The 68,053-nt window shown below is 47.6% G+C and overlaps 1 protein-coding gene and 1 long non-coding RNA gene across 22 annotated transcripts; one reads left to right on the top strand and one right to left on the bottom strand.

Moving 5' to 3' along the window:
- Window positions 1-20,642: 20,642 nt before the first annotated feature.
- Window positions 20,643-21,931, bottom strand: LOC136521102 (protein PHOSPHATE-INDUCED 1 homolog). The gene has a single exon (XM_066514817.1). The coding sequence runs from the start codon at window positions 21,869-21,871 to the stop codon at window positions 20,849-20,851; it is 1,023 nt and encodes a 340-aa protein (XP_066370914.1). The 5' UTR covers window positions 21,872-21,931; the 3' UTR covers window positions 20,643-20,848.
- A 538-nt stretch (window positions 21,932-22,469) lies between these two features.
- On the top strand, window positions 22,470-30,989 carry LOC136520006 (uncharacterized). Of its 21 annotated transcripts, XR_010775107.1 has the most exons (8): window positions 22,473-23,309; window positions 23,413-26,412; window positions 27,165-27,245; window positions 27,512-27,625; window positions 27,992-28,117; window positions 30,203-30,282; window positions 30,375-30,628; window positions 30,712-30,989. It is a non-coding gene; the product is annotated as an uncharacterized lncRNA (long non-coding RNA). The 21 variants fall into 21 exon arrangements; XR_010775103.1 differs by having other exon boundaries at window positions 22,471-23,309; window positions 27,512-28,117; XR_010775104.1 differs by lacking the exon at window positions 27,165-27,245 and having other exon boundaries at window positions 22,472-23,048; window positions 23,134-23,309; window positions 27,512-28,117.
- Window positions 30,990-68,053: the final 37,064 nt, after the last annotated feature.

Genomic DNA, 68,053 nt, shown 5'->3' with positions numbered 1-68,053 from the left:
CGGGCGGAACGGATGATGGTCGTTTCGTGGGCCTCTTTGAGTAGGTCGATTGCGTCTTGCTGAGCCTCCACGGCTCGGTCACAGTCGAAATCCTTCACTCTTGGGGCACCATGGTTGAGCTCGGAGGGCAGCACTTCCTCAGCTCCGTAGGCTAGGAAGAAGGGTGTGAACCCTGTGGATTGGTTTGGGGTCATTCTCAGGCTCTAGAGTATTGCTGGGACCTCTGCAACCCATCGCTCGGCGTATTTGTTGAGTCGGTCGTAGATGTGTGACTTAAGTCCTTGGAGGGCCATGCCATTGGCACGGTCTACCTGACCGTTAGTTCACGGATGTCCAACCGAGGACCAGTTCACGGATGTGCTTGAAACTAATTTTGCACAACATAAAGGAGAACGGGGTTGCGAAGACAAAGGGAACTGAAATAATGGTGAGAAGGAACATGACCATGTTTCCAAGTTTCTAGCATGTCATCTCGCATAAAAATTTCAGCAAGCATGTAGACTCCATGATCCGAATGCACATGATGTATGTCAACACTTTCCTGCAAAAGATTAGAACTAACCAAAGACAATGCAGGAATAGATGATCTAGCAGAAATAGGTAGCAACCAACAATGCTCCCCTTCTTGGAAGTGAACTTGTTTCTTTGAGGAACATAAGAAAATATTTGTATTATTATGGCTGCCCTCTATATGATCATAATCTTATACAACAAAAGGAGAATTCATATTACTATGAATTCATACTCGATGTATCATATATTGTCCCTTGTTGTTATATTTGCCAATAACACGATATGTGTGTTTAGAAAACCAAGGCAAATCAGCATATTTAAAAAGGCTCTCATCCAAACAATCTAGGTTACACAAAACATCAAATTCAATGTAACCCAAAGTATGTAAAGAAGACAACAGTTTGAACTCATCAGTTTTAGTAGCAATATTAATAATATGTTTATTTTCAGCACAAGTGACTGGTTCCAAAACATGTAAAATAGAAGCATCATCAACCAATTCATCTTTATCACAAGGAACTTCAAGCAAATTATCATGGGACAGAGATAAACCAAGAGAGGGTTCCACTAACAATTGCTCTATGATAGCATGGTTTGTGGAAAAATTTAGTACATTAAAACAATTCCCACCTTCCGTGAGTGTAGCACCATGGGCATTACCTATGTTCTCAGCAGTAGTAATAGGTGCATTGTGAAGGGATGACTCTGAATTTGCATATGAGGTTGTGAGCTCCTCATTTTCTTCGATGTCATCCTCTCGCTTATGTACATTATCCTACAGAAGGTTAGTCATAGCAAGAGGAATAACAACAGACTCTTCCTCTAAATGGTGCACCTCATCATATGAGGTCAAAACAGGAGGTGGATTAACAAAGGTTTCTCGCATAAGAAGTTTCATATCATTCCAAGTTTGAGGTTTATCAGAAGGATCTAAAAACTCCCACCAAGATAAAGCAGAATGTCGCAAAACAATAGCTGCATTTTTTACCTTCCTCCTTGGACACATAAAGCGAGTAGCAAATATGTTATCTATGGCAATTTCCCACTCCATGTACTCATCAGCACCTATACCATCATAAGTCGGTGGATACAAAAAACCTATCATTGTTAGAAGACAGCAAAAGACAACACAAAAGTATTATCCCTACCAACTACTTAGGTTGTGGACAAGAAAAAACAAGGCAGTCAACTCTCAAGCGTCTTACCATGGTCTTACAAGTGTTCTTACCAAAGCAACAGGCGGTGCAATCGGTCAGTGATTGTGATACCGTTGTAGCTTGAGTGTAACAGTTGGGCGAACATGTACTTGACTAGAAGAAAGTGGAGCTTGGACAGGCACAATATAGTAGCAACGAATAGCATAATTTGCAACTAAATAGCAAAGCTAAATAAGTATCCCAAGTACTTGTCTTAGTTGATGGCCTACTCATGTTTCAAGTACCAGATGTATCAAGTGATGTGAACAACAGGAATATGATTAGGAACAAGGCAGAAATCAGCACACACAAACACAGCTCAAATGGCGCTCTCTATGTGCTCCTCTAGATATTGTTCCACTTTTGCCCCTCTTTTTTCTCTAGTTTTGGGCTGTCGTTGTTTTTTTGGGATTCTTTGACTTTTTCTTTTTCTTTTTTTTTTGATATTTTTCTTCACTTAGGAGCACAAAAGAAGTAACCATAGAAAATATGAGCTTAAACAAGTGAAAGGCGTGGCCTGTGGAAATTTCAGAAGATGTGCTCAAAATCGACAAAAAGCTTATGACCACGAAAAGATGATCTTGTGACCAGTTTTTGGCCAAAATAAAAAATTTTGAACCCAACAAAGCGAGGGATAGATGGATCCAAAAAAAAATTCTGATCGATTTTGATATATGGAACGTCGAAATCCGAGTTCGTATGCAAAAACGATACCAGTTTTATGAACTGACTCTGAATTAAAGGACAAAATGGGAACAATACGCGCAAAATTGGTTACGGCAGCAAGGATTTGATGGAAACAATGAAGACAAGTGTAACAAATTAGATAACGTGGACTAGGGTTTGATGGATATAAAGGAAACATAGCAAGACTTGAAGATGTTCATGGATTATGATGAAAAACAAAGGGAAAACACAAACTGGACTAAAAAATGATCTAAAACCAACAACCAGAACTTGCCCTAGGACACAAACTCAACAACGCGAAATAGAGACGAAATTGCAAGGCACAACCCGGCTATAGGATAGGGAATAGGTGGCGGTGTATATTTTTTGGCTTTTTGTGGACTATAGGTAATGCAAAAACAGAAACAATCTAAAGGGGAAAATAAAGTTATACCTAACAGGCAACAAGGGCTCTAATACCACTTGATGTAGACTAGGCCCGATCTTCCGATATGTATGATAGCGTCGATTGGTGGAGACTCGACATTCACGATATAGGCTTCGAACCAAGACTGATTTGGAACCCCACAACCGTTATACCACTGCTCTGTTGGTTATCAACCACGCGAACGCGATTGGCCTCGCCGAGAAGGTTTTCCTACAAGCGAATCGAGAACACAAGCAAGAATAGGATAAATGCAATTTGAAATTGCAAAAAAATATGAGACTTATGATAATGAGAAGGAGTTCAAGTCTTCATTCAAAAGGACTAATCAACACAGATGAATAAGATCAAGAACTGGGGCCCTGGTTCACAGCAAGCAACCTTGGCGGCATAGTTGTAGCAAAACGATGTCTGTTTTATGAGAAAATCAAGAACTAAATAAAATCCAAACCCTAAGGAGAGCAATGACTGCTATTTATAGAGTCTTGGGTGTCACCCCCTGGACACGCCCCCTAATGGGCCCAAACATGATACACGGTCCAACAGACCAAAAGACGATGTTGCAGCACCCTGGCATATTCTAGACACTAACTTGTTTTGACGATTCCCATTGATTCCGAATGTCTTTTGACATGAGACCACATGGATTGGCTTCCTTATCAAATGAGCTTTCCAACCATATGTGGATCATTGAAAACAGAGTCCGGATGTGTCCTGGGTGACCAGTTTAAGGCAGACTGGTCCTGGAGGTCAAGGCCGACTCGAACTTGAGTTGCTTTGGGCCTCCACCTCGGGGATTCGAACTGAATTAGCCCTAGGCCTCCACCTCAAGGATGCCAAACATGGTCATATGCATGGGAGTCATGTCCTCATCACTTTCCCTCTAGGGGTTGTGCCCTCTCGGTCGGTCACGGGCTTGGCTACAGCGGCAGCGGTGGTGTTGGCGGCAATCCCGGTGGCGACGGCAGAGGCTGCATCAGAGGTGACCCTCATGATCCCTCCTGTATCGGTTGCAGTGGAAGAGAGAAAGGAGACCGGGCTCCCTACCTCACCCAGCGGAGGGACGCATGGCTCGCTCTCCTGGTTGGAGCTAGAGGTGTCGAGGGGCGACGCGGCTAGGCTAGAGGTAGAACTTCCGCCGGTGGACCATGGGGTCGAGGCAATGGAGATCCCCTCCCCTGGTGTGGTAGGTTCCAGGGTGGAGCCGTCGGCGATCACACCATCATAGGAGCTAGCAGTGGTGCGGTCGTCCGCTAGGCCTTCCAGCGGGTTGGGGGTGAGCCATGACCTGGTGTGGCCCTGCCCTAGCAACCCGAGGAAGGTTTGGTTCATCCTTTCGGATGAGGAGGAGGTGTAGCTCTAGGACGTACTTGGGGAGAGAGGACTTGTGATGGAGTCCGATCTCACCCAAACCAAGGTGAGGCTTGAGGAGGCCTTGAAGCGAGTCAAGCTCGTCCATCAAGCGGTTATGGTTGACCTGCCCCATGTCATAAAGGTAAGTTTTTCTACGTTTGTCCTTGACTTCTTGGTCTTTAGCTGGTTGTCTTAGCATGCTTGCTTCTTGCTTTGCAGGGTTTGGAGATGTCGAGCCACAAGTCCCATTTCCTCTAGGAGGAGCACGCTCGGATGGAGCGGGAGGCCACCATGTCGCGGTGGGTGACCAAGCTTGAGCACCAGCTAGAGTCCGCCCACTATGAGTCTCAAGACTAGGCGGCCAAGGCAATGGAGGAGCGGGTGATGGAACTGCTCACGGTGGAGCAGGCGACTACCGCTGAGCGAGGACTTGACATGGCGAAGGTCCACCAAGCGGAGATCGAGGCGGCGCTCTAGAAGTCCCTAGCAGAGACTAAGGTGACACTCTAGGAGTCCCTAGAGGCTCTGGAGTCGAAGCAGAAGGCCCGGTCGGAGGTCGACTAGAAAGTGCTCGTGCTCCAGGGCTAGGTGCTTGGGATGGAAGAGTCGAACACTCAGCTATGTGAGCGAGTGACTTGGTAGGAGGAAGGACTCTCCATCCTTGAGAACACCCACCTCGGTATGTACCTATTTTTGCTTTTGGTCGATGCCTTAGTTTTTCCCTTCCCTTGCATCTAAACTTGTCGTGCTTTTTCTAGAACTAGGCGGAAGAATCGGTTCTCTAGAGCAGGACCTGGAGACGGTCAAGGCAATGATTGGTCGGAGCATGAAGGCGCTAGCCATGTCCCTTGAAGAGTGACGTGCTCTCAAGGGGGAGCTTGACCAGATTTGTAATGTCGCCCAGGACAGCACTGAGCACTAGCACACCCGCCATCCGACTAGTGGAGGTCTTGAGTGAAGTTCGGGCGCTTATCTCTGGTGGGATGTTCTATGGGACGTCGGGGGTGCTGACTTGGTGGCGACGCACCACCCAGACCTAGACTTTGCCGGCATCTACAGCGGGTACACCGACGGCTGGAGCACGGACGCCCTCCATGCGCTCAGGGAAACCTTGCTGCCACATGCACAGTTGGTGGCCAAGCAAGTCTTCGCGTAGTGGGTGATGGAAGCTCACCGTGCAAGCGTAGCCGAGGGTGCGCATCTAGAGGATGTCGTCCATCCTGCGGATGGAGTGGAGCCCGGGTCAAAAGCGAACATCATCCCGTTGGAGACTGAGCAGCTCTTATCCTCGTCAACCGAGCCGGCAGCCGATGCTGCCAGGTAGCCACAATAGAATGCAAAGTAGAAACAGGCAATATGTGTAAGGGATAAGTTCATGGGGGAGTCCCCGTGAAAACATTTTGTGTATTTATGAATACATCAATTTCATTTAGTGATGGAATCACTTCGTAAGGGGAAGCTTGTCCCATCTATTCCTTATTTTTACCCTAGCATAGCTTTGTTTTTTGCACCTGCCCATTTGAACCATAGGCTGCAACCTTAAGAACCCAAGCATGGCCCATGAGGCTCAGCTGCTCGTAACCGTAGGTCGTGGCAGGGTGTGATCGGTCGGAATGTTTAAAGCATAAGTTACGTAGGGTAATTAAAGGAACGAACTACCCTTTCATTCGGGCAAAAAGTATTTACTATATGATAGTAAAAAAAAGAGGTGGTATCGCACCCTCATGGAGCCCTCGAGCGACCTGGGCTGAAAGTGTTTGGGCCGGGGTGCTTTGTAGGAGCAAACATTGAATGAAAGAAAGCGGTAAGACTGAATTTTAGTGGAAGAAATGACATAACTGTTCAATGTTCTAAGTGTTGGTGAGAACATTGCCGTTGTCATCCTTCAGTTGGTAGGTGCCCGGTCGGATCAACTTGGTCACCATATAGGGTCCTTCCCATGGTGGAGAGAGGTTGTGTTTCTCTTTGGTTGATTGGGTTCTCCAGAGCACGAGGTCTCCGACTTCGAGGATCCTCCCTCTAATTTTTCTTTCGTGGTACCTTCAGAGAGTTTGCTGGTAGCGAGCGGAGCGGATGATGGCATCTCGTGAGCCACCTTGAGCAGGTTGACCGCATCTTGCTGAGCCTCCATGGCTCGATCATGGTCGAAGGCTTTCACCTAGGGGCGTTGTGGTCGGGGTCGGAGGGTAGCACTGCTTTAGCTCTGTAGGCCAGGAAGAAGGGTGTGAACCCTGTGGATTGGTTAAGGGTCATTCTCAGGCTCCAGAGTATTGCTGGAACCTCTACAACCCATTGCCTGGCGTACTTGTTGAGTCGGTGGAAGATGCGTGGCTTGAGTCCTTGGAGGATCATGCCATTGGCTCGCTCAACCTGACAGTTAGTATGCGGATGTCCGATCGATGCCCACTTGATCCTGATGTCGTATCCATCACAGAAGTCCAGGAACTTCCCAATGAAGTTAGTTCAATGATCAGTGATGATACAGTTAGAAATGCAGAACTGGTAGATGATGTCAAGGAAGAACTTGACCGCCTCTTCCGAGCGAATGTTGGTAATGGGTGTGGCCTCTATCCACTTGGTGAATTTGTCAACCGCTATGAGTAGGTGAGTGAAGCCACCTAGGCCCTTTTTAAGGGGTCCTACCATGTCGAGGCCCAGACCATGAATGCCCAGATGATGGGGATGGTTTGAAGCTCCTGTGTCGGCAAATGAGTTTGTCGAGCATAGAACTGGCATCCCACACACCTGCGGACGACCTCCTCTACATCTTGTAGCGTGGTGGGCTAGTAAAAACCTTGGCAAAGCCTTTTCTGACCAGCGACCATGGGGTCACGTGATGTCCACAGATTCTAGCATGGACCTCGAGGAGGAGCTGCTTGTCTTGGTTGGTAGGGATGCACTTCATGAGTACTCCTGATGGACTTCGTATGTAAAGTTCATTACCGAACATGACAAATGTCTTGATGCATCGAGCAATCCATTGTGTTTAGTCCTTTTAGGTGGGAGAACCTCTTTGAGGAGGTAGGCGAGTAGTGGCGCTCGCTAGTCCGCTTGATCGAGTGCTACCATGGCGACGTCGGCGGGCGGCGGCATCACGGGGGCACCGAGGTCGGAGCCCCCGAGCACTGGGTTTGCATCGGGGCATGTCTGGATCGGACCTTCTAGGATGCGGGTAGATAGTTCATGAAGGTTGTTGATGAAGACCCTGTCCGGAGACGGAACCTAGCTGGCAGCCAATTTTGTGAGAAAATCGATGGCATCGTTGTCCTTTCAAGGGACATGGTGTAGCTCGATCCCATAGACTTTGTCCTTGAGCTTGTGCACCTCCTAGCAGTATGTTGTCATGAGGGGGCTTTTGCAAAAGGACTCCTTCATGACCTGGTCGATGACCAGCTCCGAGTCTCCATGAACATAGAGCCGCGTAGCACCGAGCTCGATGGCGATGCAGAGTCCATTGATGAGGGCCTTGTATTCTGTGTCATTGTTTGAGGCCAAAAAGTGGAGGCAGATTGCATAGTGGAGCCTACTCCTATCTAGGGAGAATAGAACCACTCCGGCCCCTGAGCCGGGCACCATTATGGATACGTCAAAGTACATCATCCAGTACTCGTGGGTGACGTCTGTGGTCAGGAGCTAGACCACCGTCCATTCGGCAACAAAGTCCATGAGAGTCTGAGACTAAATAGCAGTCCGGGGGATATACCTGATGTCGTGGCCCATTAGCTCGAGTTCCCACTTGGAGATTCATCCCACGGCGTTGCGGTTGCGGATGATGTCTCCGAGCGGGTATGAAGTGATGATCGAGACTTCATGGTCGGTGAAGTAGTATAGGAGCTTCCGGGTCACCATCAACACGGCGTATAGGAGTTTTTGCACCTAGCGGTACTGAGTCTTGGGGTCCTTGACTACCTCCCTGACTAAGTATACGGGTCATTGGACCTTAAGGTGGTGTCCTAGCTCCTCCCTTTCGATGACTAGGGCGACGCTCATCACGTGGTTGCTTGCCGCGACATAGAGGAGGAAGGGTTCTCCCTGTTTGGGAGCGACGAGGATTGGGGCCAATGTCAGCGATGCTTTGAGGCTTTCTAGAGCCTATTGTGCCTCCTCAGTCCAGACAAACGTGTCTATCTTTTTTAGAAGCTTATAGAGAGGCATCCCCACTCGCCTAGCCAGGAGATGAACCGCCTTAGGGCGGCCAAGCTACCGGTGAGCCTTTGTACGCCCTTGACATTGCGTATAGGGCCCATGTTGGAGATGGTCGTGATTTTTTAGGGTTGGCCTCGATACCACATTCGGACACAATGTATCCAAGCAGCTTCCCCTTCGAAACGCCGAAAACACATTTTTTGGGATTCAATTTGATGTTGAGCCTTCGGAGGTTCGTGAATGTCACGGCCAAGTTTGCGATTAGGTTGCAAGCTTGAGCCATTTTGACCACTATGTCATCAACATAGACGACGATTGTTGGTTTTGGTCGCTCGACTTGGTTAGGCTAATTGAGTGGGTCGATTTGATCGGTGAAGCATTGCTGCATGCACCGTTGATAGGTGGCGCCAGCGTTCTTTAGACCAAAAGGCATGGTTACATAACAGTACGAACCATACAAAGTGATGAATGAAGTCGCGAGTTGCTCGGACTCTTTTATCGTGATCTGGTGATAGCCTGGGTAGGCATCTAGAAAGGAGAGGATTTCGCATCCTGATATGGAGTCGACTATCTGGTCTATGTGTGGCAAAGGAAAATGGTCCTATGGGCATGCCTTATTGAGGCTGGTATAATCAACGCACATTCTCCATTTTCTGGTCTTCTTTTTAATAAGAACAGGATTGGCAAGCCAGTTGGAGTGGTATACCTCCTTGATGAATCTGGCTGCCAGGAGTTTGGCGACCTCCTCACCTATGGCCCTACGCCTTTTGTCATCAAAGCAACATAGGCGTTGCTTGGCGGGCTTTGAGCCCAGGATGAGACATAATGCGTGCTCGGTGACCTCCCGTGGTATGCCTAGCATGTTAGAAGGTTTCCAAGCGAAGACGTCATGGTTGGCGCATAGAAAGTCAGTGAGCTCGCATTCCTATTTGGCCGAGAGCTAGGTCCCGATCCGCACCGTCTTGGTTGGGTCAGTGGGGTCAATCCCCACCACCTTAGTTTGCTCGAGTGGGCAAAAGGTAGTTGAGGAGGTTGGTTTGTTGCAGTCTAAGACTGCTAGGGTTGACGACTCTCTGAGCCGAGGGAGCTTAGCTGAGTTGATGACGGTAGTGGTGAGCTCATAATGCACGCGGTCGCCCATGTAGGCATGAGAAAAGGTGCTTCCCACAGTGATGACGTTGTTTGGTCCTAGCATCTTTAGCTTGAGGTAGGTGTAGTTGGGGATCGCCATGAACTTTGCGTAGCATGGCCGCCCCAAGATGGCGTGGTAGGACCCTAGGAAGTCCACCACTTCAAAGGAGAGGACCTCCAAGCAGAAGTTGGCTCGGTCATCGAACATGACGGGCAAGTTGATCTGCCCGAGCGGGTATGCCTACATTCCTGAGATCACACCATGGAAAGGAGAGCTCATTGGGTGGAGCTCCGACCGGGGGATGCGCATGGCGTTGAGGGTGTCGACGTAGAGAATGTTGAGGCCGTTGCCTCCATCCATCTGCACCTTGGTGAGGCACTTCTTGTGGACAATGGGGTTGATGATGAGCAGGTAGCAACTTGGTCTAGCGACATGGGAAGGATGGTCCCTCTGATCAAAAGTGATCGGAGATTCTGACCAGTGAAGGAAGGAGGAGACGGTCGTTTTAGCGACGCATGCTTCTCTATAGCGCACTTTGTGCTGACGCTTGGAGTAGATGGCATCAGATCCCCCGAAGATCATGATGCATTCCTTGGGGTCAGGAAAGCCATCCCCATCCTTGCCCGTCGCACCTCCTTGCTTGGCCGCTGCCTCCTTGACCTTTCCTTCTTTTGGCCCACTGGCCTGTCGCAGGAAACGCTTGAGGAGCTCGCAGTCCTTGTAGAGGTGTTTGACAGGGTAGGCATGGTTGGTGCATAGGCTATACATGATCTTGTCACAGTGATCGGGCTGGCCCTACTGGGGCTGCATGCCCTCGTGATCGGCCACGGCGACCAGCATAGAGTTGGCCAATCGGCGCTGATCCTTCTTGTTCTTATTGCCCCTTTGTGTGGAGGGGCCCTCGCCCTGGTCCTTGTGCTTGGCCTTGCCATTGTGTTGGCCTTCATTAAAGACCGCTCTTACCACCTCCTCACTGGAGGCGTGGTTCATGGTGACGTCGAGCAGGTCACGAGTGGTCTAGGGCTTCAGACACCCGAGCTTGTGGATCAAAGACTCACAGGTTGTCCCGAAGAGGAACACGCTGATGATGTCCGCGTCGACGACATCAGGAAGGGAGTTGCATTGCTTTGAGAACCTATGGATGTAATCCCGTAGGGACTCATTGGACTCCTGCTGGCAGCTCTTGAGGTCCTAGGAATTCCTAGGACAGACATACGTCCCCTGGCAATTGCCGATGAAGATCCTCTTGAGATCTGCCTAGTCACAGATGCTATCATGCGGGAGGAATTAGAGCCACGCTCGAACATGTTCCCCCATGCAGATGGGGAGGTACTGAATGATGAAGTGATCATCATCCACTCCCCTGGCTTGGTAGGCGAGCCATAAGTCTTTTAGCCATATACCGGGATTCGTCTCCCCGGTATATTTGGTGATGTTGGTATGCGGTCGAAAACGCTATGGGAATAGCGCTCTCTAGATATGTCGCCCAAAGGCCCGTGGTCCCGTGCCATTCGAGCTAGGACTCTGGTCGTTGGGTTGGTGACCATGTCTGGGGTGCGTTTCACCAGTCTCCTCAATGGTCCGGCCAGAGCCTGTGTCGCCTGCTCTCACCGCCGCCTGATGGACATCATTCACATGTTGGGCCTAACGCCGGTAGTTGATGCTGTTGCGAGTGTCTCGGTTCGGCCTAAGGCATTTGCGCATAGGTGGTAGGTGTGGAGCGGGTGCTGGGTTAGGACGTGGTATAGCTATGGCCTCCTGTTCTACGCTTGGCGACTGCAGAGGTGAGCGGATGGACTAGTGCGACTATTGCGGCCCCATTCCCTCGGTAGGGAGAGAGGTTGCGAGTCGGTGTCACGACGTAGAGCTCTCCACCTGTTGAATGGTGGTGGTTTCCACCAGCGCCCAGAGGTTCTGATGGACCACCTACTCCTTGGGGTCGATAAGCTCTAGAAGGCCGCGCAGAAGCATCGCCGTAGCGGTGATGTTCTAGCCAGTCTGAAGAAACTATGGGGGATCGTTCCCCCCATCCATGATGTTGCGCTGGACCTAGCGGGCGTGACCCCAGGCGTCACTCGCTGGGTTACGCACGCAGGGTGCAGCATGCTATGCCAAGCACACCGGTGCAGGTGATGGTTGGTTCTACCGCCTTTGTCGTAGCTCCACGCCATGCTCCTGTGCACATGTGAGGGCCTCCGTGTGAGGGTCTGGAGGGGTGTGGGTCTGTAGAGACTCCTCTACCACCGGTGGCTGTCCCAGAGCATCCACCATAGTGCACTCCTGGGACAGAGGGTGGCTAGGTGCCATGATGTCACCGATGCTAGAGCCGTCGCTCTCAACCTCGTCATCCATGAGGTCATGCAAAGAGGCGGGAGCGTAGCCCGCCATCCCCATGAATTTGGATGTGAGAGGGGGCGGCGTTAGCATCTTTTAGAGCTGCCGTGCATACGCGTTCGCGGGGGACGCAAGACCATAAGGGAACCGGTCACATGACGGTCGTGGCGGGGATAATGGGGTCCCTCTAGAGAATCGGCGGAAGATAGTAAATAGCGAGAAAATAACAGTATGTACATTACTCACAGCGGGGTTTGAGCCCAGTGTAGGCTCGGAGCGAAGCGTAGGTGCCTCATCATTGAAGTCGTTGGGTGTCCCAGAGCCGATGGAGGGCGCTCCTCCTCCGATGGGCGCCGGGACAAGTGCCTCCTCACGGAGGTGAAGCACGCCGAGCCGATCGGCGATGAAGTCTAGGCTTCCAAAGAGGAAGGCCTAAGACGGCTCAAAGATGGGAGGAACCCACATCCCAACAGGTGGGAGTGAAGGAAACTTTAGCGAGCTGAAGCGAGTCATATCGCTTGAGCCTGCCACGCTAAAGATGGTAGAAAGGTGGGTCATCCGATGACCAAAAGCATGAACATACGGCGTTCTCCCCACGGACCATGCCAACTATCGGTGCGAAAAGTGACCAACACATAAATATTTGTAGTTTTGCCATACATTGTGATCGGATGTGGTCTAGCACTCAATGACACAGGGTTTATACTAGTTTAGGCAACATGCCCTACATCCAGTTTGAGTCGGTTGGTGACTTTATTCCAAAGCCCAGGTGCTCGAAGTTTGTTGTGGGGTTACAAATGAGAGGGAGTAAGATGGGGGTATCAGAGGTCTGGTTGAACTCCGGACCAAAGGGCCAAGAGTGATAGGAGCTCCGACATGCGCTAAGTGTTCGAGCGTATGCTCTGTCTAGCCTTAGAGTTCTAGAGCCAAGCAGGGAGAATCAGAATCAACTGTCTGAATCATCTGTTCCAATCCCTCCCCTCTTGGAGAGAGCGCATACACTTTTATAGATGAAGGAGATGGCTTTACATGAGAGAGAGAGAGTGTGAGAGAAAGAGAGTGTGTGTGCTACCTAGTCTTGTTGCCCACACCGTCGGGTACAAGGTGGTTTGTCGGCGCCGACAATACTATTGACGCCCAGATGCATGTGGTAGGCTCCATCGTGTTCTTCTAGTATGGCCAATGTTGGCTCCTACCATACTGTAGGGCAAATGTCGGCGCCCATAACACTGTTTGTGTTCTGACATGTTTGGAAGGTTGCAGAGCACCCTTCTGACATGACCTGACAGTACTATCCTATAGGTGTGTAGGGTACGGTCCTCGGTATTGCGGTTTAACTTCAGCACCCTGCCTTACTTGCTCTGCCTGATTCTTTAGGTCCTTACCGAGTGGGCGTCCCCGTTTGGTTGTTTCCCAGTTGACTTCGATCACGATGGTCAGAGAAGAGTTATAAGCAGAGGTTCGGTGTACTCTTGGTCGGAGAAGCGAGTCGAAGTTAGAAGCGAGCGTAATCCCTCCTTGGCTAGGCCTTTCGGTCAGAGAGGTGGGCCAGAGTCAGAGGCGAGCATTGTCCCTCCTTGGCTAGGCCTTCCGGTCGAAGAGGCAGGTCAGAGTCAGAGGAGAGCATCGTCCTCTCCTTGGCTAGACCTTCTGGTCGGAGAGACAGGTCAGAGTTGGAGGCGAGCATCATCCTCTCCTTAGCCAGGCCTTCTGGTCAGAGAGGTGGGTTGGAGTCAAAAGCGAGTGTCGTTCCTCCTTAGCCAGACCTTCCGGTTGGAGACTGGATCACCCTTCCGACCTATTGTTAGGTATCTGGGCCGGCCTAGGAGTTGTGCGTTGTTCGCAACATCGTCTGTTGGACTGAGCTTTTGCTAGAAAGCAGGTCCATTAGGGACCCGAGTTTATGAACCCGACACATATTGAAATCAAACTACTATTTTGTAATTTTATTCTTCAATCCGTTTGTAGGTGAAGCTATTAATTTTTCATTATTTTTATTTAAAATTTGCCTTTACTAATTGTGTTAAATGGACTCTTTATTTTGGGATTTCTCTTTCCTACTCATATGGGTATCAAATTGTTATTTTCTTTTCTTAACTTATCATTTTGAATTATTAGTTTATTGATTAATTGTATTAGGCAAGGACTCCAAAGCCGTTAGCTTTAGGCCCTATCAGTAAACGTGAAGGTTTCTTTTGACACTCTTGTAATATAAGATAACAAATAAGAGTGCGTGGTTTGTCATTTGTGCATAATAGAAAAGCAACGAGCAACACTGCAAGATGAAACACGTTATTTTTTTAGAAAAAAATAACACTTTGTATATCACTTGTTACAAATGTTGTCGGTGTTTTGTAAACTGGACTAGTAACTTTATATGATTGACACGCTGCTCTAGGAAGATGATGGTAGCATCTATTAGACACGAGGATTTATACTGGTTCAGGCCAGAGCCCTATGTCTAGTCTCAGAGAAGATCGAGTGCGTGTTCTTCGCTTGAATGCTCTGAAGTTCTTACAATAGGGGGTGCAAGAATGGTGAAAGAGGTGATAGAACCTATGCTAAATGAGGGGTCGCCCGAAGAGAAGTTCTAGGAGCCCTACTGCTATGGATGAATGGATGGAATGGTAGAGGATGAAGAATGTGAAGATGTCCCGAGATGGATGCCCTGGCTGCCCTTATATAGAGTTTGGGGCTAGGGCTTGATACAAAGAGGAGGTTCCCCCGACTAAAGGGTCGTGAGCCTGAGGGAGGTCCTAGCTAACTTGGCTTGCAAGCTACACTGTCTTGTGGGGCTTGTTCAGGCGTGGCTGTCATCATGGTCTTGTGACCACATCGCCACAGGGTCTGCTGAGGGGCTACTATGCTGGCCGTGGTAGCACTGTAGCCATGGTGATTGTTTGTCAGCTATCATGTGAAATGCGACATCCTTTATGGTCTTCGTCGTTGTCTCTAGGTTCCCCAGGGCATCGTACCCATAGTAGGTAGCCACCCTTGGTCATCGTTCCCCTAGTCACATCATGAGGCTAAGGGCCACAACCCCGATCATCGGGGTCGGGGCTCTCCGCAAGTTGGGAAGTTCTCTAAGTCGAGACCCTTGTCATGGATCACATCCTATAGTGGGTGGGATCGTATGTGCATCCTGCCAGTCCGTATCTAGACGGTGGGTTTCGTACTCGTTGCCACCGTTGTGTGGTATTGTCTCGTTGGTGCGACGTGGCACAAGGATGGCGCCTAATTAGACCGTGGTGACTGTTGTCCCCTCGGTCCTTGTTACGTCAGTTTGGTGTACCTACTCTTATCAGAGGAAGCATACTAAGCCACACTCGATCTCTCCCCATCCTATCTAGGGGTCATGATGGGGGAGAGGTCGAGCGTCTTACATATGGTTAAGGCAAGAGAAAGGGTCGTGGCCGACCATGGCCTAGGCGTTAGCTTGGCGTGGTCGTCCTAGCTAGGCCTCGGTCGTTCAGGCCATTGTTAACCCGATGAGTTGTGGGCCACGTGGCCTACCAACTAATCGACGCCTTGAGATACCCTAGGGTCATAACCCCAATAGTAGCCCCTGAGCATTTTTTGCGATCACGAAGTGATCGTGAAAGCGCTGATGTGTGTGCTTGTATGGAACACGGGCTCGTGGTCATGGCCCACTTGAGCTTCGTTGCTCGACCCATTGTGGGCTGACACATCCAATGCGGTGGGTGTCCATTGTGTTCCGCTTTGCTAGGATGTCCTAGCATTGTGGTTCATGACCGTTGAACCTTGCCTTGACAGTGCGCCGTGCATCGGGGTTTACGACCCAAGCAAAACCGAGCAGTCTTATCGACATTTGTACTAGTCTACCTTTGTGAGGGCCTCGATCCTCCCATCCTCACGCGAGCATCTAGCGTTGGCTATGTCCCCCCATGGTTTGCCATGTGGTGGGGGAGTCCAGGGTCGTTCGGTCCTCCTTCTGGCCTATAAATATGTGTTCTTTGTTTGAACTATTCATGGTCGTGACTTTGAGTCATTCAGGATTCCCCTCGTTGGGAGTTATTCATGGCGGCAGGGAGCCTGCGTGGTGTCCTTCGATAGCTGATGCTAGAAGGGATTTTGTGAACAGGGAGGTGAGAGGCGGTGAATATGTTAGTTCTTCATGAAATCATTCGGAACCTGACATCTACTCTTGCCATCCCTGTTTTTCTTGGTCCGCGGACTATGGTAGTGCGATGAGATCTGCAAGACATTCTGTCTGCCTCTCTCGTGCCTCTGTAGACGGCGGACTGAGAGGCGCTCATCGTCACCTTCGTCGGTGTTCGGTGTTTTATGCCCCTTGTGTGGCATGACCGCACCTGTAATTGTCGGGCAGTGGATCATTCATGCCTTGCCTCGTAAGCGGTTCATCCACTTTTGTTTTTTGAGGATATTCGAATTCTACCAAATTCTTTCTCCTCGATTTGTGATTTTTTACCACGGCGAGCCCCCGAGCCAACGGGCCGGGGTTGCGCTGCTGGTGCGAAGTCACCGAATAGGAAGGGTATATTATTATTATTATTTGAAATCTTTGAGGAGTCATTTTCCCTGACCTTAGGTTTGCACGGTCATGAGGATTTTTTGCGCCCATGCCCTGGCTCATAGGTTTTCAGACCTTTCTTATTTTTTCTGCATGACTGAGCCACGATGACGCTTCGGGCTTCACATTGCGCATCACCCCGGCGTCTTTGCTTCGTCAATCTCTCTCGGAGAGGTCGTAGACCCCTAACGGTTTGTGAGTCTCCGGAGCCAGCCTTAGGTCTGAGACCTAGGACGTAGGGCAGCCCTGACCTCTTTCGGGGTCACAGGGACCCGACTCCATTTTCCCTAGCGTCCTTGCCTGCCTTGAGAGGTCATGATGACTTGTAGCAGGCGGGTCTAGTTTCGCCCCACGCGGGGAGAGGCATGTCCACGGTAACCACGTGGTCAGAGCGGTGCACCTCGTCAGGGTCTATGGGTAATCCGAGCGGGATCCGACATCCTCCACAATCGATGTGGAATTTGGCTGTGCCCCATGTGAGATGTCCCATAAATCGTTAGCCGTCAATCTCGTTGGTCCCCAACCGCTTCTACAGCGGCCAGAGGGCAAGATGCCTCCCCCCAGAGGGGGTCAACCCGAGAGACTTCGAAGCAGACGACTCAGACATAGGGAGAGATGATCGTGTGGCTTCACACCACCGATTAGAGCTGCAGGGGCCCATCTTCTCCCTGCCCCTATCCCTTTTGTGGCCTCAAGCCCTTCTAAGGAATGGCCAAAGAGTGGGTTTCCTAAGTATGACGTGGGTTCATGGATGTGAAGGGCTGCTCGGCATGTGAGTCTAGGGGCTATCGACCTCCCCTAGCCATGTCGCGTCATGGCGGTGCCCTCTTGTAGATGGTTGTGCACCATGAGGCGCGTGCGAGGAAAATGAAAGATGATGAAACCTACAAGGCTTACTCGGGATACTTTACCACGTTGTCATCCGCTGCTCAGCCTTTTGTCTGGCCGCCTCCGTTGTGCTGCGAGAAAGCGGTTAGTAAATGTTAGAGAAGACGCATGCATTTGATGTACCTCCAATGACCGTTGCTGGTCTCATGCTGCCTGGGGGACTGAACCACCACATCTTCTGTCCCTTGATTGCGAGTGCGCCCTGGGCCTGCGCCTGCCTCGAATGCGAACCATTATCGTCTCCGCCTTCGTCTTCGTGCTTCCTATTTAAGCCGAGGGAGAGGAGGGTAGCGAGTCTCATCCTCACTTCTTCCTCCACCTCCGAGTTTTCCCCGGTGTCCAATCCGAGTGAGAGAATGGCTGCCTTCTTCGAGAGCCATGGCTCGCGGTCCGTCCCGGCGTCTCCACCACCGCCAAGAGGGATTTTTGGAGATCGGGCTCCGCCACACCCTGCCGGCGTTCGTCCTCCATAGGTGTTAGAGGAAGTTCCACGAAGATAGGGGGAACAATGTCATTGGAGGGCTAGGCCATTGGGCTCCTTCATGGTCGGCGGGCGCGTGGCTCCCAACTCTAGGTCTAGGAGCGTTCGAGCATCGGCTCGGCGGCTCGCTTGCTGTCTCATCGCTAGGCGTTCCTCCCCTAGCTCTACCAAAAGCGACATTGGGGTGGTTTCTAGCGGGCTCCTCTTCCTCGGATGTTAGAGGAAGCTCCACGAGGTGGTCGTCCTTGAGGCTTCTTTCGGCAGTCCTCTCCTACTCATGGTGCAGCTCTGAAGGTTAGAGACACCTTGTACCAGTGTCTCTGCTTCATGAGATGTCCATTGTGAGCGGGATGGGATCTGATGATTGTTGTAACCTCGGGTCCATCTAGTCCTGAGATGCGCTAGACTAGATGCCTTCGTTCGTGGCTTGAGAAGCCGGTGGTCCTAATGTTTGGGACGGTGTTGTAATCGGCTAACCCGTTAGCTCTAGGGCTATGATGCGTGCATTGCTTTTTCTGTTTTGCCTTTTGTAACCACCAATGTCAGTTGTTTGATTGGCTTATTTCAATGATCCTTGGCGTGAAGGGTTTTTGCCTGAGCTGATCGACCTCTACGTTGCCGATTCTCACGAATCTTTCTGTCTGGCTAGGCTCACCGTCGAGCCGTTAGCGGGCTGTGGGGATTCGTGCTCGCGTGTCGTGGCGCGCTCCACCATAATCAGGAGAGGTGGCGCATTTGTCGCTCCACACTGGTTTCCCTCCGGGGGAGCAGTTGTCGCAGACCCAGATGGAGTGGCCCTAGTAGGCCATTTGGGTGTGCGCCGAGGCGCTCGGCGTTCCCAAGCGGGTCGTGATTTTTGAAGACTCAAGGAGTTCTTGATGGTTTCGTTTGACTGGATGGTGCGCCCACCGCGGTCGTTCGGGCGAGCGCGAGTGTTCGGCAAGTGGCCCGCTTTCGTTAATTCGGCCTTCGATGAGCTTGTCGCTCAGGATCCTCTCCCTTCGCCCCGTGATCTCGGGTGCGAGTCCTGGTCCAGGGTTCGGCCCTCAGGGCTGAACGTTGCGCAGCCTGACGCAGTGGTCAAGGTGTCGGGGAGCGCCTCGCCGTTTCGCCCCGTCGTAGGTGCGCTCGGAGGGGCTTGAAGCTAGTCCCTCGTTCGACGATAGGTGAGGTTTGGGCTTTTCGCACATAGTGCACGGTCATCGTATTTGCTTGTCATGTTATCGCTATTCCGCTTACTTTTCATTGAAAGTGGAATGCGCTTTATCCCCGCAGCCCTGTGCTTGTGGACGCATTTTTAACCTGGGGGCTGGCCCACGGGGCTAAAATGTGCGCGTCCGGGCATGGCTGAAACGAGACACTGCAACTATAACTAAGCTATACATGATCTAATGAGTATGAAAATTTTACTACAGTTCAATCATACAATAATTAGCCCACTATAAAATTTTCATCATAATTAGACCATAGAAACTGCAGCTACGAATTATTTTAATTAATTACAGAAAATCATATATCTAAAGCCACAGCAAAAACTGTATACTAAAGTTATCATATTATATATTCACTGTATAGATTTACTCACGTGGAGTTCAACAAAATTGGATTTTTCATTTTATGATTTTTCTATAATTTACTATGATTTTTCAAATATTCAACCGAAATAAATAAAAAAGAAAAGGTCAAAACCGACTCCAAAATTGCTTATAACAGAGCCAGAAAGGTAAGATGAATGGTTTTAAATAATGAGGAAGATGTTTTGCCCGGTTTTATAGTTCAGAAAAGAAAAATGGACTTTTAAAAAAGAAAAAAAAAAGTTGAGAGTTATCGTGAACTTTTTGGACCTATATATCGTTCGCTCGAATCGTGTCAGTTGAGGCCTAATCGGCTTGCTTCACCCGATACACATGGGCACATGGCTACATTGGCTTCTCCACCCCCCCAACCCCCCCAACCCCCCACCCCCCTTTCTTTTTTTTTTGCTTGTGGTTTCATTCAGTGCTGCACTGATATTTACAACAGTGCATGATACGCTGACATACCAATTACTCATCAGGGTAACAGCAGTTCGACCTTCGCACGTAGATCATGCCCGTTGTCCGTGACCTTGCCACAACCTCCCCTGTCCACGCTGTCGTCATACCGACCACACTCACACATGCTCCAGCTGGCCACAGCCGGCCGGCAACCATCTCTAGCCAGCCACAGGCTTCTTGATACAATGACGCGCAAATTTTTTGCGTGAAAAAAAAAAGCCAGCCATAGGCGCTCCCAGCTAGCCAAGCACCTGGACGGCCGGTCACAGCCAGCTAGGGACAGACCAGCGGCAGCTGCGGCTGGGCAGTGGTGGTTGGCGGCCAGAGGCCTCCAGGCTTTAGCTAAGACATGCTAGAAGAGGTTAGGGCAAAAAGATGTCCGAGGAAGAAATGTCGAGGGAAGGAGGAAAGGTCGGGAGAAATCGCCTCCCACGTGGATTAAAAGTTGCTCCACACATATGGATTGCTTTTGTTAAGTGCGAAAATATTGAGAGTTAGGATAGGGAGTTGTTTGAGGTCTTGTTTAGATGTCGTTGGATTCACTTTAATCCACACGTGTGTTGATATATTGGGGTGAATTGAGATAGAATTTTATTCAAGTTTTACACCAATACATGTGGATTGATTTGAATCTGTTAATAAATTAGGCTGATAAGTTCAAGCGAACAGGCTTATCAGCCTGGCTTATCAGATATGGTACATTATTTTTCTCTCACAATAAATCAGCGAACTATATTTTTCAGCCTGGCTTTTTAGCGAAAAGGTCCGAGAGAATCTATTTTCAATCTTATTAAAAAGACAAGACTGGGAGTGAGTTTTGAGAACTATTGGAGATCTCTTATGTCATACGTAATAACTAATGAGATCTAGAGCAACACTGCGCACTTCATGAAACAGAGCACAGTACTTACTTCACATTTATCCAGTTTAATTACAACTTTACATCCTGTTGGTTTAGAACTTTAGATTTAAGAACACGCCAACCCAACCGTCACAAGACTATATTACATACGCTGTGTCGCTAATACACAAACTCAGGCGCATTATCACTGTATCAGCCCCTGACGGTGACGGATGCCAAGGCACGGCGCCTCGCGTCCCTTTCTTCAAACCAAGGTGGCGCAGGCACCCGTGTCGGGGTCGTACAGCGCGGGGAGCAGGTACTTCCTCCCGCGCGCCCCGTTGGCGTTGTAGCTGCCACCCGTCGCCGCGTCCACCAGCAGCTGCCCGGCGTACCCGGGGTACGCGCCCGCGCCGTAGACGCCCGCGCACGCCGTGGCGGCCTCCAGCGGCGCGCCGCGGTCGCCCTGGTAGAACCCGTCCCCGAACGGGTTGGTCACGGCGCCGGCCACCATGCTGGCCACGCTGATCAGCGCGCCGTCCATGCCCACGTCCCCGTTCGGCGGCACCAGCGGCGGCGGCGCCTGCGGGCCGTACGGCGGCTGGTGGAACGGCCACGCGCACTGGCCGGGGCACTGCGTGGCCGGGTTCCCGACCCACGCCCACGCGTCGTACGAGTACGACCCGTGGTGGCCGCACCGGCTCATGCAGAAGCCCTCCACCGCCACGTCCTGCGCCGTGAGCACCAGCGCGAGCCCGCCGCCCTTCGCGGTCACGGCGCGTGCCGCGGCCGCCAGCGCCGGGAGCTGGGCGAGCTTCAGGCTCTTCCCCAGCGAGCACCCTTCGTCGGAGACCTGGCCGGCCAGGACCACCCGAGTGCTCTTCTTGGTCTTGCCGCCGTACGCGCCGCTCTTGCCGACGGCCGCCGCGCCCGCCGCCTTCGATAGGTAGAGCCGGTCGATGGTGCCCCACCACTGGGAGACGGAAGGCGGCGCTCCCCGCGGCGGGGCGGAGAGGGAGAGGAGGAAGTCGGTGACGATGGCCTTCTGCGCGGGCGTGAAGCGGCCGTACCAGAGCACGGAGACGGGGATGTCACCGCTCAGCACGGCGCCGTCGTGGTACCTTAGGAGGTCGCTGGGCGGCGGCTTGTACAGCTCCATGAGCCTCCTGCTGCTGGGGCTGGCCGCGGCTCCCGTGGCGTGCCGTGCCAAGCTGAGGAAGAGAAACGCCAGCAGAAGCAAGAACAGAGCGTGGTCTCTGAGGCGGAAGCTACTGGAAGCGCAGGCCATTGCCTCGACTGGGAGTAGTCTAGCAAAGTGGAGCACTAGTGTGCACTACTGGTGGTGTGGCCGGCCGTGTGGGTGTGGTCTAGAGTGGCCAGGAGCTGGCCTTTTATAGGCCTGCCAATGTTTTCTCTTTTTTTTCCCCTTAAAAAAGGGGCTCGCCATTGTTTAGTGATCAGTGATCAGGAATTCAGGATGAGAACGACCCGCGCGTGTACGCCTTCCCCGGGAGGGGGATGCACTTGTTCCTGGCGTTCAACTCCGGGTGACCGGCGATCAACTGGAATTTGGGGACAGCTGGATTAGCATGGGCATTGGGAGCACGGCGACTCTGACCAAAGGATGCTCCGCACCAACAGCCCTTGATGGATCAGCTCCAGCGTGCTGCTCGGCTCGGCTTGCATTGGCTCTTGAATGTTTGGCAGTACAGTCTTGATTAAACATTAAGTTGACCTGTTGACCTACCCCATCAGAATCTGGATGTTTCGCATATGATTGGTGCAGTTTAATTAACGAAGGGAAGCTAACTGACCTGGTTGTTGGTTTGGTTCTATCTCAGGCGGTGGCATCGTCATTTAAAAGCCAAAAAGATGGCCAGCTCCTCGACCGGAGCCACCCTCCACGTCGCCCCAGATCTTCGCACACGTTAGATCTTGTGATGGACGGTCCAGATCGTTTGGAGCGGATTTGATGGGAAGCGGCTTCTCGTGCTTCTCCAATTCTTCTGCTTCTATTCAGCTTCTCCGGCTTCTCGTCCGAATCCAGCCAAACAAATATATACCCAGCTTCTGCTTTTCCTTCCGACGCTTCTTCTCTCCCCCTCCGCTCTCTCCTCTTCGCTCTCTCTCTCCCGACCTCTCCCAACGCGGCTAGGGCAACGGCCACCTGCGCGAGCGGGCCGCGGCAGCGGCCGCCCTCCTCCTCCCCCAGCGTGCTGGCTGTGCCAGCACTGCCGGCTCACTGCTCCAGGCGCTGGCGGGGCGCGACGGTGCTCCCGGCCTGCGGCACGGCGCCGTGCGTGGCCACCGGCCGTCGTTGTCCCCGGCCACGGCGCGGCGCGATCGGGCCCCGACGGCGGCTGGCCGCTGGCGTGGGTGCCCCCAGCGTTGCCTCCTCCCGGCGGTCCGCGTGCGCTCGACCAAACCCTAGCGGCGGCGGCTCAGATCGGCGGTTGCATCTGCCGGTACGTCACCGTCTTCTTCTCCTACTTCCTCCCATGCCTCCTCCTCCAGATCCCCTCTCCCCAGTCCGATGTCGGCGCCGTGCAGCGAACGAGCTTGGCCCCGTGAGGCCCGCTCGCTTCACCTCCCCTCGCTCCGCCTTTTCCTCTACGCCCCGACATACGGGTGGAAAGAGCCATCCTCCTGGACCTCTCCCTGGCAGGACCGACCATGTGGTGGCTTGAGGAGGCGGAACGGCCGAACAGCGCTGTGGCGCGGGGCGGGTGTGTTCATCTCATTTATGCTTTTAATTGATGCGTTTTTAGATTGATTTGGTCCATCTACATTTGATTTGGTGAATCTGTATTTTATTTTGGTGGATTGCAGTTTGGTAACCGATTTGGCTCCTGCTGCACCGTGCTGCTTGGTCTCCTCTCCTTGCCTGAGGGCAATCCTCCATTTAGAACCTCCGTAGTCTGCAGTCTCCGACCTGTGCTGTGCGTTCTGGCTGCGACCATCGCATTTCTGCAGTGTCCTGTACCCAAATCAGCACCTATGTATGCGCCTTTGTGAGATTTTAGAAAGTAATGTTGTAAATTTGCTAGGGTCTGCTCATTAGCTATTCAAACCACAGTGCTTCAAATGAAATTAGGCTCATTATTTGATCATTGTTAACCACAAATAGAAGTACGACTATCAGGCTAAAAAATTCCTTTTCCCGCTATAAAAAAGGACCATCTGCTTAACATACTAATACTATCTAGGATATGTTAATTTTAGTGTCTGCAATTCTAGCTTCAATGCATTTTTTTATTAGAAGTTGTCCTGAATGTAAAGCTTCAGGGAAAAAAAATAGTGGCTTAGTATCCCAGAGGAAGCACAATGTTCTTAAAAGTGACAATTGTCTTGCTGAATTCTGCCGCAATGTCCTAACTTGGTGTTTCTCTCACATGGTTAGTAGTTTTGGTCTTGTCCTGCTACCATTCTTCTATGATCTTTCCTGAGCTGACAGATGTTTCCTATGAATCATGTGTCTGAATTGCTAATATGTCCATGCTTTGGTTGCCATGTAATGAAAATAGATCTCTTTGTTCCGTCTCTGCGGATCCATGGCATTAGCAAAGCATTATTCTCCCTTTTATGTTACAAAACCCATTAGCTCCTGAGATGGAAGCCGTGTCCACATCGGCAGAAATTTTTTTGACCGTTAGATCTCCCGATCCGACGGCCTAGGCCCCCAGCAAGAATTTTCTAGAATCGGCTTCGGATTACACTGTGGGCTTTCTCCAGCTTCTCCACAGATTTCTTGTGTTACGACCGTTCCCTCCTAGCTTGTCTACAGAATCATAGTCAGGATTCCAGCTTCTTCCGTCCTCGGCCCATACTCTTCCCGATGTTTCTCTTCCCGACCCCGACGTCTTCCCGCACCACGCCGCCTAGGCCGCTCCCGACGGTGCTGGGGCCCGGCAGGCACGCCGCGACGCCGGGGGAGAGGGAGAGGAGAGCCGCGCGGCGCGCTGCCTGGGCGACGGCGCAGCCGGTTTGGTGCCCGGCGGCGCTCGTGGACCCCGGCGGCAGCCGTCCCCACCATGGCACGACGCTAGCAGGCACCACCGGTGGCTGCCGGCGTGGCTTCCCCACGGCGCTGACTGCTCCCGCTGGTCCGCATGTGCTCCACGAAACCCTAACTCCCTGTGCTTGACGACCGCGAGCTGCTCCTGGCGACGCGACCGCTCGGATCCTCAGCATTGGACTGTTAACAAGTAATGTGGTCATTGAATTATTGGTCTCACAACAAATTCTGTACAGTTAGTCAGTCTGCTAATGGTCTGTAGTGGATCTTGTGTAGGTGCAATTTTTGCCTGACTATGGTGTATAAAATCGACTATTCAATTCTTCTGCTTTTATTTCAAATTCATTTTGTGTTCACGATATATCTAAATATCTGCCAACTTTTGATTGTAGGTGTGTTCCCAAGTTTATGAATTTTGAAACTTTGATTTCACATTGAGGCAGTTCATGTACACTTTTTTTATTGCACTATGCGATGTGCAACCGAATAAGACCTAAAATGAATAGCGTAGAGCATCGACCTGGCTCCATCTGTTCTAGCACCAGTTAATACATGATTTCATTTGTTCTGACTAATTTTATGTGTTCCGCCTAATTTATGTAATTGTTTTTTTATGTGTGCACAGGTTGTGCTGAATCTGCTTCCTTTGCAGAGCACTGTTGCTGCAAGTATACATATATGTGTTCAGCCTTTGTAAATATGCCCATTTATTGCTGAATGTTAAATAGCTATTGCACTTATTTGGGGACTTTTATACCATACACAGTACTGTTAATTTTTCTAAATTTTGCTTACAAGATAATCCATTTTGTTTTTTCATGTTGTCCCATTGTAACACATTATGATAGGATAGTTCCTGCGATTAATTGGTTCAGAGCCTTTTCAAACCAATTTTTCTGATAGTCTGCTACTTTTTCTTTTTTTTCATTTTCGACTGACCCTCCTCCCTTTAAAATATGATGTCAGATGAAAACAGTGCAGACTAAAAGGTGTCCGCGGAGAAAACTGTGCTAGGGACGGCAAGCACAAGGTGATTGATTTACAGGTTGGCAACTTGCTTAATGCCTCATTTGTAGTAAGGAATGCTTCTTTTCAATGCATGGTGTTCATACTAAGTACAAAAAATTCAGTCTCATGTCATCTAACAGTGGGGGCTTCCCCTGCTGTTTTCCTGGTTAGAAAAAAAAGGGTTCTGTTTTGATTCCTTATATTGATCTAAGTTACCTTATGTTACCAGAATAGGATGTTGTTTTACTACTTTGTGAGATTTTTAAAAGTAATGTTGTAAATTTGCTAGGGTCTGCTCATTAGCTATTCAAACCACAGTGCTTCAAATGAAATTAGGCTCATTATTTGATCATTGTTAACCACAAATAGAAGTACGACTATCAGGCTAAAAAAATCCTTTTCCCGCTATAAAAAAGGACCATCTGCTTAGCATACTAATACTATCTAGGATATGTTAATTTTAGTGTCTGCAATTCTAGCTTCAATGCATTTTTTTATTAGAAGTCCTGAATGTAAAGCTACAGGGGAAAAAAATAGTGCCTTAGTATCCCAGAGGAAGCACAATGTTCTTAAAAGTGACAATTGTCTTGCTGAATTCTGCCGCAATGTCCTAACTTGGTGTTTCTCTCACATGGTTAGTAGTTTGTCCCTATACAGTGATGCGCCTCAAAATTTTCCCATGCCTGTATCACTATGTTTTCTCATTTGGGGCTAAAGCAAACTCGGGTTCCAGCTTATGAAAATAAGTTGTCGGTGGTCTGGTGGAGGATTTCGCAACAACAAAGTGAAAAAGCCAGAAATGAAAGGTATGTGCTTCTCTCCATTATAATTCTTCACAGGCTCTTATTTCGTAGAGTTCCTGTCAGCGTCACATGGCCTTGTTACGAATTCTCCGTTCTTGAGATCATCAGGTTTTACGCTTTCGGCGCAAGCTAGAATGACATCGTTAATAACATGTCAAGCCCTTGTGAAAAAATCAGCTCTCCAGAAAGTGATTAGTGACACACCTGCTTTTTCTTTATCTTCTACACAGTTTTTCTTATTTTGTTATGACCTTCCATTTGCTTGAAATATTACGTGGTTACATGAAATAGATATCCATAAACAACCCTCAAAGGGACCTTCTTGATCTGGTTGGTACCAAGATTGAGGAGCCTAAGAATGGTTCTAATGTGTTTTAAGGAGTCATGTTCTAATGGTAGCTTTTAAAAAAGCGATGAGAATAGCAATTTAACGTTCTGCCTTACTGCTATGGTAACCTCTAAAAAAACGATGACTTTAGTGCTTTACGCTTGCGCATTACTGCCTCTGTAACTTATTGCTCAGCAGTATTGCAACTCTTCTGATGTCGTTCACACTTCCAGTGACCACACATTCCATATGTACTTATCCCTATGCAGGAGGCGACTTATAACCCTATTATTGGCCTACTCTACAAAAGCCTAATCTCTAAATTTAATTTGCACAACCTTAGCCGTTTACTTATCAACATCATCAGCCTCACAACATGTTTACATCTGTGGAGACACTTCTAACAATTCCTCAATGGACACCTCAGACAACGACAATCAAGGCTGGGAACGCGGGATTTTTTACTGTGAATAAGGGTCTTCATAGCTCAATCCGGAGTGCGTAAATGGTAAGGGCCTGTTTGGAATGCGGGATTTTTCCCTGTGAAAATGAACTGATTCCTGTAGAATTCCTGCGCAATTCCTGTGAAATTCCTGCGTTCCAAACAGGCCCTAGGTGTTATAGCCTCAGAATAAATGTGCTTACACATGAAAATTGTTAGAAGGTGTACGTGTAGGGTAATTTAACAAATTCCTATCATGAAGGGAAGTACCTTACGGTTTACCACCCTGGCCACTATCAACGACTCACATGACCCCACTTTTAATTCTTTAGGCATTTCTTTGAATAAAGTTGGTACCAACCGTACGGGTGACAGCAAGATTGTTTATTTGCTGTCACTTCTCTTTGGATGGAAAGTTACTAGCTGGTGCTGCTCATAAGAAGGAGGTAAAATATTCTTTCAGATCCTACGTCTTGCTCTGTCCTTTGGTTTTTGACCCACACCTCCTCACGGTTCAATGCACTGTTTTGTTACACATGTATTGCTGCACGGGACTGATCATTTCTTATCTGAGTTGGGCTTTATCAGTTGATGAAGACCAGTGCTATGCCCCTGGGCTTTATCAATACAAGATAATTTCTATGCAGTTATTGTTCCCGAATGGTTAATCAGTGTGCCATATTTTTTCCTTTCCTTCTCAATTCTTGGAATTCCATCTGCCTGTCGTAATATAACTGAGAGCTTTCTCCTGCTCGTAACTATTTTTTATGGCCTCGCTTTTTATGATCTTATTTTTTTGCCATTTGGTACAGATAGAACAGTTAGCTTTTTTGGACATTCTGCAGCCACTTTCCTCTGATAACACATATCGTGTCCATATTGGAGGTGACAATTTCCAATTTGTATAAATCTCAAAGCTCACTTCCGAAGAATTCAAGGTGAGAATTTCCAATCTGTATAATTCTTAAATTTGATGCTACTTAGCATCATCTGTATACTGCTTGTCTTATTTCAGTAAGCCTTCCGTCCTAGAGTCCAGTTGAAGGTTGTGCCATGGCTTTACCATATCACATATAATAGCACAACCGCACAAATTATGTTCAAATCAAATCTTCTTTGCTCCAAAACTATTTTTCTATAAAAAGGAATGGATTAATCCCAACTAAATCTTAAGAATGTTTAGTTTTCTGATAATAGGTACCTTAGTTTTCATTGACATTTTCATATCACCTCATCGAATGCTTGGTACAACAAAGAGGAATAGAGTGAGCTCAAAGTACACTAGAATTAAAATTACAGTGTGGTTCTCTTTGTCAGATTCGTAGCCTTTATGTCATAGGATTGTAAAATTAACCTCTCCCTACTCTATATGCACAGTGGTAAACCATGTGTTTCATCATCAAAGATACCCAGTTTAGTACACCTTATAACATTCAGGCTACAGCTCGTTTGACATATGAGTTGTGCTTTCAGCTCACTTAGCACCATCCAAACCGAGTTGCATAGTTCTGGTGCAATGGTTTTTACTCAACATTTAGGCTACACTTCCTTTGGAAATGTTGGAAGCAAAAAAACAGTACCATGTACAGGGCTTTTAATACAGCACAGCAACACTTGCCAAACCAATCTTAGTCATAGATACTTGGCCAAAGAGGTAATTTCAGCCATGGATGACTCCAAACATAGTGGTCTCAACAAATGCGTTGACAACTCTTTTGCTGTGCATTATGACCTATGTAATTTCAAGGCATGATCAGCTACTACTCATAGAAGAAGATAAGAGGACTATAGAAAATCTACAGCTACATTCTTGTACTTCTACCATTCATTTATGATACCCAAATTCCACGTGTATTTCTATTGCAATGCCTATTTTCATGTAGTTCTATCAACCATTTATGCTTACCAATATAGTACGTTCCCAGGCAAGATACTACCACTATGCATTATTACTCGGCTTGTTCGGGTGTTCTTAAAAGCAACACTGCTGCAGCCAAAAGTCTCACAGTTCACTATACGAAAAGCAGCTGCTGCTTGTAAATTTCCCATTATATCTGCTGAAATTTCCCATCTTTTTTAGCAATATACTGTCTAAAGATCTATCTTACTCAGGTAAAGTATGAAGTCTATTCTAACATTGACACTAAATAAATTACATATAAGAAAATTACAGCTGTATTGTGGCTACTTGGGGGCAATTGTAGATGAGCACATTCAAATTATTAAGATTTATTGACCTCTGATCCCATAAATAAGCACATACATGATTAGTAGACTATTATTTTATAACTGTAAATGAAGAAAGCTTCAGTACAATAGAAAGATAACTAGCTTTTTAAACATCATGGGGTAGATGTAGAAGAGTTTAGCAGCTCAGATTGTGCAAATGTCTTCAGCTTAGTTTAATCAATATTCCATCTATTTATCCTTCTGTTTATTTGACAATCAAATATATACATGGTCAGCGGGACAATAGGAAGCATGCTGCTAAGCCTTCCAAGTTAGGTGACTGATTAGCTTCCCACATCCACATGTTCAGTTGACCAAATATTAACTGATTTGTTGCAGCTTATTGACATGGCATATTTACATAACGCAGATATAGATGTGCTTGCCTATTGTTAGTCCTGATGATTATAATTACAAATATTTTTTACTCTACACATGGATGTATTGTCTATTAGTCCCTTCTTTTAAAAAATGAAATTGCAGTATAGCACCCATTCGGTATTATAATGACATTCAAAGGAAAAATGACTGACAGGTTCATACTTGTTTTTCCCCTGTTTTCTATATGGAATTTCCCTTTTTCATTTTAATGTGTTATTTCTACACCTTACCACCCTGAAGCATTTATTTTTAGAGTGCTTCGCACAAACTTTGTTTACTGAACCACCCAAACCTTAAATGGCCTTCAGAGGTATTATCCTGTATTTATCGACTTCATCACACAACAAAACAATTCTACTGTTTAGATCTCCATGCTATTTTCCAATCCAGTTATGATATGTCTATATTTCTAGGTTGGGCTCCCTTGCTGATCTAGGAGCAACACTTTCTCAATCCTGTAGAGAACACCTTCCAAGTTCAGTTCATCCTTTGGGTGAGTTATCCTCTTCATTTGCCTTTCTTACATGTTATCCTGAGACTGTCATATGAACTTAATTGCTGTTGTGTGGTATTCGTCATGTATAGGCGCTGCTCATTGGTTTCCTGGATGGGTGGGATGACAGCCAGGGGCCTCAAGTCATCGCCCCAACCATCTGGTCAAAACTAATGCCGACCTCACACACCAGTTAATCTCATCTCTTCCAACCGAGTTTAGACAGGCAGCAGCTCATATACCACAGTCACAGGAACTATGCAATCCACTGGATGAACTAACCCTTACCATAGACTACTACCACAAAAACGTGCAAAAGCTGCATGGATACTACGAAACCAACAAGGTACGCTTCTAACATCCAGCTATGTGTCCCATCTACTACCGCTACCTCACGTATTCAGAAACAATGGATGCCTATGCTTTCAGCAAAAATACATCTCAACCAGACTGCAGACAGAAACGCCGAGCCTAGCAGGCAACCGCTGGGATTGGATGAATGCAACAGAAGAATGATGTACATCAGCATCATCATGCATCGCCTATCACCAGACCTTCACCAGCACCACCACACATCGACAGCGCTACTACCACCGAAGACAACTATTTGTGTACACCGGCTTAGAGATCAGCTACCGTGTATAGCTTTCCTACTATAAAATACTTATCCCTGTAATATATTTCAATAGACCTGTATAACCTCTTAACGTGCTACCGCGCGAGCGCGCGGAATCGCGCGCCAATCCACTAGTCAGATATATATATGGTCGTAATCCAAGCACTAAGCAGCAAGCAGTAGAATTCGACAGCTGTGCTCTAGCGCTGGATAGGGATTACTAGAGTCTGAATCGAGCACAAGTGACCATTAGGTATTAGCATGTCAGCACTATACGTCATAAGTATGGCAACGCAGTGAGACTTGATCCAGTAATGCACATCGGGCATCGGATGGCTGATGCGGCTCCGGGCTCCGGCCGGTCACTCGCCAATCCGCGTGCCCAGTATGGGCATTTTTGCGTGCTTGGCGCGTGCGTCGCTCTGTCTATGCTGCTCTCTGTATAGTTGTGAGTCAGAGTCTCATTAATGTTGTAGCAACTTTTCTTTCTTTCATTCAAGCAGCAAGCGAGAATAATCATGTAGATCGTTCGGAGATAATTATGTATTTGATGTCGAAACAAATCAGTCTTTCATATTTAATATTAAAAAATTTAAACTTTCTTATTTGACAACAAGTTAAAATTTCCTTTCCCTAGATAGCACTGTTGTCCATTTGGGCTACTAACGGTGTCAAGTGGCTGGTAAAATAACATGAATGTTCTTCTTTATAGTAGAAATACATGATGCCAAATAGGAAAATAATAGATGGACATGTTGTCAAATAAGAAAATTATAAATATCACAAATATATTGTGAACTAAAACATGGGATTTTAATAATCGAAGTCTGCAAATAAATAAATAATAAATTTTAAATTCTAAGACAAGAGCAGGTCCCACTGGGGTTGGCTTAGCACGGAAGGGATTTGCCCTGTCTAGTTAGCTTGGTCAGAAATTGTTTGATGCAGTTTAGCAGCTCGCTTATCTCAGTTTGGTCAGTCCTATATTCTTGTCAAATCATCGCAAGACAAGAAGACAACAACAAACACATATTTCTCCACAAATGCTTAGAATAGTACAGTTTTGAGCATCTGGTGTCACAGCTAGCCGATTATCTAGGATTCTCCACAATTGAACATCAGAAATATAAAAGTACTCATATTTCTCGCTCAATCACCGAAACTACGAATTACTCTATCTGTCCCTAAATATTTGTCGTCACGATTTGCGTGTCGATAATTTTGACTTGATTTATAAAAAATACATATAATATTTCTATCTCCAAATATATTTATTAAAAAACTAAATTTAAATATCTATCTAATGATACTAATTAGATAGAATTGTGTATTTCGCACCGAAACAAATCAATCTTTCGTATTTGGCACTTAAAAATTTAAACTTCCTTATCTGGCACCAAGTTAAAATTTTCTTCCCTATATGGCACTACCGTCCATTTCATCCATTCATCTGTTACTTGACTATTTTGATCGTGTCAGTTTTTTCTTAGTGTGACCAACATACCCTCTGTTACTCACGCATCCAATTTCTCCATGGACTTCCTAAGCAGCCGAGCGCTCCTGTCTCCTGTGAGTCTGTGACCTTCTTCCTCGAAAAAACACACCAAACCCTAGATTGATGGAAGGAGGAGGAGAGGATGATGGAGCAGAGGATGTTGCGGCCGGCGGCGCCCAGCACCAACTGCGCGTGCCCTCTGGCACGGCGACCTCACCCGGCGGAGCCAGGCCGTGGCGCGATCGCGGCGGCAGGGCCAACGCTTTGGCCAGCCAGGCGGAGGCGACGCGGCCCCTCCGGCCAGCCAGCAGCGTGGCAGAGGCAGCGCGGCGGCGGCTCCTGGTGCACATGCCACAGGGCAGCCTCCCCAGGAGAGATCATGAGGATTGTGGGGGCATGTTCTTGGATCTGGAACGGGATAGAGTTTTCTTGCACTTGTTATTTCTGAGATTTGCAAGGCTTTTTTTGTGCTAACCCCGGCTACATATCCAAAAGCTTGGGAACACAAGCAGTGCCCCAGCGAAGTCCTTTATTGAATACTCCCTCGGTCCATAAATGTTCGTCGTTTTCGCTTCCCAAAAACCAACTTTGACTAGATATATATTAAAAAATATTAATAGTTATGATACATGATTAGTATCATTAGATAGATATTTAAATTTAGTTTTTTAATAAATATATTTGGAGATAGAAATATTATATGTATTTTCTATAGATTGAGTCAAAGTTATCGACACGCAAATCACGACGACAAACATTTAGGGACAGATGGAGTAATTCGTAGTTTCAGTGATTGAGCGAGAAATATGCGTACTTATATACTTCTGATGTTCAATTATGGAGAACTCTAGATGATTGGCTAGCTGTGACACCAGATGCTCAAACCTGTACTATTCTAAGCATTTGTGGAGAAATATCTGTTTGTTGTTGTCTTCATGTCTTGCGATGATCTGACAAGAATATAGGACTGACCAAACTGAGATGAGCGAGCTGCTAAACTGCATCAAACAATTTCTGACCAAGCTAACTAGACAGGGCAAATCCCTCTCATACTAAGCCTACCCCAGCGGGACCTGCTCTTGCCTTAGAATTTGAAATTTATTTTTTATTTATTTGTAGACTTCGATTATCAAAATCCCATGTTTTAGTTCACAATATATTTGTGATATTTATAATTTTCTTATTTGACAACATGTTCATCTATTATTTTCCTATTTTGCATCATGTATTTCTGCTACAAATAAGGGCATTCATGTCATTTTACCAGCCACTTGACGCCGTTATTAGCCTAAATGGACGACAGTGCTATCTAGGGAAGGAAATTTCAACTTGGTGCCAAATAAGAAAGTTCAAATTTTTTAGTGCCAAATACAGAAGACTGATTTATTTCACTGCCAAATACATAATTCTCCCATCATTCTTAGCTCTGTCTGGAATGCAGAAAATTTCTTATGTTCCTATGTTTTTTCGGTAAAATCGAATCGACTACTGTAAAATTCTTGCGTAAATCCTACGAAATTCATGCGCTCCAAACTGACTCTTAAAGTTTGTTTGATCTAGATTAGATTGTTAGGTTGATCTCCACCAACTTGGCCCAACGACCAATTGAGCCCTTGATCTGCGCCTTGATCGGGGGCACCCAACCATTCCATGGTTGGTGGGCCCCCATTGCACAGCGCCATAAAAAGGGAGGTAGGGGCCAGGGCACAAGGCACGAGGTTCACCTGCGCCTCCAGAAACCCCACCTACACTCCTAACCCTAGCTGATCTAGAGAGGGGGCGCTACCAGCGACGGGAAGTACCGCCACTGGCTTCTCCGCCGCCTCTCCACTGCTACCTTTGTGACAGCGCCTCCATCCCGCTGTTCGACACCGCCGTCGGGACACTGCACCAACGGTATGGCTTCTCCTCTTCCTCCAAGCCCGACTATTTGCATCTCCGAACCTCTCTCCCTCTATCTCTAAATCCTATACTAGTTCATATTCTAGGGCTTGCTATTTATCCTAAATATCAGTATATATGTTAGATCTATGGCTAGTGGATCCTGTCAAGTCTATCAATGGTATCAATCGCCTAACTAGACATAGATCTAGCTCATCGGGGTAGAAAACCGAGTAGAAGAGTAGAGGAGGGGACTCGATTTGAAGAAACGGATCGGACCCTAACCCTAACCCTAACACTAGAAGAAGTAAGGACGGAGAAGGGGAGGACCTACCCAGTTTTCCTCGCCGCCGTCACCACCGCAGTCGTGCGGGAAGAAACCCACCGTCGCGCCGGCAGAACAAGGCGAGACGCAGCTTGACGCTGGCTCAATGGCTCGCGGGCTCAGGGCGCCGACACAGGACCGCTCGACGGCGGCGTGCTCACCCACTGAGGAGCACGCGCTCCGACAATGGGACCCACGGCAGCGCCACACTCTTCTTCTCTAGGTCTGTTGCACTGAGGAGAAAGGGAAAGTTGCTAGGGTTTTCAGGGCATCGTCGCCCAGACCGCTCGGCAAGGGTACCCGCGGGCCGATTTCGCTGCTGGGCCCTGACAGTGCACAGCGCGCGAGCAGTTTTGGCCCAAGTTGCACAATAACTTTTTCATTTTTGTTTTTTATATTTCAGAAGCAAATTTTGATGATTTTTTACTATTTTAAATCTCTGTCAAAATTTAAACCAACGGGATAATTTTTTCAGAGAGTAGATGAATGCTTCTGAAAAGTAGATAAAGAATTTTTCCATATTTCTGCTACAAAGTTAATGTTTATTATCTTCTAATTAAATTCGAACCAATGAGAGAATTTAATTTGAAGAGCAGTTAAATTTTATTTAGTAAATTGTGATATTGTTATTTTTCTAACCAACATTGATAATAACAATATTATAATGTTTATTCATAAGTTTTCCATGCATTAATTCTATTTCTACCCAACGATGATGTAGAATTAGTGTATAAGAATATTGTATGTTTTAATTTTGACCAACGTTAAATTAAAGCATGCAATTATTATGTCATATTTTCTCACTATCTCTGACGGTGTTTTTCAGGACTCAATCCAATGGCATTTATCTTGCACATACCACCTCTTGAAGGGGGCAACTATATGGTATGGCGAGAGAAGTATGAACTAGCACTTACACTGTCTGAAAATGACCTAGCGTTTCCTCCCCATGTCCTACTGAGCTAGTGGACCCGGTAAGGGTAGAAAATGAGACTGATGCTGATTTCACTGCTCGGCAGCGAGATCATGCAGAAGTGCGAATGAAATATGATCTCGAACGTAAGAAATGGGATATTTCAAACCACAAGTGCTTGATGGTGGCTAAGTCCACAATTTCAAATGCTATAAGGGGGTCTATCCTAGATTGTGATACTGCCACAGAGTATCTTAAGAAAGTTGAAGCCATTGAAGATCTCTCTCTAGAATTAGATGATGGTTTTAGACTTCAGCTTTTAGATATTCTTTATGTACCCTCTTTGCGTAGAAACTTGATAAGTGTCTCACGACTTGACAATGATGGTTATGATTGCCATTTTGGTAATGTTAAATGTCGGATTGTGTATAATAATAAGTGTGTTGGTCTTGCCTTCCAACAAGATAAGCTTTATTTATTATCACTTTCTAAGAATGTGAATGTTGTGAGCACTGAGAATGAGAATTCTTCCTCGTCTATGAATGCAAGTGATAAGCAGAAGAGAGTTCATGATACATCATCAAAATTATGGCACTATCGTTTAGGCCATATTTTGAGGAGGAGAATAGAGCGATTGATTAAGAAATCAATTCTTCCGCCTTTAGAATTTTCAGATTTAGAACAATGCATAGATTGCATAAAAGGAAAGTATATTAAGAAAATAAAGAAAGATGTCAAATGATGAGCAGGAATTTTAGAAATAGTTCACACAGACATCTGTGGTCCTTTTTCTGTGAAGAGTGTGGATGGTTATGATTCTTTTATAACATTCACAGATGACTATTCTCGTTTTGGATATATTTATCCAATTAAAGATCAGAAGCACTGGATAAATTTAAGATATTTAAGGCTGAAGTAGAAAAATCATCACAACTTAAAGATTAAGGTAGTAAGATCCAACCATGGGGGAGAGTACTACGGTCGACACACCCCATATGGCTAAGTTCCTGGACCTTTTGCAAGGTTCTTACATGAAAATGACATAGTTGCCTAGTATTCTACACCGGGCAAGCCTCAGCAGAATGGAGTAGCTAAAAGACGTAACCGTACCTTAATGGATATTATGAGAAGCATGATAAGTTATTCTACCCTATCGATAAGTTTATGGATGGAGGCATTAAAAACCCCATTCATATTCTTAATCAAGTGCCAAGTAAGTCAGTGCCCAAAACACCGTATGAGTTGTGGATAGGAAAGGAACCCTCACTTAACTATTAATGTGTGTGGGGTTGTCTAGCTGAGGCTAAAGTCTTTAACCCAAACATAGGGAAGCTAGACTCCAAGACTATTAATTGCCATTTCATTGGCTATCTAGAAAAATCAAAAGGTTATCGCTTCTATTGTCCTGACAGACAAACAAAGTTTGTAGAAACAAGACATGCTGTGTTCTTGGAGGATGATATGATCAGGGGGAGCATGGTAGCGTGAGAAAATTAATTTTGAAGAAAAGCAGGTATATGTGCCCACTCTGATGGTTCAGGAACCATTCTTCTCGCTACCTGTTGTTGTTTTACCAACAGTGCAAGACATTGTAGTAACAGCACCTATTGTTAGTTCTCCTGTGGCAACAATGAATGAACATAAGAAACCTATTATTCAGGATCTCATAGAACCTATTGTCACACATGAGGAAGAGCAACAACAGTTTCATATAGAACAAGCATCATCTAATGAGGCCCCTAGAAGGTCTCAAAGAGTTAGAAGATCAGTCATTCCTGATGACTACGAAGTTTATGATTGTGAGGAATTTCAAATGGAGGGTGATCCCACCTCATTTGAAGAAGCCATGAGAAGCGCTCACTCATCAAAGTGGCTTGAAGCCATGCAAGATAAAATGAAATCAATGAAAACCAATGGTGTTTGGGACTTAGAAACAATTCCTAAAGGAGCCAAGACAGTAGGCTGTAAATGGATCTACAAAACCAAACATGACTCCAAAGGGAATATACAAAGATTCAAAGGGCGACTTGTGGCAAAAGGCTTCACACAAACAAAAGATATAGATTATAATGAGACATTTTCTTCAGTCCCATGTAAGGATTCTTTTAGAATCATAATGGCGCTTGTAGCACATTATAATTTAGAATTACATCAGATGGATGTAAAGACGACGTTCCTAAACGGGGATCTAGAGGAAAATGTTTACATGACACAACCGAAATGTTTTGTTGTAGAAGGAAAATAACGTATGTGATGCCGCCTGAAGAAATCTATTTACGGATTAAAACAAGCTTCAAGACAGTGGTATTTGAAGTTTGATAGTACAATAAGAAAGTTTGGGTTCAAGAAAATGTAGAGGACAATTGCGTTTATGCAAAGTTCAAGAATGGGAAATACATTTTCCTAATCTTGTATGTGGCTGACATCTTGCTCGCTAGCAGTGATGTTAATCTACTACTAGAAACAAAGAAGTTCTTGTCCTCGAAGTTTGATATGAAGGATCTCGGTGAAGCTTTGTTCGTCCTAGGAATAGAGATTCACCGAGATAGAGAAAAGGGGGTTTTAGGATTATCACAAAAGGCATACTTAGAAAAAGTTCTAAAGAAATACAGTATGCAAAATTGTAAGTCTTCACCTGCTCCCATAGTCAAGGGCGATAGATATGGGGAATTTCAATGTCCTAGGAACCAATATGAGATCGATCAAATAAAAGCGGTTCCATATAGTTCAGCGGTCAGAAGTTTACAGTATGCTCAAGTGTGTACTCGCCCTGACTTAGCATTTGTTACCGAGTTACTTGGCAGATATCAGAGTAATCCAGGAATAGAATACTAGAAATTAGTAAAGAAAGTTTTGCATTATCTGCAAGGTACGAAGGGTCTCATGCTAATGTACAGAAGATCTGATTCCTTGCACATAGAGGGATATATAGATTTTGATTATGCGGGGGATGACAGAAAGTCCACGTCAGGATACATATTCACTCTTGTAGGAGGAGATTGTAAGAAAAATGTACCCTAGGCCCATTTACTTTGGATTTTAGTGTTTGATGACCAACACAACCAAATTGGACTAATGGATTTAGAAGTAATTGTTTTGTAGTTCAATAGGGTGCAAACGTGACTTGGACGAAGGCGACATGATGATCCAATGATCAACACCTTAAGCAAGACCCAAGAAGCACAAGAGAGGATCCAAGATATCAAGTAAAGTCCAAGAACTAAGATAGGAACCAAGCCGAACACAAGATCGTGAAGAAATGAGCTCCATAGAGGTGATCGGATGCGGCCCTATGAGGACTGGACGCATCCGATCAGTTGCTCGGTAACAGCAGGCGTCAGCAGTAGTGACCGGACACTGAGCGAGGTAGTGACCGGACGCTCGGACTTCACTGTTCATTATCGTGGCAACAACTCAGTGAGGACCAGACGCAGCGGCACTGGATGACCGAACGCACAAAGTGTAGTGTCCGATCATGTCTAGAGAGGTTCCAGAACGATGCAAATGTGACCGGATGTGTCCGGTCGATGATGACCGGACTCGGTAGTGTGTCCGATCCCTACGCGCACGCTCAACGGTCGGGACGACCGGACGCGTCCGGTCAATGGCAGAAAGCTAGGTTTCGTCCCCAACGGCTACTTTCTCCATGGGACTTATAAATAGACCCCGCAACTGGCCATTTGAGGTGTGGAGAGCTGAGGAAACATACCAAGGGTATTGATACACCATTTTAGTGATCTCCACTTGCATAGTGCTTAGTGATACATTCGGTGATTAGCGTAGGTGCTTAGGTTAGTTAGACCACCGCTTATGCGCTTGCTCTAGGTTTAGGCCTAGTGTTTAGTGAGGTTTGCACATCTCTTACCACTCAGTGCTTGCGTGCACCATTGTTGTACATCGAAGGGGCCTATAGTCTTGCGAGATCACACCAACCGCGTTTGTGGTGTGGCCGCCACCGTGTACCAAAGGGAACAAGGCCTACGACAGTTTGGCCAGAAGCTTGATAGTGAAGATGGCGGGGAGTGGTCCAAGAGAGGCTTGCCGGAAGTCACACTAGAGACCCACTTGGGCGTGGGGAAGGCCCGGGACTATCCATGGAGTTACCCGACTAGAAGCTTGCCCCTTGCGAGGGATTCCTTGCGAGGGGCTCCAACGAGGACTAGGGGGAAGCTTGCGCGCTTCTCGATACCTCGGTAAAAATACTAGAGTCGTCGATGGAAGTTTGCATATCTCTACCTTACTCTTTAGCTTCCGCATTGCAATCTTGGTTTGTGCTTTACTTTCCTAGCTTAGTGATAGGCTAGTTGATAGGTTTGAAACCTAGGTTGCATAACTTCTTTTTACAGTAGCGATAGCAACACACTAGCAAAACCGTAGTTACACATTTAGATAGTTTATCTTTTGCATAGGTTTTGCTAAGGATAGAATTAGAGGCCATAGTTTAGAGTTAGAGTTTTAAGTTGCCTGATTCACCCCCCTCTTAGACATCATGGTCCCTAATAAGTGGTATCAGAGCCGGTTGGCTCAATTTAGACTTTTGGCTTTACCGCCGTTGAGCCGACACTATTTAGAGTGGTTGGAATGGATACCTCTAGGACTCCGTACTTTGACGACACTAACTTCCCCTACTATAAAGCTAGAATGTCTTGTCACCTTGAGGCAGTAGATTTCGGTGTTTGGAGAGTCACTCATGATGGGATGAAACCCATTAAGAATCATGATAAACCCACAAAGAGTGAAGAAAAAGAAATTCATTTCAATGCTAGAGCTAAAAATTGCATGTTTGAATATTTTAGCAAGGATGTGTTTAACCAAGTGTTCACTTTAAATATGGCACATGAAATTTGGTTAAAACTCCAAGAGCTCCATGACGGCACAACTAATGTCCGTGAGCAAAAACAATGTCTAGCTAAACAAAATTATGATTCCTTTAAAATGAATGATGATGAGCTTGTTCGTGATATGTATTCTCATCTGAATCTAATTATTAATGGGCTCCATTGAATAGGATTAACGAAGCTAGATGATGCGGACATCGTGGGGAAGATCATCTCCATGCTACCACAAAAGAAATATGCAAGCATCATCATCATCCTTCACAACATGGAGGACTTGAGCACCATGACCCCGGCCATAGTCATTGGCAAGATAGTGGCATTTGAAATGTCATGGAAGATGGGTCAAGAAGAAGCCTCGTCATCAATCAAAGGCAAAGCTCTTGCATGTAGTGAGAAAAAGAAGATGAAGGGCAAGCAAGTTGAGACAAGCTCAAGCTCAAGCTCCTCAAATGAAGATGAAGAAGATGATGATGATGAAGAAGAAGATTCAAGTGATGATGATCAATCTTCCTCCTCCACATCTGACCTTGATGAAGAATCAATCAAACTTATCAGCAAGGTGGAGAAGATGATCCAAAGGCTCAATGTCAAGGGTATGCCCATCTCAATTCAAGATTTTATCTTCACCAATCAAAGAAATGAGCAAAGAAAGAAAGGATGCTATGGATGCGGTGAGTTAGGGCACTTTGTGGAAGTTTGTCCAAACAAGCCCACACCCAAGACAAAGAAGAAGGCGTGTAAGGACAAAGCCCTCATATCAATAAGGTCATGGAATGATTCAAGTGAAGAAGAAGACCATCACAAGAGGCGAGGCCACAAGCACTCATCATCAAGCTCTTCTCGTGTGTGCCATAACGTGTGTGCCTTATGGCACGAGGTAACAAAAGCTCATCCTCTAGTGACAGTGATAGTGATGATGAAATGACTTCTCTTAATGAACTTGTGCAAGAAAATCTTAAATATGCTAAGGCTTGCACTAGCCAACAAAAGAAGCTAAAAATGTTACAAGAAAAGCTAGATAGTTCACAAGAAGCATATAAAACCTTGCTTGAACAATATGAGACATTTGCTAATCTCAATATTGAACTATCTACTAAAATTGAGCAACTTGTGGCTAGTGCAACAACAAATACATGCACAATCAATGATGAGCAACTTGTAAATAAAAATAAAAAATTAAAAGAAAAATTAGCTAGCTCACAAGATGCTTATAAAAGTTTGCTTGCTAAAATGGAAACCAAGTGCAAATATTGTGATGAGCTAACTAATAAAGTAGCTAATCTTGAAGCCGTCGGTACAACCCTCACCAAGGCACCTAAAAAGAAAAGTTCTATCTTTGACATGCCTAAAAAGGATACTTCTACTTCTTGAAATGATTTATGTTTAGACTCACCCTTGTGCAACCAAGTTTGTGTTGAGAAAGTTGCTGTAGATACATGCCCACAAGAGGTCGCAATGGAGAATGAGCAACTCAAGCAAGAAGTGGCTCGCCTTACCAAGGACTTGACTCAAGTAAAAGGCAAAATAGAGCAAGCCCAACATTATCAAGATAACACCGTTAAGGGAGTGAAGAAGCTTGATGAAGGACAAACCGTGGTTTGCTACATGTGCCACATGGAAGGCCACAAGTCCTATGAGTGCAAGGTGAAGAATGGGGGAGGAGCTAAGAAGAAAGTGAAAAACAAAAAGGAAACAAGCAAGCTCTCCAACACCTACACCAACAAGGTGAACAAAAAGACCTCCACACCTTATCTCTTAAAGAAGAGGAAAAATGACAAGGTGGTGGCCATCAAGGTGAACAAGCAAGCCAACAATGGGGCCAAACGCATTTGGGTGCCAAAGGAGATTATTTCCAACATGAAGAGCACCAAGAAGGTTTGGATCTCGAAAGGGAAGTGAGAAGTCCAATGGACTTCTGGGAATTTAGAGACTTGGCAAAGTATGGGTGTATTTCATGGGGTGCATCATTATGGACAAGGTAATTACCAAGTGGGTTAGTGAATACTATGGACCCAAATTCCCCTTTCCATGTTATGTAACTAGATTTAATTTCTTACAATTTCAACTAGCATCTAGTTCCTTTTCATGCCTAGGTTTGCATTTGCACATTTAATCTTTTGCCTTGCATACACTAGGTATATCTTATGGTAGGCTTGCTCGGTTTCACTCTTAACCCTTGGAGCAAACCTACATGGTTTAAATTATTTAGGAGCACGACACATAGCTTGTTTTACAATTGTTCATCCAATATGTACCAAAGTCCAAATTGTAGATAATTTCTCCCGAATATCACTTTCGAAAATGATTCTCACATTCATGTGATGTCATCTTTCAAGTGGTATTTTTTTATTCTAAAATCAATGTGCATGTCTCCTACAAGTATTCCATACTTGTGTGCACAAATTTAGGGGGAGGTTACTCTACAAGTTGGATGCTTTGAGACTAACACATTTTCAAGCTTATCATGTGTGTAGTAGTCTCATTGCAAGGAAAATGGAGTCCCCGGACTTAAGCATCATTGTTGGGTTTATAAACCCGGGGTCCCTAATGGACCTACTTCCTGGCAAAAGCTCGGCCCAGCAGACGACGTTGTGAACGACGCGTAACTCCTAGGCCGGCCTAGATACCTAACGATAGGCTGGAAGAGCAATCCACTCTCTGACCGGAAGGTCTGGCCAAAGAGGGGACGATGCCCGCTTTCTGACTCCGACCCACCTCTCTGACCAGAAGGCCTAGCCAAAGAAGGAACGACGCTCGCCTCTGACTCTGACCCGCCTCTCTAACTAGAAGGTCTGGCCAAAGAGGGGACAACGCTCGCTTCCAACTCCGACCCGCTTCTCCTACTAGGAGTACATCAAACCTCTGCTTACAGCTCTTCTCCGACCAGCGTGGTCGGAGCCAACTAGGAAATGACCGAACAGGGACGCCCACTCGGTAGGGACCTAAAGAATTAGGCAGAGCAAGTAAGACAGGGTGCTCAAGTCAAAACCGCAATACCAAGGACCGTACCCTGCACACCTGTAGGACAGTATTGTTAGGTCATGTCAGAAGGGTACTTTATAACCTTCTAGACATTTGCCATACCAGTAGAACACGATGGAACCAACCACATGCATATGACCGTCAACAGTATTGTAGGCGCCGACAAACCATCTTGTACCCGACGACGTGGGCAACAAGACTACATAAGACATACAATCTCTCTCTCTCTCACTCACTTGTAAGGTCGTCCCCTTCATCTATAAAAGGGGATGCACCCTCTCCAAAAAGGAGACAATTCAAACGATCGAACAACGGACAACAGACGGATCATTCCAGCTCACTCTCTGCTCGCTTTAGACATTCTAAAGCTACACAGAGCACACGTTCGAATACTTAGCGCACGTAGGAGCTCCCATCACTCTTGACCCTTCGGTACAGAGTCTGACCGGACCTCTAACACCCCCCATCTTACTCCCACTTGTTTGTAACCCCACAGCAAACTTCGAGCACCTGGGCTCAGGAATAAAGTCACCGATCGACTCAAACTGGACATAGGGCATGTTGCCTAAACTAGTATAAACCATGTGTCATTGAGTGCTAGGCCATATCCGATCACAATGTACGGCAAAACAATAAATATTTACTAGATAGTCACTTTTCGCACCGATAGTTGGTGCCATCCATGGAGAGGACGCCGTACGTTCATGCTTTTGGTCATCGGATGGCCCCCCTTTCTGCCATCTTTGGCATGGCGGGCTCAAGCGATACAACTCGCTTTGGCTCGCTGGAGTTTCCCGTGCTCCCACCTGTTGGCATGTGGGTTCCTCCTGTCTTCGAGCCGTCCTAGGCCTTCCTCTTCAGAAGCCAGGACTTCGTCACCGACTGGCTCGGCATGCTTCATCTCCACGAGGAGGCACTTGTCCCAGCGCCCATTGGAGGGGGAGCGCCCTCCGTCGGCTCTAGGCCAGCCGACAACCTCAATGATGAGATGCCTGCGCTTCGTTCCGAGCCTACGCTAGGCTCATACCCCACTATGAGTAACGTACATATTGTTCTTTACTAGCTATTTACTACCCCATTGTGCCCGCTGCAACCGCCATGAAACCGGTTCCTCTATGGCCTCATGTCCCCCGTGGACTCGTATGCATAGGGGCTCCAAAAGATGCTGATGTCGCCCCCTCTCACATCTGAATTTGTGGGGATGGCGGGCTACGCTCCTGCCTCTTTCCACGACCTCATGAATGACAAGGTTGAGAGCGATGGCTCTAGCATCGGCAACATCATGGCACCTAGCCACCCTCTGTCTTGGGAGTGCGCTATGGTGGACGCCAGAGTCCCTATAGACTCACACCCCTCTGGACCCTCATGAGGAGATACGACAAAGGCGGCAGAGCCAGCTGTCACCTGCGCTGGCACGCTTAGTACAGCACACTGCGCCCCGTGCGTGTAACATGGCGAGCGGCGTTCGGGGTCACGCCCGCCAGGTTCATCACAATAGCATGGCTAGGGGGACAATCCCCCATAGTTCACTCGGGCTGGCCAGAACATCACCATTGTGATGATGCTTTTGCGTGGTCTTCCCAAGCCTGACGACCCCTAGGAGCAGGTGGTCCACCGGAACCTTCGGGCGCTGGTGGAAACCACCATCATTCAATAGGCGGAGAGCTCTACATCGTGAAACCAACTTGTGGCCTATCTCCCCACTAGGGGAATTGGGCCGCACCAGTCAAACCGCTCCATCCGCTCACCACTACAGTCTCCGGGCATGGAACAAGAGGACGCAGATGCGCCATGGCCTGACCTGGCACCCGCTCCACACCGACTGCCTATGTGCGAATGGCTCAAGCCGAACCAAGATGCTAGTAGTGTGATCAACAATCGGTGTCAAGCCCGACATGATGATGGTGTCCATCAAGGGGCGATGAGAGCAGGCGACACGGGCCTCGCTTGGACCATTGAGGGGAGTAGGGAAATGCACCACAGACATGGTCACCAACTAGACGATCGGAGTCCTAGCCCGGATGACCCAGGACCATAGGCCTTTGGCCGATGCATCTAGAGAGCACCATTCCCACAGCGCTTCCAATCGCCAACCAACTTCGCTAAATATATCATGGAGACGAATCCAGGTATATGGCTCGAAGACTTCTGGCTTGCCTACCGAGCTAGAGGAGTGGATGATGACCACTTCATCATTTAGTACCTCCCCATCTATGTGGGGGGACATGTTTGAGCGTGGCTCGAATTCCTCCCACATGACAGCATTCGCGACTAGGTGGATCTCAAGAGGATCTTCATCGGGAATTTCTAGGGGACGTATGTCCGCCCTAGGAATTCCTAGGACCTCAAGAGCTGCCAGCCAGAGCCCAATGAGTCCCTATGGGATTACATTCGTAGGTTCTCAAAATGATGCAACTCCCTTCCTGATGTCGTCAATGTTGACATCATCAGCACGTGCCTCTCCGGGACAACCTATGAGTTTTTGATTCATAAGCTTGGTTGTCTGAAGCCCCGTACCACCCGCAACCTGCTCGATGTCGCCATGAACCATGCCTCTAGTGAGGAGGTGGTCAGAATAGTCTTTAGTGGAGGCTGGTACAAGGGCAAGGCCAAGCGCGAGGACCAAGACGAAGGCCCCTCCACATAGAGGGGCAAAAAGAACAAAAATGATCAGCGCCGACCGGCCAACTCCGCGTTGGTCGCTGTGGCTGATTGCCTGGGCAAGCAGCCCTAGTAGGCCAGCTTGACCACTTCAACAAGCTCATTGAGAGCCCATGCACCAACCATGCCTACCCCTTCAAGCACCTCTACAAGGACTGTGAACTCCTCAAGCGCTTTCTATGATAGGCCGGCGGGCCAAAAGAAGGAAAGGGCAAGGAGGCAGCGGCCAAGAAAGGAGGCATGGTGGGCAAGGATGGGGATGGCTTTCTCAATCCTGAGGAATGCCTCATGATCTTTAGGGGATCTGATGCCATCTACTCCAAGTGCCAGCACAAAGTGCGCTACAGAGAGGCATGTGTCACCGAGATGGCTGTCCCCTCCTTCCTTAGCTGGTCTGAATCTCCAATCACTTTTGATCAGAGGGACCATCCTTCCCATGTTGCCAGACCAGGTCACTACCCACTCATCGTCGACCCCATTGTTCGCAAGAAGCGCCTCACCAAGGTGCTGATGGATGGAGGCAGCGGCCTCAACATCCACTACATCGACACCCTCGACGCCATGCGCATCCCCCGATCGGAGCTCCACCCAGTGAGCTCTCCCTTCCATGGCATGATCCCAGGGAGGCATGCATACCCGCTAGGGCAGATCGATCTGCCCATCACGTTAGGTGACTAAGCCAACTTCTGCTCAGAGGTCCTTACCTTTGAGGTGGTGGACTTCCTAGGGTCTTACCATGCCATTTGGGGCGGCCATGCTACGCCAAGTTCATGATGATCCCCAACTACACCTACCTAAAGTTGAAGATGCTAGGACCGAATGGCGTCATCACTGTGGGTAGCACCTTTTCGCATGCCTACATGTGCGACCGTGAGCATTACGAGCTCACCACTGCCATCATCAACTCAGCCGAGCTCCCTCAGCTCAGAGCATCATCAACCCTAGCGGCCTCGGACTTCAATAAGCCAACCTCCTTGACTGCCTTCTACCCACTCGAGGAGACTAAGGTGGTGGGGATCGACCCCACCGACCCAACCAAGACGATGCGGATTGAGACCTAGCTCCCGGCCAAATAGGAATATGAGCTCGCCGACTTTCTATGCACCAATCGTGATGTCTTCGCATGGAAACCTTCTGACATGCCAGGCATACTATGGGAGGTCGCCGAACATGCATTACACCTTGTCCTAGGCTCAAAGCCCACCAAACAATGCTTGTGTCGCTTTGATGATGAGAGGCGTAGGGCCATAGGTGAGGAGGTCGCCAAACTCCTGGCAGCCGAATTCATCAAGGAGGTATACCACTCTGACTGGCTTGCCAATCCTGTTCTTATTAAAAAGAAGACCGAGAAATGGAGAATGTGCGTTGATTATACCGGCCTCAATAAGGCATGCCCAAAGGACCATTTTCCTTTGCCACGCATAGACCAGATAGTCGACTCCACCTCTGGATGCGAAATCCTCTCCTTTCTGGATGCCTACTCAGGCTATCACCAGATCACGATGAAAGAGTCCGACCAGCTCACAACCTCATTCATCACCCCGTATGGTTCATACTATTACGTCACCATGCCTTTCGGTTTGAAGAACACTGGCGCCATCTATCAATGGTGCATGCAGCAATGCTTCATCGATCAAGTCAACCTGCTCGACCAACCTGACCAAGTCGAGTGGCCAAAACCAACAATTGTCGTCTATATTGATGACATAGTGGTCAAAACGGCTCAAGCTTATGACCTAATCATGAACTTGGCCACAACATTTGCAAACCTCCAAAGGTTCAACATCAAATTGAATCCCAAAAAGTGTGTTTTCAGGGTTCCAAAGGGGAAGTTGCTTGGATATATCATATCCGAACGCGGCATCGAGGCCAACCCCGAAAAAATCATGGCCATCTCCAATATGGGCCCTATACACAATGTTAAGGGAGTACAAAGTCTCACTAGCTGCTTGGCCTCCCTAAGCCAGTTCATCTCCCGGCTTGGTGAGCGGGGATGCCCCTCTATAAGCTTCTCAAAAAGATAGACGCTTTTGTTTGGACTAAGGAAGCGTAGCAGGCTTTGGAGAGCCTCAAAGCGTCACTAACGTCGGATCCAACCCTCGTCGCTCTCGAACAGGGAGAACCCCTCCTCCTCTTTGTCGTGGCAACCAACCACTGTAACACCCAAAAATTTGCCTCTTTTAAAGTAGAGTTAAAATGATTTATTTATGAATTTTATGCACAAGAAATATAGGAAAATAAAATTTTTCATTAATTTAAAATACATCATAAGGTAGCAATATGTTTGAGCATACATGCCATTGCATTTGATTTTATTGGTTGAGTGGTTTTAGTTGAAAAGCCAAAATGGTTAAAATGCTCTTGAAATGAAATTAAAAATAGCTTTGAAATAAAAGAAAAGAAAACTTGAAAATAAGAGGATTTAAAAAAATGGGAAATTTTATTTTTGGAAACTTACCAAAATTGCTCATTTATATTAGAGAAGAAGAGTATGTTCAAAACTCTATTTGAATTTGCATTTGGTTTACATTTGAATTTGGATTTGAAAACTAGAAATAGAAAATAATTTAATTGGAATAACTTCATTTTCTTTCAGCCCAGCCTCAGAACCGGCCCACTGTTCTTTTTTTCCTGGCCTGCTTCTTTCTTCCCGTTTTCCCGGCCTTGGCCTGCCCACTGGCCCAGCATCCTTCCTCCCCTCTTTCTCTTTCTCCTGCACTGGCCCAGTTTCCCCAGCCCGCTCCGCGCCTGCCTCTGATTCGCACTGGCCCAGCTCACCTACGTGGCCCACTGCTTGGCGGCCCGCTGCTCGACGCTACGGCCCGCTCAGCGTGCCAGCCCACCAACACAGCCTGCTCGGCCTACGCCCGCACCGCATGCGCGCATCTGTTCTCCCTTCCCTCTCACTGCGTTGTTGACCCCGCTCGTCAGCGCGCACCCGCACATCAGCCACCCGTGCCCACAGCACCGCACGTGTTGTGCTCTCACTACACCATGGGTCCCGCCCATCAGAACCGCCTCCCTCCACTTTCCTTCTTCCCCGATGCCCTTTCCTTTCTCTGCCCGTCGATGGCGCAGCCCTGAACGGCAAGCCGTCGCGCACGTATGGCAGGTAATCACCGCGCCCCGTTTCCCTTCCATCCACCGCACCTGCATGCCTATAAAGCCCTAAGCCAGACCCCTCTTTCTTCCCTTTCCCCTGCTCGCATCCAAGCAACTCACTGCCGCCGGTGAACTCCCCCTCCCGAGCAAAAACCTCGACGCCGACGTGACCTCGAGCTCCGCCACGACCCAACGCGCCCGTATGTATCATCGATTTCGCTTTTTGGTCTTGGTTCGCCCGGGTTCCATCTCACCCGCACCTCTCTCTCTCCAGACGTCACCGCCACCATCGACCCACCCCATCGGAGCCTCTCGGACGCCGCGACCACCACCGTCGACCTCACGGTGAGATTCTCCACCTCCCTGTGCCCCCGTTTTAGTAGTTAACGCCCTAGAATGCCGTACTGACGTGCTCCAGGCACGCCGGCCATGGCGCCGCCATGGGCCGTCATCCTGATGCGCTATTCCCGCCCTCGGTTTGCATCTGAATGAGTTCGCGAGTGCCCGTAGATCGTTTCGGTGTGCTCGGTCTGACCTGGGGAGGTCTAGAACGCCCCCTCCGATGCCCGCCGCCAAGCTCTGCTCACCGCCAGCCATGGTGCCCTCACCGGCCGGACTGTGCAGCCGCCAGTATCACCCGCGCACACACCTGCGCCGTTGGTTTCGCGATGAAGGGCCACGATTAGATACCCCTTCGGGTTAAGTGACCGGTCCACCGCGGACCGTGGACCCGGTCCACACCGCCGCGTCAGCACACGTCTACCGCCCGCGTGGTGCACTGCACCCACCAGAAGCCGCCGCGTGGCTGACCAGTCAGCAGCCATGAGTCAACCCGCAGTCAAAGCCCCACGTTTTGCAATTTAACCCCCGCATTTTCTAGTAATCAACCCGCGATCCAAAACAGTTCAAAATAATTGTTTTTAGCCCTGATTTTATTCGTCTAGGACCCTATCATTTCCAGAAATAGTATGCCCAGTCCAAAATACATTTAAATTCAGAATTTTAATTGTTTCAATTCAAATTTAAGTTCAAATATTTACAGAAATGCCATTGAACCTTATTTCATGCGTAACTTTTGTATTTTAAGTCTGATTTGACCCGTTCGAATTGCGTTAGGACTGTATTTATGTTTTCTACATATTTATACTACTGTTAGGCATGTTTGCAACACTTGAAATTCATGGGTAGATTTAATCTATTATTTAACTAAAGCAAAACTTGTTTAAATCGTAACTTATCCATTTTAACTCCGGAATAGTCCGTTCAAGTTGCGTTAGATTCATAGCAACGAGATCTACGCGTTAATTATAGTGTTTACTATATTACTATTTCATAAAAATTATGGTTTAAATCATATCTTGATTAATGATTATGCAACTAGATTTTATACATAAAATATGATTTGTTTTACTTTTGTTTTATAATTTAAATCTAAAATTGACTTAATTCAATCCATATTGTTTATAAAATATCTTTTGTACATGAATTCATATAGTTAACATAAATGAAGCCTATAGTTTATTTTTCCACGTATAAGGCAAATCTCTCGGTAGTTGTAACTTTTCAACCATAGCTTCGATTAGCGTGCCTCTCGCAACTGTGTGTTCGTAGCGATGCGTAGAATCGTATTTCAATCTCTTTTACTTATTTTTCTATGATTGGTATACTGTTCTGATATAGACACAGCTGTATGCTATGCATGTATGTGTATGGATGTTTGTGTGGTGTTCTACGATTGTCTAGTCGGTGAGATACACATGGTGATCCAGAATAAGAAGAAGGACATAGAAGAATAAAGCTTACCGAAGGATCGGTGTGTAAGGCAAGTATAGCATGGGATTATCCTTGTTACCTATTCACATTTAAACACTTAATTCATATTGCATGTGTCTACCTTGTTTGCCAAATAGGATATCTTAGATATTTGATAACTTGTACCTTGAAAACCTTTGGGATATTGCATTGGGTAGTTTTTGCTAGTGCTTAATCAAAACCATGATCTTGTAACTTAACTAATGGTATATGCAATAAACATTAAAATATAACTTCTTAGTAACATGGACACAGGGGGCTGGAGTGTTTATATGCTTCAGATTCCTCTCCCTAAGGACTTATCTGTAAGCGATCATCCAGGACTTATAGTACAGCTGTGAGGGCCAAATGGCTCTGGCTTTAGCTTAGTATGAGGATCTTTTCTAGCTTGTTAGTGGTTACCTTTGAGGCGCAGGGTATGTTTCCTTTGCTGCTGGGAAGTGTGTACCGTGCTGCGATGCCCACGCGTGCCACTCCTAGAGATGGGCCACATACGCCTAGCGGCCCTAACTTGTTAGACGAATCTTTTGAAAGGCTTCATAGTGAACCCTGCCGACCTTCCTTGGAAGTGGGTCAAGAGAATAGCTACCTCGGGCGAAAGGGTAAATCACAACTCACAGTGAACGTGTACAAACTCTACAGAGTGTAAAACTGTTATAACAGCCGTGCTCACGGACACGAGCGGCATTGGACCCTTATGGAATAGAGATGATCACTAATGGATAATGATGATGCTAATAATTGATTGTTTACCTGATCATGTTTACCTGATCATGTGTTTATGGGAATGATAAATTCTTTGCTACCCAACTGCTTAAAAAGATGATCTATTAAAGCTAATCGCAGTAAACCAGTGTCAGCCCTTTTGAGCCTCATGAACCCCATGATATAATTGTTAAGTATGACATGTACTTATGCTTGTTTTACTTTTCTATACATTGGATAAAAATCCTGAATGGGTACCAGATTGCTGGTTTGGAGGAGTTAGGCTTGTGGTCAACCAGTCAGTCGTCCCTGTGGATTTGGAGTCTTCGCCAGAAGATCGGAGTCAACTTTCCGTTGTCCTAATCGTAGTAAATCAGTGTCAGCCCTTTTGAGCCTCATGAACCCCATGATATAATTGTTAAGTACGACATGTACTTACGCTTGTTTTACTTTTCTATATATTGGATAAAAATCCCAGATGGGTACCAGATTGCTGGTTTGGAGGAGTTAGGCTTGTGGTCAACCAGTCAGTCGTCCCTGTGGATTTGGAGTCTTCGTTAGAAGATCGGAGTCAACTTTCTGCTGTCTTTACTCTAAGGTTATTTTCCTTTTTACTAATACATTATGTAATAAGTATTGTCTCTTGATATTACCCTTATTTGTGGCTATATGTGAGATTTGACTTCCTAGGCTCCCATATAGTGTGTATCTAATTTTGTCATTAAAACCAGGTGCTACAAAGTGGTATTAGAGCAATGCTGACTGTAGGATGCAAGCCTAGATAGAACTGGATGTTTTAGCATGCTTTTATCTTGCTTAGTTCTTCTTTTCTTTCTAACCTTGTTATTTGCTAAAAGTTATGCTCACTTCCGCCTCTGTCTGTTATGAAAACTTTGTCTCTATTCTCAATCCTCTATCTTTGTCTATATAGATGGAACGTAACGAGATAACTGCCAACATCAGAGATCAGGGGGACCAAGCTATGTTGTCCTTGACTGCATTCAACAAGGAGAAGCTTGTAGCTATGCAACAACAAGCACCAGAAGGAGTGACTCAACCTTGGAGTTTTTAGCAGTGCTTGCCATGAGGTTAAACCAACATACCAAAGAGACCAGTGAAGAGACAAGTAGCGGAAGCTTGGAAGAATATGAAGTCCAATGAAGATATTGGAAGAATGACACATGAATGCCAGGATTACCCATAGCAGAAGCAAGAACAGAAGGTCCAGAAGAAACAGGAGCAAGGAAGTAAAACAAAGAGGAACTACATCCAAGGAAGATTGAATAATATGGATATGACTACCATTCATGGAGCTAAGGAGGTTGTGTATGGCTTCATTCTAGTAAACTCAACTCCCGCCATAGTGCTATTTGACCTTAGAGCTTCACATTCATTTATCTCCAGTGCATACGTAAAGGAACATAAGATAACTATGCTTCCAATGAGGAGACCAGTGATAGTTAAGTCCCCAAGAGGAGAAATGAAGGCAAACCACAAATGCCCAAGAGTTAGTCTTAACATCAAAGGAGTAAAATTTGAAGCAAATCTTATTGTATTAGAGTTAGTAGACATTGATGTCATTCTTGGAATAGGATGGCTATCTGCTTGTAAAAGGAGTGATCAAGTATGCCCAGCGTTTGGTGCTTCTAACCACACCGTCAGGAGAAAGAATTGAGTATGAAGGTATTCAGCCTGTACCTAAGGACAATGTGGATAAGAATAGAAAGGAGATCTCACCAGAGTCAGAATTAGGAAGCAATCAACATTTGAGTTCTATTACATTATCACATCCAACTCCAATCCCTAGTTAGATAAACTCAGACTCTAAAGAATTGGAAGTTTCTCAAGCTAAGGTTACTCCAGTAAGTATGCATAGATGGCTGGACAATCACCTACACGGAGTTTCAACCCCAAAAGATCAAGCGAGCTAAAAAGCGGTCTAGTCAAATAAAGATGAATTTACAGAGTCAGCAAGCTAACAATACTCTAAGCAACAATTCTGTGGAGTATGACATCACTAAGGATCCAGCAAAGAGGAAGTGTTATCATTGCCAGCAGGAAGGACATTATGTTAAATCTTGCCCACAGAAGGATCAACAATTATGCCATGGAGGTAGCCAGAGTTAGGTCAATACAGGACTACCACCAGCAAGTGATGGTGACACACAGTACAAAGGAAGCCCCTGATGAAATTGATGTAGTGGATGACGCGTCACTCCCATACGAGAGATGTCCCTGTAATCATGCCATTTTTATGAAATAGGAGTTGTGCCCCTTATGTAATAAAAACGATAGTATCACAAGTGAGTCGATGAATGAGTTATGCATTTTTAAGTGCTTTGTCGAATTGTCATTATGTTTATGCTTGTTTTGTGTCTTTGTAATGATTGCAATGATCTTGTTGGGTGTTCCTGCAATTTCATTTAGTTTATAGGTTTAAGGTATAAGGATTACTGAAATAAATAGTTGGGTTACGGTTTTCTTCTGTTTTTCCTATCCCGTCTTTGGAGCTGCATGTCTTTATCGGTTCACATCTCTGATTTTGGACGATCGAAAATCCTGAGGGAATCCTGAACAACAGTAGACTTCAATCACAAGACGATGCAAGCTATACTTTGGTATCTCCTACTTTACCTTATCTTAAGGGGGGTAGCCAAGTTGAAGAATTGGTAAGATGAAGTATCACACGTTCGAGTTTGCGCAGCGAAAGCATGGTGGTACTCAAGGATGTAAGAGAGAACTTAGAGTTTCAATGAGTTTTGGTTAGAAGTCCCAGAAAGGTCTATCCAAGACTAGTAAGATGTTGATAAAGTTACCGAAGAAGCTTTTAAGTTAGTTTGGATCGAGAAACCTCAGTCAAGTATTTGAAGAAATCCAAGAAGAGGTTAACGTAAAATCTAGGTATTAGCTTTGTTAGATCGGGACGAGAGCTTTGTATCTACAATAATACAACTTGTGAAGGTGTAGGATGTGTCCTTATAAGCCTGAGTTGAACTAACCTGTTATATGGAGTTATCCATTGCGATGCATGGAAGTACCATCTTCTTGAAGGTAAAAGTAATATCTAGGAGGATCACAAGAATATATAGGATACCTTCACCAAGTTGGTATTGAGCTTGTGATATCCTTGTTGGAATGAGATTGATGGTGACTTGGAAAAGTGCTATCACTTCGAGAAGCGAAGTCATGGTCGATGCCCTTAGCAACGGAGAATTGTGCTAAGAAGGTTCGAGTGACACTAAGGATTAAGAGTTATATTCCCAGTTCAAGCAACTTCACCAGGAGCATTAATGTTTTGAAGATTGAAGGTAGATCATCTTTTGGACCAAGAACATAAGGAAGCTTTGTTGGATGGTGAACATATGAGGAAAGAGAATCATAGTCTAGTGATTAGGGTTACCAGAGAGTTGTTCAAGGCACCTATCAAAGTTTTGGAATTAGTTAGGCAAGTTACTTGGAGTAAGGGCAACAGGTATGCAAAGTAAAGTGGATCTTTATCAAGACAATGGAACTGCACGAGAAAGTAAAGAAGAATCCAAGGACGGAGTATTCCCATCTCTTAGTCGACGTCTTTCGAATCTCAAGGACGAGATTCATCTTAAGGGGGGTAGAATTGTAACACCCAAAAATTTGTCTCTTTTAAAGTAGAGTTAAAATGATTTATTTATGAATTTTGTGCACATGAAATATAGGAAAATAAAATTTTTCATTAATTTAAAATACATCATAAGGTAGCAACATGTTTGAGCATACATGCCATTGCATTTGATTTTATTGGTTGAGTGGTTTTAGTTGAAAAGCCAAAATAGTTAAAATGCTCTTGAAATGAAATTAAAAATGGCTTTGAAATAAAAGAAAAGAAAACTTGAAAATAAGAGGATTCTAAAAAATGGAAAATTTTATTTTTGGAAACTTACCAAAATTGTTCATTTATATTAGAGAAGAAGAGTATGTTCAAAACTCTATTTGAATTTGCATTTGGTTTACATTTGAATTTGGATTTGAAAACTAGAAATAGAAAATAATTTAATTGGAATAACTTCATTTTCTTTCAGCCCAGCCTCGGAACCGGCCCACTGTTCTTTTTTTCCTGGACCGCTTCTTTCTTCCTGTTTTCCCGGCCTTGGCGTACCCACCGGCCCAGCATCCTTCCTCCCCTCTTTCTCTTTCTCCCACACTGGCCCAGTTTCCCCGGCCCGCTCCACGCCTGCCTCTGATTCGCACTGGCCCAGCTCGCCCGCGTGGCCCACTGCTTGGCGGCCCGCTGCTCGACGCTGTGGCCCGCTCAGCGCGCCAGCTCACCAACACAGCCTGCTCGGCCTACGCCCGCACCGCACGCGCGCGTCCGTTCTCCCTTCCCTCTCACTGCGTTGTTAACCCCACTCGTCAGCGCGCACCCGCCCGTTAGCCATCCGTGCCGACAGTGCCGCACGCGTTGTGCTCTCACTGCACCGCGGGTCCCGCCCATCAGAACCGCCTCCCTCCACTTTCCTTCTTCCCCGATGCCCTTTCCTTTCTCTACCCGTCGATGGCGCAGCCCCGAACGGCAAGCCGCTGCGCCCGTACGGCAGGTAATCACCGTGCCCCATTTCCCTTCCATCCACCGCGCCTGCATGCCTATAAAGCCCTGAGCCGGACCCCTCTTTCTTCCCTTTCCCCTGCTCGCGTCCACGCAACTCACTGCCACCGGCGAACTCCCCCTCCCCGAGCACAAACCTCGATGCCGACGTGACCTCGAGCTCCGCCACGACCCAACGCGCTCGTATGTATCATCGATTTCGCTTTTTGGTCTTGGTTCGCCCGGGTTCCATCTCACCCGCACCTCCCTCTCTCTCCAGACATCGCCGCCACCGTCGACCCACCCCATTGAAGCCTCTCGGACGCCGCGACCACCACCGTCGACCTCGCGGTGAGATTCTCCACCTCCCCGTGCCCCCATTTTAGTAGTTAACGCCCTAGAATGCCATACTGACGTGCTCCAGGCACGCCGGCCATGGTGCCGCCACGGGCCATCATCCCGACACGTTATTCCCACCCTCGGTTTGCATCTGAATGAGTTCGCGAGTGCCCGTAGATTGTTTCGGTGTGCTCGGTCTGACCCGGGGAGGTCCAGAACGCCCCCTCCGACGCTCGCCGCCAAGCTCTGCTCACCGCCGACCATGGTGCCCTCGCCGGCCGGACTGTGCAGCCACAGGTATCACCCGCGCACACACCTACGTCGTTGGTTTCGCGATGAAGGGCCACGATTAGATACCCCTTCGGGTTAAGTGACCGGTCCACCGCGGACCGTGGACCCGGTCCACACCGCCGCGTCAGCACGCATCTACCGCCCACGTGGTGCACCGCACCCATCAGAAGCCGCCGCGTGGCTGACCAGTCAGCAGCCATGAGTCAACCCGCAGTCAAAGCCCCACATTTTGCAATTTAACCCCCGCGTTTTCCACTAATCAACCCGCGATCCAAAGCAGTTCAAAATAATTGTTTTTCAGCCCTAATTTTATTCGTCTAGGACCCTATCATTTCCAGAAATAGTATGCCCAGTCCAAAATACATTTAAATTCAGAATTTTAATTGTTTTAATTCAAATTTAAGTTCAAATATTTACAGAAATGCCATTGAACCTTATTTCATGCGTAACTTTTGCATTTTAAGTCCGATTTGACCCGTTCGAATTGCGTTAGGACTGTATTTATGTTTTCTACATATTTATACTACTGTTAGGCATGTTTGCAACACTTGAAATTCATGGGTAGATTTAATCTATTATTTAACTAAAGCAAAACTTGTTTAAATCGTAACTTATCCATTTTAACTCTGAAATAGTCCGTTCAAGTTGCGTTAGATTCATAGCAACGAGATCTACGCGTTAATTACAGTGTTTACTATATTACTATTTCATAAAAATTATGGTTTAAATCATATCTTGATTAATGATTATGCAACTAGATTTTATACATAAAATATGATTTGTTTTACTTTTGTTTTATAATTTAAATCTAAAATTGACTTAATTCAATCCATATTGTTTATAAAATATCTTTTGTACATGAATTCATATAGTTAACATAAATGAAGCCTATAGTTTATTTTTCCACGTATAAGGCAAATCTCTCGGTAGTTGTAACTTTTCAACCATAGCTTCGATTAGCGTGCCTCTCGCAACTGTGTGTTCGTAGCGATGCGTAGAATCGTATTTCAATCTCTTTTACTTATTTTTCTATGATTGGTATACTGTTCTGATATAGACACAGCTGTATGCTATGCATGTATGTGTATGGATGTTTGTGTGGTGTTCTACGATTGTCTAGTCGGTGAGATACACATGGTGATCCAGAATAAGAAGAAGGACATAGAAGAATAAAGCTTACCGAAGGATCGGTGTGTAAGGCAAGTATAGCATGGGATTATCCTTGTTACCTATTCACATTTAAACACTTAATTCATATTGCATGTGTCTACCTTGTTTGCCAAATAGGATATCTTAGATATTTGATAACTTGTACCTTGAAAACCTTTGGGATATTGCATTGGGTAGTTTTTGCTAGTGCTTAATCAAAACCATGATCTTGTAACTTAACTAATGGTATATGCAATAAACATTAAAATATAACTTCTTAGTAACATGGACACAGGGGGCTGGAGTGTTTATATGCTTCAGATTCCTCTCCCTAAGGACTTATCTGTAAGCGATCATCCAGGACTTACAGTACAGCTGTGAGGGCCAAATGGCTCTGGCTTTAGCTTAGTATGAGGATCTTTTCTAGCTTGTTAGTGGTTACCTTTGAGGCGCAGGGTATGTTTCCTTTGCTGCTGGGAAGTGTGTACCGTGCTGCGATGCCCACGCGTGCCACTCCTAGAGATGGGCCACATACGCCTAGCGGCCCTAACTTGTTAGACGAATCTTTTGAAAGGCTTCATAGTGAACCCTGCCGACCTTCCTTGGAAGTGGGTCAAGAGAATAGCTACCTCGGGCGAAAGGGTAAATCACAACTCACAGTGAACGTGTACAAACTCTACAGAGTGTAAAACTGTTATAACAGCCGTGCTCACGGACACGAGCGGCATTGGACCCTTATGGAATAGAGATGATCACTAATGGATAATGATGATGCTAATAATTGATTGTTTACCTGATCATGTTTACCTGATTATGTGTTTATGGGAATGATAAATTCTTTGCTACCCAACTGCTTAAAAAGATGATCTATTAAAGCTAATCGCAGTAAACCAGTGTCAGCCCTTTTGAGCCTCATGAACCCCATGATATAATTGTTAAGTATGACATGTACTTATGCTTGTTTTACTTTTCTATACATTGGATAAAAATCCTGAATGGGTACCAGATTGCTGGTTTAGAGGAGTTAGGCTTGTGGTCAACCAGTCAGTCGTCCCTGTGGATTTGGAGTCTTCGCCAGAAGATCGGAGTCAAATTTCCACTGTCTTTACTCTAAGGTTATTTTCCTTTTTACTAATATGTTATGTAATAAGTATTGTCTCTTGATATTACCCTTATTTGTGGCTATATGTGATATTTGACTTCCTGGGCTCACATATAGTGTGTATCTGGTTTTGTCATTAAAACTGGGTGCTACAACCACATGGTGAGCGTCGCCCTAGTCATCGAAAGGGAGGAGCCGGGACACCACCTTAAGGTCCAACGACCCGTATACTTCATCGGGGAGGTACTTACCGATGCTAAGGTTCGGTACCCCTAGGTGCAGAAACTTCTATACGCCATGCTGATGGCGACCCGAAAGCTCCTACGCTACTTCACCAACCACGAAGTCCTAGTCATCACTTCATACCCACTAGGAGACATCGTCCGCAACCACGATGCCATGGGATGGCTCTTTAAGTGGGCATTCGAACTAATGGACCACGACATCAGGTATATCCCCCGCACCGCTATTAAGTCTCAAGCTCTCGCAAATTTTGTCACCAAATGGATGGAGGTCCACCTCCCAACCCTAGATGTCACCCATGAGTACTGGATGATGTACTTTGATAGGTTCATAATGGTGCTTGGCTCAGGGGCCGGAGTGGTTCTGATCTCCTCAGATGGGAGCAGGCTCTGCTACGCGATCCACCTCCACTTTTTAGCCTCAAACAACATCATGGAATACGAGGCCCTCATCAACGGACTGCGCATCGCCATTGAGCTTGGCACTACATGGCTGTACATCCACGATGACTTAGAGTTGGTCATCGACCAAGTCACGAAGGAGTCCTCTTACAAGAGCCCCCTCATGGTAGCATTATACTAGAAGGTGCGCAAGCTCGAGGACAAATTCTAGGAGATTGAACTACATCATGTCCCCCGAAAGGACAATGATGTCGCTGATTTTCTCGCCAAGTTGGCTGTCTGGCGGGTTCCATCTCCAGATGGGGTCTTCATCAATGACCTCCATGAGCCATCTGCCCGCATCATGGAAGGTCCAATCCAGACACACCTCGATGCCAACCTAGCGCTCGAGGGCTCCGACCCCAGTGCCTTCGTGATGACATCGCCCGCCGATGTTGCCGTGGTAGCACTCGATCAAGCCGACTGGTGAGCGCCACTACTCGCCTACCTCCTCGAGGAGGTTCTCCCACCCGAAAGGATTGAAGCATGATGGATCACTTGATGCACCAAGACATTCATCACATTTGGTAACAAACTTTACAAATGAAGTCCGTCAGGAATACTCATGAGGTGCATCCCTACTGACCAAGGGAAACAGCTCCTCCTTGAGGTCCATGCTAGAATCTACGGACATCACGTGGCCCCGAGGTCGCTGGTCGAAAAAGCCTTTTGGCATGGTTTTTACTGGCCCACCATGCTATGAGAGGTAGAGGAGGTCGTTCGCAGCTGTGAGGGATGTCAGTTCTTCGCTCGGCAAACTCATTTGCCGGCACAGGAGCTACAAACCATCCCCATCACCTGGCCATTTGTGGTCTGGGGCCTCAACATGGTAGGACCCCTCAAAAAGGGCCCGAGTGGCTTCACTCACCTGCTCGTAGCAGTGGACAAATTCACCAAGTGGATAGAGGCGAAGCCCATCACGAACATTTGTTTGGAAGAGGCAGTCAAGTTCTTCCTTGACATCATATATCGGTTTGGTGTTCCTAACTGTATCATCACTGATCACGGAACTAACTTCACCAGTAAGAACTTCTAGGACTTTTGTGATGGATACGACATCAGGATCGACTGGGCCTCAGTCGAACATCCACGTACCAACAGTCAGGTCGAGCGGGCCAAAGGCATGGTCCTCCAAGGACTCAATCCACACATCTTTGACTGACTCAATAAGTATGCCAGGCGATGGGTTACAGAGGTCCCAGCGATCCTCTAGAGCCTAAGAATGACCCCAAACCGATCCATGGGGTTCACACCCTTCTTCCTGGCCAATAGAGCTAAAACAGTGTTGCCCTCTAACCTTGACCATGGCACCCCAATAGTGAAGGCCTTTGACTTCAACAGAGCCATGGAGGCTCAGTAGGACATGGTCGACCTACTCGAGGAGGCTCGCGAGACTGCCAACATCCGCTCCGCTCGCTACCAGCAAACTCTCCACAGGTACCATGAAAGGAAAATCAGAGGGAGGATCCATGAGGTCGGAGACCTCGTACTCCGAAGAACCTAATCAACTAAGGAGAAACACAAACTCTCTCCCCCATGGGAAGGTCCCTATACGGCGACAGAGGTGATCTGACCGGGCACCTACCGACTAAAGGATGACAACGACAATGTTCTCACCAACACTTAGAACATCAAACAGTTCTGTCGTTTCTTCCCCTAAAAACTCAGTCTTACCGCTTTCTTTCATTCAACGTTTGCTCCTACAAGCACCCCAGCCCGAATACTCTTGGCCTGGGTCACTCGGGGGCTCCAGGAGGGTGCGATACCACCTCTCTTTTTTACTATCATATAGTAAATACTTTTTACCCGAAGGAAAGGGTAGTCTGTTCCTTTAATTACCCTACGTATCTTTGTTTTAGACTCCCGACCAATCACACCACGCCATGACCTATGGTTATGAGCAGCTGAGCCTCGCAGGCCATGCCCGGGTTTTTAAGGTTGCAGCCTACAGGTCAAACGGGCAGGTGCAAAAAAGAAAGGATAAAAAATAGAGCTATGCTAGGGTAAAAACAAAGAACAGATGGGACAAGCTTCCCCTTACAAAGTAATCCCATCACAAAACAAAACTCATGTATTCATGAATACAAAACATTTTTCACACGAGGGCTTCCCCATGAACTTATCCTTTACATATGTTGATTACTTCTACTCTAAATACTACTATGGCCGCCCGGTGGCATCGGCTGATGGTGCGATCGAGGAAGATAAGGGATGCTCACTCTCCGACGGGACAACGTTCGGTTCGATCGGAGGTGGGACGACGCTCGCTTCCGACCCGGCCACCACTCCATCCGCAGGCTAGGTGACGTCTTCTTGACGCACACCTTCAGCCACGCTCGCACAGCAAGCATCCATCACCCACTACGCGGAGACTTGCTTGGCCACCATCTATGCGCATGGCATCAAGCTCTCCCCGAGTGCATGGATGGCGTCCGCGCTCCAGCCATCGGCGTACCCGCTGCAGATGGCGATGAAGTCTAGGTCAGGGTGGTGCATCGCCACTGAGGTCAGCACCCCCGACATCCCATAGAACATCCCATCATAGATGAGCATCCGAACCTCGTTCGGCACCTCCGCCAGCTAGATGGCAGGCGTGCTGGTGCTCGGCGCCGACCCGAACACCTCTGAGATGATGACCTAGGCGATGTTGCAGATCTAGTTGAGCTCCCCCTCGAGAGCACATCGCTCTTCAAGGGACTTGGCCAGCACCTCCGCACTCTGATCGATCGCCGCCTTGGCTATCTCTAGGTCCCGCTCCAGAGAACCAATTCTTCCACCTAGTTCTGGAAAAAGCATGACAAGTTTAGAAGTAAGGGAAAGGAAAAACCAAGACATCTACCAAAGGCGTAATAGGTACGTACCAAGGTGGGTGTTCTTGAGGATGGAGAGTCCTTCCTCCTACTGGGTCACCTTCTCGAGTAGCTGAGCATTTGACTCCTCCGTCCCAAGCACTTGGCTCTGGAGCACGAGTACTTCCTGATCGACCTTCGACTGGGACTTCCACTCTGACTCTAGGGACTCCAAGGACTTTTGGAGTGCTGCCTCGGTCTCCATCAAGTGAACCTTCACCAACATGAGTCCTTGCTCGGCAGCCACCGCAAGTCCTTGCTCGGCAGCGGTCGCTCATTCAGCCATGAGCAGCTCCACCACCCATGCTCCTGAAGCCTTGGCCGCCTAATCTTTGGACTCATGGTGGGTAGACTCTAGCTGGTGCTCAAGCTCATCGACCCATCACAACATCATGGCTTCCCGCTCCATCCGCCCATCCTCCTCCCGAAGGAAATGGGACTTGCGGAGCGACTTCGCCTCAAACTCCTATAAAGCAAGAAAGCAAGCATGCTGACACAACTAGCGGCAAACAAGGAGTTGAGGACAAACACTAAAAGCACAGAACACTTACCTCGATGATGTGTGGCAGGTCGACTGAGACCGCCTGATGGGAGAGCTCAACCCGCTCTAAGCCCCCCTAAGCTTCACCTTGGTTTGGGTGAGATCGGACTCCACCGATAGTCCGCTCTCCTCCGGGAAGTGCCAGAGCGCCACCTACTCCTCATTGTGAAGGATGAACTAAGACCTCCTTGGGTCACTACGGTAGGGCCACACCAGGTCGTGGGTCGCCCCCAACTCGCTGGAAGGCCCAGGCGACGACCGGACCATCGCCAACTCCTACAACAACAGGATGGCCGGTGGCTCCACCCTGGTGCCTGCCATGCCAGAGCAGGGGATCTCCACCTCCTTGACCCTATGGCCCACTGGTGGATGCTTTGCCTCTGACCTAGCCACATCACCTCCTGACACCTCTAGTTCTGACCAGGAGGGTGAGCCATGCGTCCCTCCATTGGGTAAAGCAGGGAGCCTGGTCTCCCTCCTCTCTTCCGCCGCAGCCGGTGTAGAAGGGATCATGAGGGTCACCTCTGACCTGGCCTCCACCGTCGCCACTTGGATCGCCACCATCACTGCCGCTGCCGCCATGCTCGCGACTGGCCAGGAGGGCGCAACCCCAAGAGGGGAAGGTCGCACTGCCACCAACCTACTTTCCCTACCGCTCATCATGACTCGCTGTAGGCTGGGTCTCCACTCCTCCCGCATGGGAGGCGGGGTGATGCTCAATCCCATCAGTATCTAGCTGCTGTCAAATAAGTACATGTCAGTCGTGCTCAAAAAACTCAAACTATGAGATCAAAAGAAATATGGGTACATACCTAGATGCAAGGGGTAGGGCCCTGAAGCCCTGACCTACTGGCAACGAGCCCACTGAATGAGGACTGCTCATGACCCGTGCCCTCTCACATCGATCGAGGGGGGAGTCACCCGGCCGGTTCCCAATCGGCCCATGAGCCGCTGTGACCGCTGGCTCATGATGCGCCCACCGGAGCAGCTAGTAGGGCATCCCTCCATTCTAGGTCGTGTGCTAGCACTGGCCCTGAAGATATGGGGGTGCGAGCCCGCTCCTCCGACCGGCCGGCCAGCCCCGCCACGCTTGGAGTAGGGGGGCGACGCCAGCGATGCCTCCAAAAGCCGTGGCGACCACGTCCGCTTTGCCTCTCGCTCAACTTCAACGTCCGAGCTCGTGGTGAGCTTCCTTGACATAGGAACATTTCCACACCTCTCCATATCACACCCACCGCTAGAAGACCTGGCTATAGGCTTGGGACGCTCCACTGAGGTCACGACGATGTCCTGGCCTCCTTCACCCTTGGAAGAGCTCGCGTCGCCACCCATCTCCATGGGTTCCTCTGACTCGAGCTCTGCCTCCACGTCGATCCTATTCTCACCAGCCCACACCAGCCGGGCAACCTCCTTCTCCTTCTAGTGCCGACGTCGAGCCTTCTCATCTCTCTTCTTCTTCTTGGCGTCCGCCACCTCTTTCTAGGCAACTTGCCGAGCCGCGCCCTCTGGCCCCTCGAAAGATGTGGCCAGGATTTGTAACCGGCGAGTCCCTACGAAGTGAGCGACTCGAAGTCAAAATACGAGAGAGCAAAAGAGAAAAAGACACGGAATAAGGAGAAGGGAGTGTACCAGAGTGGACAGCTTCGTGGCATGGAGGGGTCCAAGCTTTCCATCGAGGGACTCTTGGGCCCTTAGTTGCAGCACCTAGTTGAGCTGACTCCAGACCTCGTCCTTCACCAACTCCTCCGATGATGCACGGTCGAGATCTGTTGGACCCAAGTAGTTCCACATCAGCCACCTCCTCTCTGCCAGCGGGGCGACTCGATGGTGAAAGAAGGTGTGGAACACCCACACCCCATCAAGGTCATGCTGCACTAACTTCTAGAGCTCCACCTTGATGACCTCTAGCTTGTTTTGCTGGCTGGAGGGCCCCCACGACCAGCTATCCCACCTCTCCGGCCTCCTTCCGGTGAACGGCGAGAACGGTGCCTTTGCTGGGTTCCTGATATAAAACCACTCCCCATGCCACCCTCGATTGGAGTGGCAAGGGGAGTACATGGGGTAGGAGCCTGGCGGCCTTGGCTTCTTCTGTAGCATGAAGCCCCTAACCGGCGCGGTCCTAGGCAGCTTCCCCTCCGACAAGGTACGCACGGTGAAGATCCACTGGAAGAAGTCCATGTGTGGCTCCATCCCAAGGAAGGCCTTGTAGACAGTCATGAAGACGGCGACATGTAGCACCCTAGTTGGATTGAGGTGCTGCAGCTCCAGGCCCCACTCATTGAGGAGCCCACACAGGAACCAGTGCACGGGATATCCTAGCCCATGCTCATGGAAGGCGAGGAAGAAGACAACCTCATTGGCCCGAGGTCATAGAAAATCCTCCCCCGTAGGAGCCCTCCAGTGCGCCACCTCCTTTGGCGGGAGGAGCCCCTTCTCGGTGAAGGTAGCCAGAACCGCCTCGTCCACATTGGATGGACTCTAGCTTGACATTGCGCTCTAGATTCATGAACAGATCTGTGAGTTCTCCTCTCCCTCGCTTTACCCTCTCTCACTTAGGAACCACCACGGCACATGAACATGCTTGGCGAGAAGGAAGAAGGAGGAGAGGCAGCGGTTGGAGAATAGGCGAAAGAACGGGACAAAAACCCTCTTCCTTCCCCTATTTAAGGAGGAGACGCGGCAGTTGGGGAAAGGCGAAGGATTGGGGTGAAAACCCCTCTCCGTACCCCCATTCAATGCGGATGGGATGCATCCCGACTGATGGGACACACCTTGCCCAATGAAATGACGCCTGGTTAGACAGGACATGGCCTAGGCATAGCCCAACACTACCGCACACCGAGCGCAGGAAACAAGGCGCAACCGCACAAAAGTGGCCCTCCACCATCCCAGGCAGGACTTGGAAGGGCCCAACGATGGGATCTCCATCAAGGAGAGACCAACGGGCTTTTTGAGTCAATTGAATGGCTCAGGTGAATGCCGAGAGACAGGTAAGGAGCAGAGGTATGCCCCATGTGGGCTACAATGACTCCGCCACAAACGATGGACATGGATCCCATTCAGACATATCCAAAAATAGCTCCTCAAACCCGTCACTCGAGTCATTAAGGTAACTTTACCAAACGCTCTTACTTTATTTTCCGATGCATGATCATTCATTCATTCTCATACAACGCATTCACACACGCATTCATACCATCATTCATTCATCCCATACATCTAAAGCATTGCATATGCAAATTAATGCATCACAACACGTCGTGTTGCGTCATGAGGTGGTAGTTGCCTCATTCAACATGAGCAACGACCGACCAGGGGTCAAAGGCCAACCCGTAAAGGGCTTGAGGCTACCTCGCGTCAAATAGAGCCAGGAGAAAAAACACAGATGAGCCCCAGTGGCCCTCGCCCGATCTGCCTAGAAGCAGACAGGGTCATCTTAACCTTCTCGTTCGATCCTAGCCTCGAGCCATGCCCATAGAATCTCCATTGAGGGGAGACCAGCGGGCCACCTGAGTCGGTCTTCGGAACGACCCAAGCATCTACCGGGAGGTGGGTTAAGGAGCAGTGGAATGCCACATGAGGGCTATGCCGACCCATCATGAATGATGGACCCGAATTCCGCTCAAACGCACCCGTTAGTGAGCTCACCGAGCGCGTCACTCGAGCCATCATAGCAAGCGACGCTAGATCAGCCCCTCCAGTTGTGGAAACTGCAGACAGGGTAACACATAGAACTAGACCTACCCCTACCGAACCCAACAGGGCTCAAGGGCTTAGGTTGCCCGACGCCAACTCGGGAAATCAACCGACCGCGCGGGTCATGGGCGGGACAAACACAGATGAACACCCCGAACGATAGAAACATAGAAATCTACAGCCCCAGGAAAGAGTACCAAGATGCTCAGCCTCCAACCGACTCACCAGTTGGACATAGGCTCGGGGGCTACACCCACCGGGTGCGCTTGCGCGCACCTGTCGGCAAGTAGAAAAACCCCCCAAATGATTCTACCCAAATTGCCTGGGGGCTCAGGGACTACACCCACCGAGTGTGCTCGCATGCACCCACTGTCAGAACGAAAACCCCCTAGACGATTCTACACGAATCACCCAGGGGCTCAGGGCTACACCCACCGGGTGCGCTCACGCGCACCCGCTGTCAGAACGAAAACCCCCCCCAGACGATTCTACCCGAATCACCTAGGCGCTCGGGGGGCTACACCCACCGGGTGTGCTCACGCGCACCCGCTATCAAAAGGAAAACCCCCTAGATGATTCTACCTGAATCAACCGGGGGCTTGGAGGCTCCTGTCAGGTTCATAAACTTAGGGACCCTAATGGACCTGCTTCCTAAGAAAAGCTCGGCCAGTAGACGACATTGCAAATGATGCGTAACTCCTAGGTCAGCCTAGATACCTAATGATAGGCCGGAAGAGTAATCCAGTCTTCGACCGGAAGGCCTGGCTAAAGAGGGGACGATGCCCGCTTTTTGACTTCGACCCACCTCTCCGACCAGAAGGCCTGGCCAAGGAAGGAACGACGCTCGCCTCCGACTTTGACTTGCCTCTCTGACCGGAAGACCTGGCCAAAGAGGGGATGACACTCGCTTCTAACTCTGACCTGCTTCTTCGACCGGGAGTACACCGAACCTCTACTTACAGCTCTTCTCCGACCGGCGCGGTCAGAGCCAACTAGGAAACAACTGAACGTGGAAGCCCGCTCAGTAGGGACTCGAAGAATTAGGCAGAGCAAGTAAGACAGAGCGCTCAAGTCAAAACTATAATACCAAGGACCGTACCCCGTACACCTGTAGGATAGTACTGTTAGGTCATGTTAGAAGGGTACTTTATAACCTTCTAGACATGTCAGAACAACGAACAGTGTTGTGGGCACCGACATTTGTCCTACAGTATAGTAGGCACCGACATTTGC

Source organism: Miscanthus floridulus, chromosome 18 (genome assembly GCF_019320115.1).
Source record: "Miscanthus floridulus cultivar M001 chromosome 18, ASM1932011v1, whole genome shotgun sequence".
Classification (NCBI taxonomy): Eukaryota; Viridiplantae; Streptophyta; class Magnoliopsida; order Poales; family Poaceae; genus Miscanthus; species Miscanthus floridulus.
Note: the sequence above shows the minus strand (reverse complement) of the source record. Positions and strands in the feature narration are given on the sequence as shown.

Excerpts from the sequence above, each read along its gene's own strand:
- LOC136521102 (XM_066514817.1), bottom strand. The coding sequence starts at position 21,871 with ATGGCCTGCGCTTCCAGTAGCTTCCGCCTCAGAGACCACGCTCTGTTC.